Genomic DNA, 69,215 nt, shown 5'->3' on the forward strand with positions numbered 1-69,215 from the left:
CAATATGATCATGCATATATATAACTCCTCCATTATTTAAGCACTAACCCCTCTTATTATTCCTAATAATCTGATCTCCCTTAAATGTTGCATCTTACAATAACTTACAGCAATATAATTAATTAATTAATCATCTAATTAAGTAATTAATTAAAGAGGTATCAAATTAATAAATTAAAGCCATTGGTAGATTAATGTTAAAGATCCTGCGGCTAGAGTAAGAACTTTTGGACTATTCCAAGAGGTACTCACAAAGATCGTACGGTGAGGATCAATGTGTCGGCGGGCCCGGTGGGTGATGCCACTAACTTGGTCTTGATTTAATTTGGATTATCATAAAATTTAAATTAATTTGTACTATTTATTTTAATTATTTAATTAAGTCATCAGCCAACTGTATCAGATTACATACATTACTTGGCTCCATGTGATTCTCCAATTGGCCGTCTTCTTAGCTAATTAAGCTGGAGCTCTCTATTATTCTTCCACTATTATTCTATATTTATTTATTTCTTATATTTTTAGTGTCTTTTAATATTTTGTTATGAGCATTTTCAAACTATGCGTATTCATGTATTCTACTTTGTAATTGGACAAATAATGTAGATGAGATTTGATCACAAGTTTTAAGTATCATTTTACATGATTTTAACCAACTAAGCTAAGATAGTTGACATGATCATCCATACCGTAAAATACTTAATTATTTTTCCCTTAGTTACTTGTTTTTGTATGACACTTCGTTACTTATTAGTGATTTGGCACGTTCTAAAAATTACTTGTAAAAAAATGTTACTCCGTATGATTTAGGTTTTCCCCTCATCCATTAGTTAAGACTTACGAGTAACAAGAATCATCATACATATCATTAATGCATGATAATAATGATTTAGGCTCTAATATACCCTTTAATTAGCTGGTGGTAACACCGCCCTCCAAAGAAAAAGGAAAACTATATCATATACGTAATTAATTAATTAAAAAAAGGGGTAGATAATGTGATAATCCTAGTCCTACAATAAGTGTGTATATCTAGGAGAGCATGGTATTATTAATTAATTAACTAATTAAACTAATAATATAAAGGATCAGACTTAATAGAGGGGGTATAATAAGGCCTGCAGCAATTGCTGGGACTGGGACTGTCAATAACATCTATATTTCATTTTCTCTCTCCTCCTAATTAGCTCCTCACAAATCTAAAATCAGATTGGTTAAAGAGTTTTATTCTGGGATTTGTTTGGCATGCCAAAAGTTGGAACACCCAAAACTACCAAACTCCAACAACAATAACAATAATTCTCATAGGTTTCTGTGTTTGCTACTACATACCAAGTTTATTAAATATAAACCATATACTGCTATATCATCAGTAGTATATCTGAAATTTATATATTCTTCCCTTTTTTATTTTTTGGTCCCTCTCTTTTTTATTTCCTCCTCTTACTATATATATATATACTTGAAGATTTACTTCCAGATCAGGTGATCTAATCCCTCTCACTTTCAACCAAATCTTACATTCAGAGTTTGTAAAAAGGAAAAAAAAAAAAAAAAAAAAAAAATTCTTGGCTTCTTCATCATATCATCTATCATCATCTTCCTATCCTTTCTCTTTTTTTGTTGAGAGGACTGGAAATCGTCGTCAGTGCATTAATCAAGGAATAAAGTGTCCATCAGTACATACGGAGAGATCGTCATCAATCGATCTTCAAGTGAATCATAGTTGGTCTTCTCATCTAAATCCGAGATATTTTACAGGTAATTAAGAATTTTATTTTATTTTATTTATGTTCTAAAATTGAATTTAAAAAGTTTTATAAATTTCATGTATGTTTGATTTGTACTCCTGATGTGAAGGAAAGAATAATCAATAAGATCCACAATAAATAAAACTGTAGAGAAGCATGCAAAGTCACAGGATTTTGAAAGTGATAGAGAAAAAAAGGAGATGGGTATATGTGTGATTAAAACTAGGTGAAAATGATATGTCACTTGCCAGAAATATCTAATTTAGCTAACTGGCTAGAAATCTACATATCACCTAAGGTTTGCTTTCATTAGGATGTGTATTATATGGCCCCTACAATTTGATGGGTAAGAGATATTATTTGGAGGGGCCATTAATATTCTTCTGGGTATAGCCTATCACATTACGACACATAATATAGAATTGCGCACGCAGCTTATAAGGGAGTTATTGATGTTATTGCGTTAAGATTCAAACTTGACAAGTTACATCACATCAGTATTTTAAATTGTTAAGTGATAGTCTATTGATATTTTAAGTAACAAATTATACGAAACAAATCAGTAAGTAAAAAACATAAATGATATGAAATGAATGGAGTAATAGAGATGTACAAAAAAAGCTAAGGTACACCAAATTACCTTTTCATCAGAGGTCCAAAATAATGCCCTACTATCTTTTCTACTAAGTTTTTTTTGTTGTAATTTGTCATATTGCTTGGTCTTAAACCAATCAAATAGGGAAATAGAAAATGTCATAAAATCTTATATCTTTCTTTTTTTTCATTCCTTCCTAATTTTTCTTTCTCCATCTCTCAGGAACAAGATCGGAAGAAGACTTCCACTAAAAATTCTACAATCGTTTTCTTAAAAAACTATCGTTTTTTTTTTCTTCCTTCAACAAATGGAGACTCAAAAGTCCAATAATGATAAAGAATTTATGCGAATTGCGATGCTAAAGCATGAAGAAACATTCAGAGAACAGGTAATAAATATTTACATACTTTGTATCTTTAAATTTTTGTGTAAACTACTAATATATAATCAACAAATGTAATTAACATTAAAAATTATTGATGTTTCAGGTGAGTGAACTTCATCGTCTATACCGAATACAGAAGGTGCTAATGGAAAGTGTTGGAGTAGTAAACCAACAACAACAAAAGCCGCAAAAACTCGAGCGTTACCCTTTGGTTGAGAGCAGCCAAAAAGCCTTTACAATTGATCATTATCAACAACAACTAATTCTACAAGCACAAGCACAAGCACAAGCACAGAGAGATAACATTGCGAAAACAAAGATCAACCACAGCAACATTATGGTGGGATTAAATGTAATGCGACCTGATAATCAAGTATTATTAACAGGCAACGGCGGTCCAAGACCATCCGAAGCTTACGAACACATTGCAGAAACTAACGGCAATAGTAATAAACTAATGGTGTTAGATGAAGGTGATGAGATTGAGCTCACTCTAAGCTTAGGTCCAACTACATATAACCCGACACGACGAAAGAATGGCAAGTCGGAGTCAGGTCAAAGCATATCATCTTCCTCAACGGGGTCAAGCCAGACTAGAAAAACGAGTCCGAAGAATAATACTAATAATAGAAGCTCAGTGACGACGACGACATGGGGTGGTTTTCCTCAGGGTTCCGGAATCGAACCCGGGTTCTCTAATAGTCAACAAAATAATAATCCTCCATGGTTGTACCAAGCTTTGAGCTTGAAGCTCACTTAACCCAACTGAGTTTATTAGGTTCAGTTGTCTGTAGTTTTGTGTGGAGTTGTTCTTTTGTTTATTTTAATTTTCTTTTAACCTTTTTTTCAATTTTCTCTTTTGCTGTTAGTTTTTTTTTGAGACTAATGGAGACAGATTGATCAGGCATTAGTAGAGGCCTTTTGTAAAAAGTTTAAAATTGTTATTAAAATGACAACCTTGTTAATCTTACGAAAGATTAGTCATGAGACTTGTTAAAACTTCCTATATTTGTAGAATATGTACGTACTTCATATAATGTTGATGTTAGGATTTAGTTATCACATTTCTCGTTTAAAACATTTTATTGAGTAAGTACTGTATAGGTTTAAATTTAGATTTTTTTTCAATTTAAAATCTAATGTTGAATTAGTTATGCAGTTTGGAAAATGGATTTTGTCAAGATATTAAATGGGACCTAGATTTTAGCACAAAAAAATGGCAAAGATTCTATGGCTAATTGGCTAGAAATGGTATCAGCAGAAGTGGACAAATAATGTCAGTTGTTGTATCCTTGAATCCTGGCTATGTTTTCATGTGTACAAGTTTAGTTGTATGATGAGATAGGTTCCAAGATCTTCATCAATTTCTACCCATTATGCCTAACCTGTAAATAAAAGCTTGCTGGAATTCATTTCTTTAAGGATTGAATTTCTGAACTAGGAATTTCATTTTTACATCCTTGCAATTTTATAAGCATATCTGCGCTCATATTTATCCATTCTAAATTTGCTATTCAAACTCATTGTGTGTGTGCGTGTGTGTGATTGGAGCTGAAATTGCAGAAGGAAAAATTCCCCAAATAAGATAATAGAACGATATCAATAGATCGAACACCTAAAAGAAAATTACCGGACAAACAAAAAAGAACAAAGAGAGCGAGTAATGTATACGAGTACATGTAATCCCCCAAAGGTGATAAGGTCTCTTAGTTTATTATCTAAACAACAAAGGGAGTATATAAGTAGTTGAAAGATAGAATATACAGTAGTCTTGTTAGAGTGTAGTTGGATCCTGCAAAAATAGTTGATTTTGAATTCTTTGTGTCTGCCACCAAATGGTAACAAGAGATTCCTTGTCTTGAATTAATTAAATTACAACAGCTACTACCATCAATGGAGGGTCGGGGCCTCTCTGCCCTGTCCTCATAATTTAGCTAATTAATGATTTCTGTTTAATTTTGGAAAAATATCATTTGGAAGTATCCTCATCTTCTTCCCCTAAAGAAAGAACTTTCCTGTAAGCAACTGTAGTATTACATTGTATGTATGACCCAGAATCATGCTTTGCTAGCCTGTCCTTTATTTATTTTACTCTATCTTTACTTAAAAGTTCCTTTTTTGATTTCATATGTATAAAGAATACTTTTTAAGACCACACCCCCACCACCAAATCATTGATCTCGAATTTCGTAGATTAAGGGTATATTCTATTCTCCTTACTTAGGGTGACTCGGTCTGAATTTTATAAAATTTAGCTTGAATGCAAATAGTTTGGTTTAGTCACATTTGAATTTTTCTAGTCTAGTTATGATAAGAGAGTCAAGAGAAAAAAGTATAAATGTCCAAATGTCGTTGTCTTTCATGATTATTTTTCAAATTGTCCTTACACATTAAGCTTTTGTTATACTTTGTATATGATATACGAGCTGAGTAATTTCTAATTGTTTTGACTTTTCAACATTTATTATTGATACTATATTATTGTACTCTAATGCGGAGAATAGACTATAGTTGTATTGTCATTTTTTAGTCATTTAAATTAGTTATCCAGGCAATGATATGTTAGAAAATTCTTATATCCTTCTAGTGATCTTGACTGAGTATAAATTATTATTACTGATTAAAATCAATTTTACTTAGTAAAAATGATTTCTACAAATTAATACTTATTGCCTTATTGGATCATTATAGTACTGTTTTTGTTTTTTATATATTACTAAATTGCTATAAGATGGGCTTTTGAATGAGATGGCTTACTTTTAAAGGCCCAATAGAATGATCATTACTTACAAATTTACCTGTCCAGCCCATCCAGCCCAATATTCCTCTGACCGGTAAATTGGGCTGGAGTTAAAAAAATCTCATTAGAGGATGAATGTGAGTGCTTCCTCCGGAGTTCAGACAATTAAACTCCATCAAACCTCCGAAATTGGTGATCTAACTAAGTGCTTATTTAGTTCAACATGAGAAATAACTTTTCATGTGAAATCATATACCATGGGAAATAACTTTCCTTGCTAATTGTATAAAAATTCTAAAAAAGTGTTTGGTTGGCATCATGGGATTTAGTACTTTTTAGGAAATAATTTCCTATGCATTGTAGGAATTCACTCACCTAGGGGGGGGGGGCTTGGTGAGTTATTTCCCATGCTATGTAGGAATTTACATTACCCTTGGAAATTTTAATACCTAGGAAATCTCTAACCAAACACAACATATTTTAGCTATTGCCTAGGAAATTTTATTTCCAAGGAAAATATCTTCCTACTAAACAAGCACTAAGTATGTAGATGGTTACTTAATGACCAGAATCGCAAATCGTTAGCAATACCTATGTAGCAATCAAGTGTCAAATTTGAACGAGCACGGCGAGTGCATATAAAGCACCAATTGATTTTAGTATGAAACCTATTTGGATATACGTAGCTAGAGTGTGGAAGTAGAACAGGAATAGAGCATGTGTAGGTCCGTTTGATTGAAGAAATTTACCCAAAAATGAAGAAAAGAGAACTTGTAAGAGCAATACTAATAATATTGAATTATATCATGTTTATGATATAGGATGAATTTTACACATAATATACAAATACTTATACTACACAACAATATATTTAGCAAACAGAAGAAGAAAAGAAAGTGCAGTTTTTTTTCTCAATCCTCAAAATACCAACTGAATCATGAGCTCAAACTGTACATTACCAAAAAAGTCCTACAAGACAAACCATGTAAATCGAATTTTAAGAGATGGAATGGCGACGACCCTTACTAGCCTTAGCACGGCGAGGAGTTGAGAGTACTCCTCCATCAGCAGGAATAAGAAGCCTCCCTAATTTCTTCACAGAGGTCATAAAAGACTTTCTAGGCAAAGGCGGCTTCTGATCAGAAGCAGACGTAGTACTTTTTGCAGGACTGCTAGTAACAGATGTATTATTATCAATCATACTCTTAGGTTTCTCAACTTCCTTCAACTTCATTTTTAATTTAAGGAGCTCAATTTTCAGGTCCTCATTCTCCCGCCTAAGCTTTATGAGCTCATCTGCAGAGGGTGTAGTCGAGGAGTAAAGGTTCAGAGTTTTACTAGGGATTATGGCTCCTGAGGAGGAGTTAAAATTGCCGTCATTACTTTCATTCATGGACTCGCGAAGGCGTTGCTGCTCGTAGTAGAGTACTTGAACAACCGTTTGGACAGGAAGACGGTCATTTTGAGCTGCATGAGCACATGCCTCCCGTGATAGCTTCTGGCAATCCATTAAGCTGCACACTTTCTTCCTCTCCAGGTCACTTAGTGTAGGATGAGCCTGCAAAGTTTTCTAACAAACTTACACAACAGAGTTTTTTATCTCAACCTTATACATCAAATGCAATATGATATTATGGACGGCCGTTCATTATTTTAGTGCAAATTTTGAGATAATCAAGGTATTTTTTTCTCATTCATACTTGCAAAATCTAGAACTATTTTAAGGTGATGAGTGTATGATTTCTTTATCAACTGTTCAAGTAGACGAGGAATAGAGGCTTGGAATACGTGGACTATATTTTAGGGAGGAACACCTGATCTCAGGGATCTACAAAACAGGTCAATCCCTAAATGCGTCGATACACGGTACATAACGCGATAATGATATAAAAATATTCAGTGTTTATATATTTGACCTTAAATTCAAACATGACATATCGTGTTATTTCAGGATGAAAGAAATATGAAGCAATAAGAAGTAAAAGCAACAATAAATGAAGTAAGATAACACGAACTTTGCAGGTATTTTAATTCGAATTAGCAGCTCTTTGATCAGTGGAATGAATAGCAATAAAGTAGATGATGTTATCATACTGAATTTGCAAAATGAAACAGAACATACCTTGAGGAAAATATCTATAGCTCTATACATCCCATCCTCAGTGACTCGAGCTTGTTCAGGAATGATCTCAGCTAGACCAGTAAATTTGGAAACTGTCAAATTTCGATCAGAGGCAATCTCAGCCAAGTAACTTTCCATCAATCTCCCCACTCTTTCCAAGTCATTAGACGGAGGAAATACCTGTTCCTCCCCTGCACCATAACCCAGATGATTGCCCTCCATTTCGCTCTCAAGGAAGTTCATCATGATCCTCCTCACTGAATCCACATCAAACAAGGTGTCCCCAGTGAAACAATATGAAGGTATCAAAAGGTCATCTAAGGCTGCCTGACCAAGTTGTAAGGCCATCCTCTTTTCCAAATCAAGGCGGCAAGCAACTGTTGTCTCAAGCCATATTGAAGAACGAAGTAATGTGGCCAGGAAACTAACTGATAGCACATTTTTTTCCCTGGGAAGCAGGCTTACTATAGTCTCTAAGACAACCCTCTTTTCATGTTCTTGCTTGGGCTCCAATTTCTTCCTCCCCTTACCGACCACCTCCTGCTCCACAAGATCATAACCTTATGTAAAGTTATGCAAGAAATAAGGAGAAGTTATCATAAACAATGCCTAGCATAATATTCTTGTGTGGTTTACTATAATGACTCAGTTGTGTCAAAAAAAATTAGTATGGGGGTGGAAAATTGATTAGTTCCTTTGGTTGAGTGCAAAGTATTTCTCAAATACAAATTCCTAACATTAAAAGTTTTATAGGACAAGGCTAGACCTGGAAATCCTAACCTAGACCTGATGACCCGACCCATGACCCGAAATTGACCCGACCCATACCCGACCCGAAAATGGAGTTGACCCAATCCTGACCCGACACTTGATCTGACCCGGCCCGAAGTTAACTCGACCCGAAATTGTCCCAAAGTGTTTGACCTGAACAGACCCGATACCCAAAATTGACCCGAACAGACCCGATACCCGAAATAATCTCGAACTAAAATTACCTTATAATTGAATTTAAAATGTCTTGTGCCAAAAGTAACTCAAATTGTTCATCTTCAACCATAGCTAAGCTCATAAACTAAATTGATAGTTTTTATTATAACAATAACTATATATATACTCCGTATAAAATTATTCATTTGAGCTTGATTCACAAATGAAACAACCCGAACATGACCCGTCCAGATTTTGACCTGACCCGAATATGACCCGAATATACTTGACCCGACCCGAAATTGACCCGATGCCTGACCTAAATTGACCCGAAATCCGAATTGACCCGACCCATACATGGCCCGAATGTTAGCTGACCCGACCCTTACCCGACCCGAATGACCCATTTGCCAGGTCTAGACAAGGCTATCATTTTTTTTAAAAACAAAATATACGGATTCAAGGGGGAAATTTAAAAATACTGTTCCAACCGTAAGAAGATAACTTACTACTCAAATCTGAATCAAGAAGAATCAGGGCATGAAGAAAAGCGGAACCAGAAAGGCAGAAAGGAACATATTCTCTACTGATATAAAATGTTTCCCCCATTGACAGGAAATTGTAAATGTTTTTCCCCTACTCTCTGATTTTATACCATCAAATAACAGAAGTGGAAACCGAAGATGCAAAAACATAGGTTAGGAATTTTATCAGCTAAATCAAACATGAATAAAAAGTAATTGAGGAGGGCATCTCACCAAACCTCTAAGAGACTTTTGAGCATAGAGCATGAGTAGTGGACCAAGAGCATATTGCTTAAATCCTCTAGCTGTCATTGCTATCAGAACCCTTTGAAACATATCAATTCTAAGTGTAGTTAAATCTTCTGCCCACCAAAACTCCACGATAGGTTTTTGCTGAGGAACTAATGAAGAATTGCTTTCTTCAATGCCGCCTTCCATCCTGTTGGTCCCTGAGAATTGGCTATCCTTGCAGGCTAGAAAAGCTATAGCGTCAACACAACGACTCACTACCTTTACTTGCTCTGCCATAGGTAGCAGGCTTTCTGATGTAAGCAGAATTGAAACACAGGAAGAAAGGCTCTTTAATGCTACTTCATTCAAGTACGTCTCAGTCCTTCGAACAAGGTTCTCTACTGCAAAATCTTCTGTCATTTCAAGATACTCAGCCGCACATCGAAGCATGGCAATGTTTTCGGTGCTTATCTCAAAATTAATCCCATAGCAGAACTTTGCTGCAAGCTCGAAAGCTTCTGCTCCTCCCGGAATGTCACGAATTTCAACGTTGCAGACATCAGAATCATTAGATTCTGATACCAATTTCTTAAGGTATCCACATTTTGACAGGAGTGGGAACTGCACATAACATAAAAGGTATATAAACCTTCAGCTAAGCTTATGTTAAGTGCCATTTTTTTCACATCAAATAAAATAAATTTATAAAAAAAGGAAGATGGATGTTTTTGTTGTATAAGATTTTCCTTTATTCAACTATAACAGTGAAAATTACCTTGTGCAAAGAAAAGGAATCATCACCTATACGAATGGTGACATCACTAGGAATTTCCTGAGAGATAATCCTGCAACTACAAAAGTTACATCAATAATCTCCTGTGTATTAATGATTATAATTTAATTTTTATGATTAACTTTCAAGATACATACATCTATCTTTAGGAAAAAAAGTCGGTGATATATATTATAATAATTAAAGCATCAACATAAATATATAAATAGGAGATGAGAGGCAAACCATTCATTTGTTCTCTTCATAGCTGAAGACAGCAGCTCTTTCTTCTTAGAGGACATGTCACCAGTAGTAAGTGGAGCTTCTTCTTGATCAAGTCCCATCATGAAAAGGATCGGAAACTGAAACCAAAACCCTTTATTATCATAATTACATCAGAACAGTGCCATAATATAAGGCCATAAAAGCAGCAGTAGATTCAACTTCACCCCCCTAAAAAAAAAGTTGTGGTGAAAAAAGTCACTCAATCAAACTGATATTATTTCCTTTTTTCTGGGTACTACTATGTTTTCTACCCTGATCTTTTTATCACAATGAAAATCCTGCACTGAATTTTTGTTCAATGACAGTAGAAGCTCAAGTTCCAATGAAGAATTATGTAAGGAAAGAAATAATTAAGACAATACACAATCATCGAACCTAAGAAATTACACAAATGGGTCTCGAGTATGAGGATGAAAGCCACCATAGAAAGTGTCACATCTTGGTAGGGATTCATGATAATGAAAACGGACAGATATGTCAAATGAAGGATGTCCTCCAAAATCTCTCCATAAATGTGTGGTAGTAAGCTGAGGAAGATAACAAAATAGGATCAGATAGCGTGTTTGGCTAAATAGACCTTGTACTTCATATGTAATTATGTAAAACACTAGTTAAAGTTTCGCTGGATTGTCCATGTGGGAAACATCTCAAATCCAACTATCCAAGAAGTACCCATGTTTACCTGTCCTAATCATCAGTTTTGAAGAAAATACTAAGTTATCACTTGTAGCTAGTTGTAATTTCATGTTACCATTGGGTGAATGTCAAGCAGCTTAGTTGGTAAGATGTTTAGGAGAACGTTTGCACGCCAAGATTAAAAACTCAGTTTCATCTTACCTGTAAACTCATTTATAATCCAAAAAGGGCATCATAAAGGATATTATTTCAATGTTGTAGTTGGTTTTAACATACATGAGAGAAGGGTTTAAAATGTGTCTCAATCAGCATTTATTTCTTCGCGCCATAAAAGAAAAACGGTCACAACGGATTGGATTTTGCTTGGATGTCAAATTCAAATGTACACAACAACCAACTAACACTGGCCTTGTACAGTAGTGGAGAACTATAGATAGACTACAGAAAAGCATGTAACAATTAGCAATAGACACAACCTTTTACTTCTAGGTGCAGGAATTGATTTTCGGCATTCAAAACACGAATAATATTGTTCTTACAAGCAATTTTTCTAATCAAACTACTGCAATTAACTTCAGACAATCTTGTTGAAAAATCATGTACGTAGTATGTCTATATAATTTCAGTTGTGCCTAAAAAAAATTAGCTGAAGCAGTGATACAAACAACCATCACGCTTTACCAGCATGAATATGGTGCAGCCTGAAGTACCCAGGATGTTGCTCTATTATGACAAACACAGCCCCTCTACGCGCGTGCCACGTGCATGATTTGCACATGCCAAATCAGGAGCGCTATCTTGGGTACTCCCGGGTGCATAAAAAATTTGCCACATTCTTACAGATTAATGATCCAGCTATCCACATCCATCCACCGAATGGCTTGTTTGATCTTAACCAGCCTTGATAATCCCTAGCAAGCCAGAGGAAAAAAGCATTATCCAATCAATTTTGTAACAGATATGGTAACTGTTTACATACCCCACAAAAGACTCAGATCTGTCAAGAGCAGAGTGCTTAATCTTTTCTAGAAGACTTGAACTAATAATTGATAGAATCATGCAAACTTTCCCAGAAAAAATTATTTAGTTTATTTCATTTTCAATTTTAGAAATCAAGGAGACACCAGTAGGTGACCCAATTCAAAAAGTTGCCCCACAAGGAAAACCAACACCAGACGATGAACATGTATACTTTTCTAGAAAAAAATAAAATTAGAGTACTTTTCTTTCATGACAACAAGGAAGACAGCACATGTTATCTGCGAGATTTTCTGCCTGAAATTGAAGAACTATCAACAATTCACCATAGCATAATGCAGGGTCAATACTTTGTTACTATCTGTATCGGAACACCCAAAGCCATCATTTTCAAGCCTAACCACACATAACAAGAAGTTGCATCCTTCTATCCTTTGCCGCTCAACACACACACACACAAGGAGCAGTTCAATGTGAGGCAAGTAACTAGCTGCTGTTTGGAGTAATAAAAAGGAAATAGTCATGTATTATGAAAACATCATACCATAGCCAACTCGTGCCAAAAGATGAGGTTCACAATCTATTTTGAGGCTATCATATTTCTGGACCGACCATTGATACTGTAAAATAGAGGACCAACTACAGTTATAAATCTTATAATAAGTTAATAACCATTGGGGGGGAGGGGGTTGAAGCTTTAAAATATTTCTGTTGAAGTCAAATCACATCAATATATCATGCACATATATGGGGTCCTTCAAAATACAATGATGTTATTGCATTATACAGATACATATCTTTTGTTGAGCTGTAAGTTACCTACTCTATCTTTACACTAACATATTGGATGCTTCACACCTAGTAAAGAATCAGTAAAGATCCACACGAGCCTATTTTCACTTATTTCAGGTTTAATAAGTTCAGACAAGTTCAGTTAAGGAAAAATAAGTTTTGATAAGGGCACCCAAGTTCAAATTACAACTAAAATAAGTTTTAATAAGTTCAATTAAGTGAAAATCAGGTGAATAGAACACACACTAAGTAGCTACAAGAGCAAGTGGCTACACTTTCAGGATTGAGAAATTGTTTTTTATCCAACACTGTCAACAGCTCCAATCAACGCAGCTGAAGTGCTACCAAAGTACCAGTTGAAGATTAAAAAAAGAAAGAGCTAATAGCTTTTCTTACTTCCTACCAGCAAATCTAATATATAAATCCAGTTAAAGACAACAATACAGAAACTACACATCTATAATTATTGAGACAAACAAGGCCACATGCATAAAGGTTTGATTTTGTGTTATCTTATTCCATAAAAGTTATGAAATTGAAGGCTCAACCACTGGTGCATAATATCATATTTTCCCTCCCCTTCACAGACCCAATGTCATTTATCAACTAAGACAAAAGGCATATAAATGAAGAAGACAGCCAAAGATGACAAAATAGAGGTGTTGGAATAACAGCATGTTTAAGATGATTAAAGCTAATAATAATTAATCATATAGATACCAAATAATCATATGTTTAACTGCACTTCAATTGACAAGAGGCATTTCATGTCACAACTGACAGGAGAGAAGGGATCATGACTGGAGTAGCTTAAAGGCATTAAACAGTTCTGACATGATAATCATGCAACTACACTTTCAGTTGTGAAGCAGGAATTTGTAAGGCAAATAACACCTGTCATGAACATTGAGCCTTTTGGAATTGGTAAATATCAGTGTTTGAAAAAGCGCGCCTTACGCTGAGGCGCAAGGCGATAGAGGGTAAGCGCTTAATTTGGCCTGGGTGAGGCGTTTTTATTAGGCACACCTGAAGCAAATTTCTGCCAATTTTTTTTTTAACTGTTTATATAGTGCCTCACTTCAAAGAGCCGCACCTAGGCGCTGCATAACCCTTATCGCTTCAGCTTTTTTATACATTGGTAAATATCACAAACTAGTAGAGGCAACAACTTCTGCAGTTCTGCCTTCTAATCATCTTGTCCTTTGTGGCTCAAAGCATCAGCTAATATTTCAATTTTTGTTTTATAAAAGATTCTGATTCTAAGAATGAGGCAAAAGATGATGCTTAAGGGTCATTTACCAACACAACATTAGATGAAAGGTGGGCAACTTAAAAGTTAAACCACAAGGTGTTACCAGTCCCATCTGAAAGATAAAGGCCCCTAACTAGAGGGAGAGGGGGGGGGGGGGTGAGGGGAACAAACAAACAAAAGTAAAAAAGAAAAAAATTCAGAAGAATCAGTCAGAACTCAGAAGCAGCAATTTTACATGCCTAGACATGCATACCATCAGCATCACATATCGTTCTATGCACAAAGAAGCTTCTGTGTGAACTGTGAAGAAATACATCTTACCCTGCCAAAGCACTACTTTGGCAAGGCCTCACTACATTGTTTGGTGCTGAGGATAACATGTCTTACTTATATAATGTTAAATGTGAAAGAGGTTGGATCTGTGATCCCCATCTGTGAAAATTTAAGAGAGTAACCAAATTGAATAATAACAACATCAACATTACCACAACCCCAATATGCCTCAAGAAGTTTTTTCCCCAGGATAAAGTAAGGGGATGGGTGATACATACGAAGTAAGATTTAAGCTCTAGCCTATAAAACAAGAGTATAGATATGTAAGATACAACATTTTGCATCTATAATCAAATAGCCAGTTTGAATCCCTAGAAATTGGAATTTTGGCACCATGCCAGTATGCCACCGTCCAAAGATAAGTTGTATAAGTTAGAACTGCTAGTGGCTAAAGACAATACATACAAACAGGATGAAACCAGCTTTAGTTATAAAATAATTTTTTTTACCACATCCAGATATCCAGCACGCTCTGACTGGCAACTTGTTTGTTGAGATTGATTGAGAAATCTTACAATGCTAACTAAATAAATTCTATGTCCATCAATCAACTTGGATTTTTTAATTTACCACATAAAGACGAACATACAGCTCAAAAATTAATACTTATGGCCTCTAGACATTGGCAAGACCTCATGTACTCCTAGCTTTTTAACACACATCAGACAAGACATAGCATAAGAAGAGAAGAATCAAAATACTGATATCTGTAAAGCCAACCCTTATAGCCTCCATAAACATAGAACCAAGCTAGCATCCTGAGTAATAACTACACAAGATTACCATTTTATAGTTACATTACCTTTTCATTTTACTATATAGCTGAATAACAGGATTCACTATTAAATTTTACAATGTTGTACTAGTAGCAAGAATGTCTCTATGATTAAGGCAAATTTTGCAATGAATAAATCAAGCACATATCTGTTATGCATCTTCTCTTGTTTTTCTTCTTCTTCTTGAACGCCTTAATCCCATAAGTGGGGTCGGCTACATGAACCAACATGAGGGCTTCTCAGGAGGTCACCCATCCTAGTACTACTCTCAATCATTGTAGCTCATGTCACTGGTCTACCGTAACTCTTCTCCTTTATCCAGGCTTGGGACTAGCAGCGGGAAACCCACTAGCGGACTTTTACATATCTGTTACGCATGATTAACAAATTACAGACCAACAGCAATCATTGCAGATTTTTCAGAACACATTAGGGCCCATGCCCACACAGTCACACACACCCTCCTTTTCTGTATAAGCCCTAGTAATTGTCAAACCATCGCCAAACTGCAGACAAAATTTAGGCCAGCCCCACTTCTATTGGGATTTAGAAATTTTCAAAAAAATAAGAAAAATGACCGTTGTGAATTTGTGATATATATCTATCATGGTTCCTATATAATGGTCTCAAAAAGGATTCATTCTTGATTGTGGACACAAAGAAACAAGTCTCAGGCATGGACAGTAAGAGACACAGGTTATTCTCGCAGTTTGACACAGTTCACAGTCCACTTATGCAATTATGTACATGTTATAGTGTTATAAATCATTCTTGGTTGAGATTCTTGTATATAGTGGTCAAATCACACCATATCCCACAAATTTCACCTCTCCCCAAAAACAATACCTATAGAACTCATCCTAAATCTCATTATAGTCAGCACAATATTATTTTACACTTTTTATAGATTGTCTGCTCCTACTATATCTTTATGGGAGGATTTCTCGCTTAAATTTAGCATCTACAACATTCGAATAGATATTAAACAAACTGTGGTCTACAATGAGTTCATATCCCCATAATCTATAACAATTTCTTTATCGTATAGCTATGCAATTTCCTCACAAGTCACAAAATACCTCAACATCTACCCAAATCTCATAAACCTTTTCTTTTCTGCAAAGAAATTAGTAGAAATGATGCAACCTCCCTAGTCATCTCATAACCAATTTTAGGAAGTACTTTGTATTATTGACGTCCATCAGTTTAAAGTTATAGTATGAAAGGATCTCTCCTTCACTTTAGCCACCAAGAAAAAGTAAGAAAACCCTAGCAAAGCCTATTAATCAAAAAAGTAGAAAAAAAATCAGAAAACCCCCCAACCCCCCCCCACCCCACCAAACGCACATTCACGCTCACAAACATACACACACATATTTCTAGTTCAACCAAGGGTCTACAAAGCTTCTTTATGATCTGAAGTGAAACATAGTATATACTACCTCCGTTTCATATTTTTTGCAACTTTGGAATATTTTATATCTCACAAATAATACCCCAAAGTTGCAAAAAATATGAAACGGAGGTAGTATACAGTCTATTCAAAAATCAAACCCTGGAGTGGGGCAATTTTCATGATCATTGATCATCTCTTAGTTATTCAGGCAGTTATTAGTAAGGATAATTGTCGAAAAGGTAAGAAAACACAACCCTAGTAAGTACCCCACACACACCACACCATTCTAGCTTAACCAAAGGTCTATACAAAACTTCTGTGATCTGAAGTGATGCATATTAGTCTTAGAAAATTCAAACCCAACCTCAAGGGGCGATTTTCATAATCACGCCACTAGATCATCGCCTACTTATTCAGGGAGAACTATTCTAGTGAATTTGTAATTGGAGGGACAAAATGATGTTAAGATTCTGCCTCATAATATTAATTTATACATCTGCAAAGGTTAGGTTAGCTTTCGCCCCAGTTCAATCATAATCAAGAAAGGTTAGGTTTGTTCATTACTAGTCACTCCCCTTCTAAGTACAATTAGGTTTACGCATCAAAATTAATACAGTGAATTTCCTCAATAAAACAACGAAATGCAGGTAACAGGTGATTATATCATAACATAATCAATTTATCTCTAATCTACGACATTTTGACTAGAAAAAAATATATACAAATTCATCCAAAGTAGAATTAGATTAGCATAAAATATGAGTGTGAATCATCAGAGAGATAACAAACAATAAGAAAAGAAATGCGGTTTCATACCATTTAAGATTTCAACTGAGAAGGGCATTTATTGCGGATTGATTAGGAATGCACCAAAATCATTGGAAAGCCACAAATCTCCTCCTCACAAACAGTGTTTGATTTGAAGATTATCCATTAACTCTGTTGAGTATTGACTATGAACTGCCGCCAAGACCGCCTTGGCTCAATTTCGTATATCTAGGCACGAATGCACGATAGTTCGTTACGCTATGTTTGGATAGCAATTATGAAAAGAACGCGAGGGGAGGGGGAGCTAGGGAAGTGTGAAGAAGGAAAATGAAGGGGTTAGGGGAGAATGTCATCAAGATTCGGATTGGATCGGGTCTGTAAAAAGTAGCGGGCTTGTCAGGCTAAAGTATTTTTTTTGGGCCAAATGCACATTGTTTTGGGTCGAGCCATTGATGATCACCTTTAAAAAAAACAAGTTTATCTAAATTTCTCTGTTTTAATAGTCGAAACATTTTCCTTCTATGCTTGTTTCATAATACTTTCTTGATGGGGCGAGAATGAAGGGTACTTTAAGAGAGGAAAGAGATAGAAAGACCATTGTGGAGAATTGACAAAACTTGCTCGGCTCTACCATTAAGAACTATAATATTAAGACCTCAATTTCATTTTTGAGTTACTATTTATGGCTCTCTATACTTAATTTACAAATTAATTTCTATAGTTGCTTTACTATCAATCACTTATCAGGCATGAATCTTTTACGGAGTACACACTATTTAGTAAATCTGGCAAACACGTCGTTTGGGTCATTTTGGGTTGGGTTGCTTTCGAGTCAGCAAATATTCAGGTCGGATCGGATCAATTCGGGTTTCCGAGTCAATTTTGGGTCAACACTTCAAGTTGAGTTCGAGTCAGGTCAATTTGGGTCATGTCAGTTCAGGTTAGGTCGAGTCAATTTTCAAGACTAGTTTTCGGGTCAAGTTTGGGTCGGGTTAGTTTGGGTCGGATCAGTTCGAGTCGGGTTAAATTCGGGTCATGTCGCCAGAATTAAATTCACTTAAAAAAAATTGTGGGAAAATTACCTCTTATTTCAATAATAGTAGTAACTTTAATATAATAATTAGAAACTAAATTAAATTTCATTAAAAAAACACCAAAAAAAAAAAAAAAAAAACGAGTACTTATCAAGTCACTTCGGGTCGGGTCATTTTGAGTTGGGTCACTTCGGGTTTTGGGGTCAATTTTAGACATCGGGTCACGTTCGGGTCAACTCCACTTCGGATCGTGTTCAGGTCCGGTTAGTTCGAATCTGGGTCAATTTTTGGGTTACGGGTCGAGTCATTCGAGTCGGGTCAATCGGATCGGGCCAAGTCAGGTTTGTCAGGCCTACTATTTAGTATATTTACTTAAAATGAGTAGTACAATAGTAATACACACATCACTTTATTTTGGAAAATGTAAATACCAACTAGATTGATTAATTAAAACCTTAAGGGTGACCATCAAAATCAAACATTATACGAAGTATCTTATCTACTAGTACATTATTTGTGTTCATGAGAATCATGACTCATTCAAAAAATCAGAATATTTGCAAATTGTTTCAACTTTCAAGAATTCAAGTTAAACAATTGGGCCTTATGCCAAACTTTGCAACAAACTAAAATTTCAATTAGGCCCAATAAACAAAACAATCTTACACTACTCCCATACTTTTATCCATCTTTCTCAGAATCCCATTTGCCATTGAAGCGATTATTCTGTCAATCAATCCACCTTATCCTCAACTTCCCAAATTTCACATTTCTTCCTAAAACCCTCTAAAAACCCCCCAATTTTCTCTCTCCTCACATCAATGGCGTCAATTCAAATCCGCCATTAAAGACCTCAAAACAATCACCATTAAAACAACTCACAGCTCCTTAACACTCTTCCCCAGTTCTACCAATGGACCTCTCATCCACCATTAAAACACCCCATTTCTCAAAATGCGGGGATCTTTCCTTCTCATCTTCTTTCCCATCTTTCTCTCTCCAAATCCCACTCAAAAAACCCCAACCCATTTTCCGCCATCGCCGAATTCTCGCTGTTTCAGCTATGGATTCTCAAGAACTCCCTAAAACCAGCCCTCAAAGACTCCTGAAAGAGTTAGCTGAGCGTAAAAAGGTAATAACCCCAAAAACAAAAGCACCCCCTAGAAAATACATCCTTAAACCTCCATTAGATGATGCTAAATTAGCTCAGAGATTCTTAGATAGCCCTCAAATGTCCCTTAAACAATTCCCTTTATTAAGCTCTTGTTTACCCTCTTCGAAGCTTAACAATGCCGATAAAACTTGGATTGATGAGTATTTACTTGAGGTTAAGCAAGCTTTAGGGTACCCTTTAGAACCTTCTGATAATTTAGGGGATGATAATCCTGCTAAACAGTTTGATACTTTGTTGTATTTAGCATTTCAGCACCCTTATTATGTTTCTTGTTCTAGGGTGAATGCTAGACATGTGAAACATGGGCATGCTAGGTTGATGTTTTTAGGGCAATATGTGCTAGAATTGGCTTTGTGCGAGTTCTTCTTGCAGAGGTATCCCCGGGAGTCGCCGGGGCCGATGAGGGAGAGGGTGTTTGCTTTGATTGGGAAGAGGTACTTGCCTAAATGGATTAAGGCTGCTAGTTTGCATAATTTGGTCTTCCCCTTTGATGATATTGATAAGTTGAGGCGCCATGAGAGAGAGCCGGCTTCGAAGTAAGTTCCGGTTTCTGCTTGTTTTTGTGGCTTTTTTTTTTTATTTTTTTTATTTTTAGTTGTTTTGATTCATATTATTGTTGCTGGTTGCGTAAATGAAAGAAATGGGTTTTATGATTTGGCAACATTGGCTAAGCATATGAAGAATGCATTGATATTTGGTATGGTATGATATACTTGTACGAAGAACGATTACTTGTTATAGGGTTATTAGGGTTTGAGATATGGCTCTCGTTGCACTCATATAGAAGCATAATTCCATTTGGGGCATGCTTGGATCGAGGGAAATGTATTACTAGAGTAATAAAAGTCAAACTAAGCAAAATGAAAGTAAATAGGGAAGGAGGAGATAGTGATGGTGTGCTTGTAAGACAATTATGTGGTGATGGTGAGATATGAGGTGAAGAAAGAGGCTCATTTTGGGGGTAATAGTTACACTAGGGGAGGGTGTGAGGGTAATAATTCCTCCATCTCTCTTTTCCTCATGGAACAACTACCATATTTCATTTGTAAACACCACACCTCCTACAACAACACCTTTAATTACTTGTGTTTTTTCAAGTTTGACTTTTATTACCCCCTTAATATATTACCCCCAATCCAAGCATGCCCTTGAAGGAATTCTAATGAAAGAAATTATGGTTTACGAATGTGTTGTTTAGTTTCAAGGAAATCATTTTTGTTTGGGATAGGTGAATTTGAAGCTGAAAATAACTTTAGTAGTTAGTGGATAGGTGATACTTATGCTTACTGTAGCTCGTTAATATCTCTAGTTATTAAGATCTTTTCCTTCACTCTCCATCGATTCGGCCCCTCTTATAACCAAAAGACAGAAAGAAATATGTGAGGCAGTGTGCGTTTCTTCCCTTGCCGCATCAGGGTTTGGTCCAAGAGTATAACTTTTATCTGTTGTGTTTAAGGCCTTTAACTATGACTGTAGCTACTATGATGTTCGAAGGACAGGATAATTCTCTGAAAAGGTGAGACCCTATGATGGGTAGAAAATAGGAGCCTTTCACCCTTTCTGTATGTGAGGTGTTTTTTTGTATGTCGCCTATCACCAACCAACTTGTTTAAATCATCGTTGATGACTCCATGCCTCCATGGTGCACTTGGTTTGATGGATTCATAATAAAAAATAACATACTTGCCTGAGTTCATTTTAGTTCCCAGTGGGCTTTAGCTCATTAAATGAATTAAGGAGCTTGTGACATTATCGTTCATTTCGTTTCTCTCTGGAGCTGGCATTTGGGATGTTGATCTGTTTTGTTTGGAAAGGCATAATTTCCTTTGAAGAATAACATTTAATTTGCACAGTTTCAGTCTTTCAGTGGAAGTTGGAAAAGCACCTACACATTTATGGTCCTTGTATAAATTAGATTATAGTGTTCCTGTTTGATATTACGAAGTATTTTGTATGTGACTGTTGATCACTGGATGTTTCATTGATATATTAAGTATTAAACTCATGATCTTTTTACAGGTCTGTGTTTTGGGCTCTGTTTGGAGCTATATACTTGTGTTATGGGATGCCAGAAGTTTATCGTGTACTTTTTGAAGTGTTTGGGATGGACCCAGAAGATGAGGATTGCCAGCCAAAGAAAAGAAGGCAGCTTGAGGATGTTGATTATGTTTCTGCAGAATTTGATGGCAGAAAACTCAGCTGGCAAGATGTAGCCACATATAGGGTAAGCCATTACCCTTTTGCTCCTGTGGAATTTTGACATACTTAGCTAAGAAGTCACTAAAGTTACTTAGATTTAGCTATCAGGGTAAGAAGTTTGGATAATTATCTGTTTGTTTGCTACTAATTTATTTTTAAACTTCTTGCTGCTGACAGCCTCCAGAGGATGCTCTTTTTGCGCATCCAAGGGTTTTTAGAGCTTGTGTGCCCCCAGGCATGCATCGGTTCCGAGGAAACATATGGGATTTTGATAGCAGACCCCAAGTTATGAGAACACTAGGTTATCCTTTGCGGATGAATGATAGACTCCCAGAGATCACTGAAGCTAGGAATATTGAGCTTGGACTTGGGCTGCAGGTATATTTCCAAATTTCATTTTTTTTTGGGACTATGGTGCATTGAGTGCCTTCTTCTTTTCAAGTGTTCGACATAAATTTTGAATATAAGTCCAGTATGCTGGCAAATGCCACAAATTCTTGTTTTTAGGATGAAATAGAACTTTGTCGTCAAGTTAAAAACAAAATTTGGATGACTTGAGCCCAACTAACTTGTAATGTTAGTCCTTCCTGTTATATGTTTTGCTACTGAGCTTAACTGATGCTCATTTAGAAAATTCTATCTATTGATGTCAAATTGTCAAGCTATCTTCTCATCAAATGGGGAACTGCTGCTAAACTTTGATCTCTTCTTCTGATATATTTAAAATTATTGCAGCTATGTTTCCTGCACCCATCAAAATACAAGTTTGAACATCCTAGGTTTTGTTTAGAGCGACTGGAGTATCTTGGCCAAAAGATCCAGGTTAGCGTTATTGGATTCTGCTGTCTAATATTTATATAAGATGCTAGTATATTGTGAATTGCAAGTGTGCTTGAGATAGATGAAACTGTTTGGTTCTACTGCAGGATCTAGTGATGGCTGAAAGGCTCCTAATGAAACATTTGGATGCTCCTGGAAAGTGGCTAGAAGAGAAGCATCGCCGTGTCCTTATGAACAAGTTCTGTGGAAAGTACTTGCGAGAGAAGTTTCTTCATCGATTCATCATATACTCTGACCAGGTTCAAGATGCTTATGAGCACAATCGGAAACTCAGAAATCCTGCCACACAATCTGTTTGTCAAGCCATTCATGGCCTCTCTTATGCAGTTTATGGGAAGCCAGACGTGAGACGCCTGATGTTCGAGGTCTTTGACTTTGAGCAAATACAACCAAAGCCTGTATAAATTCACTTATGTAGATTTAGGTAAAAGTAACATGTATCATTGTATCTTTACGTTTCTTTAAAATCCATTAAGGGGGGTTGTAAAGATATGCATTTCTCCCGCTTTATACGTACTTTTGTTTTACTTTGTGTAAGTTTTTTTTTATGATGCTAGGGATATAAACTATGCAGCCAGCCAGCCAACAAACGGAAAAGTAGAACATAATTTTTAGCAAGAAGGATTCCTCTTGTGCCATTTTTAGGTTACAAAGAAGAAATGATACAGATGCAGAAAAGTCTAAGAACACGGATTATTTTTTGTAAAACAGAAATTAACCATTATTTTACTTTTATACGTTTTTAGAGACAAAAAGAGCAAATTTCAACTCTCATTGAAGTTATGTTTTGTGAAGTTGATGCCATGTTCTTTTTGTTCCCAAATATAATGTCATGGCTTCCTGTACAATTTGTGAACAAGGTAGCACAACCAAGTCATGAAATTTGGGTACAATTGCTCAAAGAAAATCAACATTCCTGCCTCATCATCCATCCTAATCTAATTAGGATGGGTGGAAATGGATCTCCAGTTCTCCACATAATCCGCTCTATCAATATCATTGTGAGATACAACCTTCCTTTTTTTTTTTTTTTTTTTAATAGGAGCAATGCAACCAGATACTTAACTTTGAAGTCAATGATCGTTAACGATCCAAATGTAATGTTGTAATCGTAGCTCCTTATCTACCGGTGATAAAATGCTTTTCTAGTGAAAACTTACTCGTATGTTTTTATCTACTGATCTATTTATCCAAGCTATTTTAACCGAGTAATCTTTAGGGGACCCACTTTAAGATCAACTGATCCACCAACCAAAACAAGAAAGTGAAGAATATTAAAAAAAAAAGAAAAAGAAAGAAAAGGAAAATATACCTAGCCTTTAGGGCTACATGTAAGAAGCTAAAAATGGAAAAAAAACAAATGAAAATATAACATTAATTACACTAATTTGCGTGTGATTTTGTTATACATTCCTAAATTAATATTTCGTATCAAATAAGGAAAGTTATTAAATGCTTATTCATAATCATAAGGAGAATATATACTCCCTCCGCCCGTAGTTATGTGCAACTAAGGACATATTTTCGGAATCCTAGAAAAAACTTTTAGGGGAGTGTTAATTGAGTTTTTGTGGGTTTAATTAATGAGAGATAAAGGTAAAAATACAAAATTACCCATATGATGATATATATAAACTAAACATTTAAGTGTTGAAAAATAAGGGTATATTTGGTATTTGTAGTGTGAACACAAATATTTGTAGTGGGTTTTAGGTAGTGGGTAATAGGTGGTGGAGGGGACTACTAACCAAAAAGTGGGTAATAGTGAGTAATTAATAGTTAAATATTACCCAAAAAGAAAATAAAAAAATTTGTTGCAGATAATAAAAGCATCCATTTTTGACAAATGTTGCAGATAACCTCAGGCGGAGGAAGTATATAACATTACTTAAAAAAAAACAAAAACAAAAACTAGAAGATACTTAAGTTGAAAGCAAGCACATTTGAAATAAATAAAACTAATCACAATCAAATGAAAGTCAGTCACAAAGTCATGACACTGAAATTAATAAAACAGTAATTAATTAATCAAAGTTAAAACAAAATAAAAAAATGAAAAAATAAGTCGTCAATCTGGTATCTAAAATCAGCCGATCGCAGAATCTTCTGCTTTAGTCTGATGACATGGAAAAATGAGATTGTGAAGGTCACTCAGTCTCACACTTCTATCAACCCTTTTTTCTCACTCCTCTTCTTCCGCCTCCCTTTACTCTGCGCCCTTCTCGCTCTCCGTGCGCCGGTGGCGCTTCCTCCTATCCTACGCCCACCTCTAACCCTAAATTCCTCCGAGATCTCCGCCGTCGGTATTTCTCCGATGTCGAAAGCTCGTGTTTACACCGACGTTAATGTTGTTCGACCTCGTGAGTACTGGGATTACGAATCTCTTACCGTTCAATGGGGGTAATTAATAATTTCTTCTTTATTTTTCTATTTTCTGGAATTTTAATTTTATTTTACTTTGATTTCTTAATGTTGATTGATTGATTTGCATGATGATTTATGGTTTTTATTTTTGTTGATTTGTTGTATGATTTGATTTGTTTGGATCTTTGAATTGTGGAAGAAATAGAATTTCAATGGTTGTATGAGGGAGGGAAATTAGCTAGGGTTTTAATTGTTAGTTGAAGTATGAATTGGTATAGGGTTTGATTTGGAGCGTTATTTTGCTGTTGAGTTTGACAAGTATTAGTTGAGCTACGAAGGCGAAGCCTATCGTCTTCTCATGGTTAGGTGATATGATCAGTTTTTAGCTTGTGGCTATTGTGTCCTGCTACTTTATTGAGCTGTGCTTCGGGTTGAGTACGGAGACTGTCGCGTCGTGTGTGGAGAGAAGACTCAAGGAAAATTAGTTTCGTGATTGGTTGATATTTGCAGATTTTATTAATGAGTGTCTGTTGTGTAATATTTTGTTGGAGAGCACTTGGTCTTGATTATTGGATAAGATGTCTCTTAGATTAGGCATGGCCTTCATCCTCAGTTCGTTGGTTAGTTTTTCTTATTTTTCGTTTGGATTGTTACTTTTAAGGATGTATAGGACTGAGAAGATTGTGAAAGATTGGAGTGCTAAGTTGCTAACTGATTTGGTTAAGCTTCTAGGTAAATGTGTCTATCTCAAGAAGGAGTAGGCATTTGGAAATACTAATCAATAAATACTCATCAGGAAATCAATAAATCTCTTTCTTTGAGGATGTTGTTTTGAAGAAAACTTCTATTGGGTAGGTGGATGTAAAATGGCTTTTCCCCCTTCTACAGATAAGTGTATTTCTCTTTCTCAGCCTCTTTCTTCTTTTATTGGATTGCTTGTATGAGGTTCTGATAAGGACTACTGTCCGAGAAGATCATGAAAGCTTCCTTTGGGTCTGATCTTTTCAATAATTGATCGAGCAAAAGAATGGGAACTTTCGCACGCAGTGAGCTCTGAGTTTTTGAATAAGTTTATTGTTAATTAAGGCTTGTATTACAAGGATTAGGCTTTTAGGAAAATGGTGGATTACGACTTCCTTCTTTGCTTGATTTAATATAAGTGATATTGATTTGATTTTGATGGTGATGATAGTGATTTGATAACTTTTTCCTCTTTACTAATCTTTTGCAGGGCTTTGAGATCACCCCCCCCCCCCCAACCCCATATATTTTGTTTTAAAAGTAATAAAGCAAAATGGTAAGGACAATAGTATTAGAGAAAATTAACTTGGCTCAAATATGAAGTGTTTGCTTATGCATTGGGTTATGATTGTGTCACTGAAATGGTGGAGAGATACTAGGTGTGAAAGAACACCTTGCTTAAAGTAAGACTGAATGGTTATATGTTAGATTAAATTAAGAATTTGAGAATGAATGTTATAGAATACTCTGCCAGATTTGTTACAGAAAGCTGTGATTTATGAATTAGTCATTACATACCTAGCAAGTTTAGTCTTCCCATGCAGAATGTTAAACAAAAGAAGAAAAGTAGAAAAGTAGGGGAGCAATTGTATGAGGGTGTGAGTAAATCACTAGTTTTATCCCAAAAGCAAGAGGGGAAATACAGGTTTTTTGGATGTCTTTTCTTTCACATCCTTTCTGTTATTTATACAGCTTCTTGCTTAGTTCACCTTCTCACTTAATAATAACTCTCTTTCTGCACTAAATATCAGTCCCACCAACTTCTTGTTCAAGCCAAGCTATAAGATTCATAGATGACTGCAGACAGAAGAAATTGCCTTCCCCATTATGCCCTTGTCACGTCATGTAGCATACACATTGTGAATAGGAGGCTTAGGGTAGTCAGGTTGGCATTCTACAACAAGTAAAAAGCATGTGAAATGGCTGTCCCTGCTTCTCTTTTTTCTTCTTAAGAGGTTGATTTTTGTTCGTTTGTATTTTCATTGCATTGCAGAGTTGATGAAAGTTAACTTGATATATTTACTCACTCCCTCCAATACTTTAAGTTCTCCCATTTCCCTTTGATATGTTTGCCAATGCATGTTTTAAATCGGTAACATCTCTAATTACATGTTAGTAAATATTATAAAAGTTTGATATTTTATAAGTACTCATCTAGAAGAATAAAACAAGACCCCTTTGACCATGTTTTTTCTTATATACTTCCTTCGTTCTTTTAATATTGCACCACTTGCCTTTTAAGAAAGTTTCACAAGTATTGCACCATTTCCATTTTAGGAAAAAATTATCTCTGTTCACATGCACATACCCTTACTTTTCTCACACTTGTTCTTTAATTTATGTTTACATCACATGGGCAACTTTTTATTTTTATTTTCTCTCTCTCTTCCTTTTTCCTACAACCAAAATTATTGTGCCCAACCTATATGGTGCAATAATAAAAAAAAAACGGAGGAAGTATATTGGATAGAATTTAGAAAATTGTCTTAAGCTGTGAATAGTATCTGAATTCCAAGTGAGAAACATTTAGGATCGGACGGAGTAATTGCTTCCTTTTCTTGGTTCTTTTAGCATTGCTATGCACTAGATCTTAGGATGTGGTCTTCCAACCTTTTATGAGTTTTTCTTTCGAGATTTAAATCTATTCTATCTCCTCATCCTACTAAGGTCAGAAGCCTTTTACCTAGCCAGCTTATTTTGTTTGGAAAGACCAGGTTTTGTCTAAGTGGACATCAAGCTCTTTATAGAAATTGATTGCAATTTGCTGCCAATAAAGAGGGACTACTGGTGTCATCTGAAATATGTGGATGTTGCGTGCAGTGTGCCCAATTACACTGAGGATAAATATTGGTTGTTATCCTGCTAATGCTGATTTTGGTGGTTTGGGTGCGTTGTAGCTCTATTTATGCAATTACACTTGGAAGAATCTGTGGAGACAGAAGTTGGGAGTTGTGGACAGTAGGGGAACTTTTTTAGCATTTGATTTGCCTTTGTTTAGTGCTTTAGGTTTGGGGTTTGTAACAAAATGCCTCTGTTGTAACATTTCATTACCTTGTTTCTGCTCTTGTTTAGCTATTCTCGTATATTAGCAAATATATATTACTTTTTCTGCTCTAGATTTTAAACTCCTCGTCAAGTGGTGTGTGTGTGTGTGTCTTGTCTGTGTGTGTTTCTAATAATCATATTATAATTTCTCTGCTGTAGATATAGATCTGGAATTTGCTGCATTTTCTATCTATCTAAACATTTGCTTCTGTTATAGCTTCTATTTTGGGATAAGTGATTTACACGTGTATTATCAATCTTGCCATGGTTAATTTCGTAGTGATCAAGATGATTATGAAGTTGTACGCAAGATTGGAAGGGGAAAGTACAGTGAAGTTTTTGAAGGAATAAACGTCAATAGTAATGAAAGATGTGTTATCAAGATCCTGAAACCTGTGAAGAAGAAAAAGGTGAGCTTTCTTTGATACCAGCACAAGGGTATGAAGCATTTGTGGAATGCATTCTTGACAATGAGTTTTAGAAGAGTAATTTATTTCCTTAGATTTATTATTGTGCTATTATCTATAATATATGTTTTCCACCAATTAACTTCAGTGCATGTACAAGGGATGATATGGTTATTGATGCTTGTGTATCAGCTTTGATTATTGGAAAATGAGGATTTAGAAATAATGTTGTTACAAGACGAGGATAAATGGATTTAATTTCTTAAGTTTGCTTGCATAGATATATTTTTTTCTTTTTGTTCTTTTCTTTGTCAAATGAGATAAGGATATGAACTAAAGAGAGTATAAGGTACAAATATATATTCCAGTTGGTACCTTCTCGGCATCTCTTAAACCTCGTGAGATTTTGGCTTTATGAACTAGGTATTTTTGGCCCTCTTAGTGAATGAGGGATGATGTATAATCGACCTGGAAATTCTGGAGGACATAACCTTGTATGGAGTTTTAAGGTGGAAGGTGAAACCGTGAAAACACACACATATACTACGGTTGCTGCTGTGGTATTATAAAATAGTTTCTAGGTTTATATAGCTTATTATGTCCTGTTTGTGTGTGTTTTATTGCTGACGTTGTACCTGATTATTCTGGTCTCTCGCTGGGTTATTAGATGCAAGCTCCCATGATAAGCTCATTCAGAGTGATTTTAATTTGTTTTTGACAGATTAAAAGAGAAATAAAGATTCTTCAGAACCTGTGTGGGGGACCAAACGTTATTAAACTGCTTGATATTGTTAGAGACCAGCATTCCAAAACACCAAGCTTAGTTTTCGAGTATGTCAACAGTACAGATTTCAAAGTTCTATATCCAACGCTTTCTGATTATGACATACGTTACTACATCTACGAGCTTCTGAAGGTAATTTTTTTATTTATGTATGTTTTCCTCATACATGATTTTTGTGCTGGGCCTGATGCTTTGTAAATTTTCTATGGTTGAAACCATTGGCAGCCAAATTTTAGTGCCAATTAAAGAGTTATGCATAATATGGGTACTTCATGCTTGATGTTGTATTATTAGATATCTGTAGACTCACTTCATCATCCACATAATTAGGATTGTCATGTTGGTGGCTTGGTGCTGGGCTGCTGGCAAGGGGACAGGGGAATGAGGGAAGGCTAATGAAATAATAGATATGGCTGTGGGAATGTTAGGTGAAGGCTTAGGATTTTATAATTTTTTATATGAACTTGCTTACATGAACTAACGCAGTTGCTACTTTAATTTGATAGGCTTTGGATTTCTCCCATTCACAAGGAATTATGCACCGAGATGTCAAGCCTCACAATGTCATGATAGATCATGAATTGAGGAAACTCCGTTTAATAGATTGGGGTCTGGCCGAATTCTACCATCCTGGCAAGGAGTATAATGTTCGTGTGGCTTCAAGGTTAGTTCTTGGTTTTGAAGTGTAGTATTTGAACAGTATCTTCCCTTGATCTCCTTTGTTTCCTTAAGTCCTGGGTTTGCGCTTATGTATGCTTTAACTGTACATAAATTGTTTTCATATATCCATTGGCCAAAATGGCCATCAATGCTCTCAATTATTTGCCAATGTCAGTATGTAATTGGACAAAATAAATGATTCTTGTGCGTATGTACCCTACAGGAATTTTGACGAACCCCATTGTTTCAGGATTTCTGAAAATCTGATACTCCCTCTGCTCTCGAAAGGCGCTTACTCTCTGTTTTTTGGTGTTTCATAAAGTTTGACTCACTTTTACTTTACTGTGTTTTTGGCAAACCCCTATTACTACCTTATCCCTCTTACCCCACACTTTCTACTCGCTCTCTTACTTCATCCGCCTTTTACTTACGCCCACCCACTTTTTCCTTCAAATCACTTACTTTTTTCTACATATTTCTCACTCGTCCACTTTTTTCAAACTTTCTTATAAACAAGTCTACAGTGAGTCAAACTTTCAGTAACGGAGGGTGGATTTATTTTTAATATTTACTACCTTAGCTTATTGTACTTATAACTTGTGCTTTCCATTTAAGTTACACCTTGAAAAAAGAGTATTAAGGTCCTGGCTGGTGCTCTTTAGATGTTAAAATTGTTTCAAAATATCAGAGACTTACAGTGAACAATACTTAAAATCCATACCCTATAGAAGCTGATAAAATACCAACTGAAATGCTTAAATTTCCCTTGCAAATTTTAATTAGTTTCTATCTTCTTTAAGTGAAATGCCAACTGAAATTCTCAAACTTTTTAAATTTTTTATTTACTTCTGCATGTTGAAATCTATTTTCTCACATCCCTTTGCTCCTAAACCAGAATATAATATGTCTCTCTCCTTTTCGTTGTCTTGCTCTGTCTTTTCTCCACCTTTGTCACCCTATCTTTATAACATCTACAAAGATGGTTAGCAAGGGCTTCCCAAGTGATTTCTCGCTCTCTTTCTGTATCATAAAAATGCTGAGATCTACAGATGTGGTGCTTTAGTTTAGGAAGGTGGATATGCAGTGGCTCTTGTGGAAGTGGGGGGGGGGGGGGAGGGTGTTGGTGCCTTGTTGAGGTACTAAATGGTGTGCTTGGTGACTATGGAAATGGTTTGGCACCTCTTTTTTTTTTTTTTTTTTTTTTTTGGAAATGGTTTGGCACTTAGAGCAGAGAGTTTGAGGGCTTTTTGGTCTGATTTCTGTGAAGATTTATTGGAAAAGTCCCTGAATTTTTTGGAGACTAGTGAAAAATCTGTTAGCTAGCTTGCAAGTTGAAGAGATGAACACTTCTTAAAATTATATATTTGGAATCAATCTCAAACTTGATGGGGGATGAAGTTGGTGAGATCCACTGGTTTTAGTTGGTTCTGTTATCAATTCTATACTTGCCATATTTCTTCAATAAAAAAAATAGTGAAGACTGACAAAGTTTGGGTGATTCTAATTCTAATCCGTTGGCACTCCAACTGAACACCTTATTAGAGAGTAAGCAAGGAATTTTAGGGGAGGAATATTTGGTAGTTATAAATGGGTTGTTTGGTTCAAACTTTTATATTGGAATGGAATGGAAGTGATACTATTAATGAAAATATTGTTTGGTTGAGCATAGTTGGGTATGGAATGTCATACCATTCTAAAGGTTGAAATTCCATACCTCCCTCTCATTAATAGAATCTAAATCCTTATAAAAAATAAATTAATTTTCAATCTATACCCTTGGCCCTTGTGGTTCTTGTTCTCGTACCATTGTATTCCAGCTTCTCTAACCAAGTGCTCCTAAGTGTAATAAGTCATAAGTTGTAGGTTGTAAATTTTATAATGATCAGTGTTTTTTTTTCTTCTTCCTCTCTCTTCCCCCCTTTTTGTATGTAATATCTAATTATTGATGGTTGGTTTTTTCTTTTGTGCATTGTATTTTAAACAATCACTTTCCTTAAAAGGTCGTCTGATTTTCAATTTTGAGATGCCTCCATGTTTGAGGATTTGTATTATTGCCTTGATCGGGCATATGAAAGCCCATGTAGCAACTTGAACACAAAGTTCTGTTAATACCACAATAGATATTGCTGTTAGTATTATACCTTATAGGGATTATTTTAGATCAGTCAAGTTAAAGTAGTACTATATTATATTATGACACTTTTCGGTTGTTTAAATGTCTCATATTTTTTTGCAGATACTTCAAGGGGCCAGAACTTCTTGCCGATTTACAAGACTATGACTATTCTTTGGACATGTGGAGCCTTGGTTGTATGTTTGCTGGGATGGTGAGCAGTTGTTCTCATTTTTCCTTTCAAATCTAAATTGTATCTTAAACATGGAATCACTCAGCACACCTCTAATTTATCTTGTAGATATTCCGGAAAGAGCCATTCTTTTATGGCCATGACAACCACGATCAGCTTGTAAAAATTGCAAAGGTATGCTCCTGATCCCATTCAAAATTAATTTTATGGTTCATAACCTCTGATTTAATGAAAACTATATAGTTCCACTTTATACCGAAAAAGCTGCTTTTGGCATAAGATGCACTTCTTGTACCTATGACATTTCTGGCGGTTGTGATAATTGGGTAAAGCGAGATAAGAGTGGCAAGGAAACTTCATTGAAAACGGATAAGAGATATCATTCCCTGGATAAAAAGCAGTAGCCACTTTCCAGAAATTATTTCCTATTAGGAATCTTGTGCATTCTACAAATCAAAACTTGAAAATAGAGGGTCTAATTGAAGTTTAGTCCACTCAACTGAATATGTTGACATGAGTAAAATTTTTTAACAAATGATTAGATTTAGGTTGAAGCTTTGGCTGAAGTAGGAGAACCTATTGTCTGTTTGTGCGCTTGTAGATGTTTGTGTGCGTACACAATTGTGTGATAGGAAATTTATCTGCGGATAACATCCAGCAGTTTCAATTCATTCTTTTTACATCAGTGATAAGATCATTAGATGCTTCACATTTTGAGTCTCACTTAAAACCAAACTTTTGACTTAAGTCTTAGCAAGATTGGTTGTGGGTTGGAGGGACAATTAGATTGTTTACTCTCTAATAAAAGCCAAGTTAAAGTAGGTCCCAATGAAAAGGGAGAAGAGGACAACCCTCTTATCATATTGGATGAGAAAATCATGGGAGTAGAAAGTTTAGACCAAACCCTTGTTCTCATCAAATCACTCATGATTTGGACTTTCTTCGATAAATATGCAGGTACTTGGAACTGATGAATTAAATGCATATTTGAACAAATATAATCTGGAGCTTGAGCCTCAACTTGATGCTCTTGTTGGGAGGTAATTTTACAGCGAGGCATATTCTGTTTTTGCTTTTGCTAAAATTATAGTAATTAGATTTTCCCCTTTTTTTTCTAGGAAATATCTGCTGTAACGCTGCATAGAACTGGATGAGTCGTGTTATCTGAACATCGCTTAGTTTCAGAAACTATCTTATTCATAAAAATTGATCTTTGTAACTGTAGGCACAGCAGGAAGCCATGGTCAAGGTTTGTCAATCCAGATAATCAGCATTTGGTTTCCCCAGAGGTAATTCAAACCAAAGATTAATTAATACTTCGTACTAAGTAGCTCAAAATTATGAAATTCAATGTCTTTAAGTTGGTCTGAATCGTTTGATGTTTCCATTTAGTGACCTTCCAAGCTTGTATTTCTTCACAGGCTATCGACTTTCTTGATAAGCTTCTTCGCTATGACCACCAAGATAGGCTAACTGCAAAAGAAGCAATGGTAATTCTCTATGATATCTGCTGTAAAACTCCTACTTATAAATGTTCATTTTTTGTGATGTAGATTTTTTATTTTCTAGTTTATTTTATCACATGTTGCTGTGTTTTAATAATTCATATGTCATTGAAATCTTTGTGTTACAGAATCTTCCATTAGCTATCTAATTTACATAAAGTATTGGGAGAAGTTCAAGCATCTTCATATTATTTGACTTAATATTCCCCATATATAGGACCAAGCCTAGCCCCTAGCCATCCAAAAAGTTATAAAATTCTCCATGCGTTTGTCTCATCTCATTTGCATTTCCTCTTCTGTCACCCATTTTTGTTTCCCATTTGGCCATCATGTAGCTCTTTTTGGTTTCAACCCTAACTTTTAACCAGATTTCCTTATTTTGGTGCTCTAGTTTTTGGCTGATAAACATGATAAATCTAATGATTATAATATGAGCTCAAGCAAGTTTCGGGTGAGATTGCACGACCTTAAATATTTTTAAGATGTTTATAATTACCATTAAAAAAGGTAAGTAATCCCTAATATGGAATTAATCAGCTGTCTTTGTGTCACCTCATAATTTGATATTTTATTATTTCTTCTACCGTATTGTCTCATACTTACGGGAAGTGAGTTCATTTGGACAATATCAGCAAATCGTACTGCATAATCTTTAGGTTGGATTTAGCCAATGGGATCAATTAATGAGTGTTCTGTAATTGCAACCTAACCTACCTAACTATGAGTTTGACTTTCATTTGACATCTCAATTGTAGTAACTAGCAAGTCAAACATGATTCTTTTACTCTTTTTAACTTTACTTCTATGCTAAAAACCACGATCCAAATTAGGCTTGGTTAACATCTGTAACAATTTTTTGTTCTTTTTGGCAGGCACATCCATATTTCTCACAAGTCAGAGCTGCAGAAAGTAGCAGAATGCGGACACAATAGCTCATCGCTCTTTTACATATATGAGATGGATAATCTCCGTGGTTAGTTATTGCATGTTGATTATGATCCCATCAAAAACATTGCAACTACTTGCAGCGTTGGGTAGACAGCCGTGGTTGCACAGGGTGTATTTTATGTAAAACACATCATTACTCATCTTTATAAAACTGCAAATCTGTAATGCTCAAACTTACTGTGATTGTCAATTGATATTTCATTGCTGGAGCCCTTTGTGCATCTCTATTACTAATTCATCATTAAAAATAGTTTTATAAGTCTTACTACTTTTGAGTATTGAACCTGTTTTGAATTATATCTGTGTTTTAGCAATTAATTGTACCCAACTTTGAAGATATTTTCAAAAAAAAAAAAAAAAAAAAAACCTTAATTGTGAAGTTCCAACCTATCAATCCTACGTTTAAGTCTAGCTCAATTTGAAGGATGCTTTTGACCATACGCCTATATTTTAAAAGAGCCTCCTTGATACCTCGGCTGGTGAACAGAAAAAACTCTTAAACGTAATATATAATGTATTTCTTAGAATGCAATATATATTAATGGCCAAAAACTCAACATTAGGGGTTTTGGTTTTAAAACCTCCACTTCGTTTTGTAAGCTGATTAGAATGAGTCAAGTAAAAAATTTCTGCAAGTACCTCTCTATATTAAGACGTTTCTCCTGCAGCAACCTAACTAGTCAAATAACATTAGTCATTCAACCTTCCAAGGATGCCCATTCTCCTGCTTTCAATGACACTAATAGCTTTGGTTCTGCTCGGGTGTAACATCAAAATTAAGATGTACAAAGTAGTGCATAAATAGGACAGTAATACATCCATATGGCTCAAAAACCTAGATGATGGCCAGTACTGACCAAGCTAAACCACCACAGATCATACAACTCAAGTGAGCACTATGTCTGCTGAACTTATAACAAAGCAAATCGAAGCTAAAGCCTGAACACATGATATTTCAAAGATATGAACTCGGAAGACAATGGAATTTTGCAAAAACTTAGATTGGTCTTGACTTTTAGCATGTCTTTGCCGTTGAACATGAAAAAGAGTTAAAAAGCGGTAAAGGGCTCTGCCCCTTGGATAATTACAACCCTCATAGACTTGAGGGAACCAAGTCTGTGTGATACTAAGATTTCCAAAACATCCCTCGTGTACAAATTTGCAAAGAGATAGATACATTCTAATATCCAGTTACCTATAGTTCTGAAAAGGTGACATTAAATACAATATTTACCATGGATTTTGTAAATCAGCAGGTTATAGGAGCACTTGTCACACGGCTTTATCAAGAGTCAGTCGTAACGAATTTGGGTCTAATGCCTTGTTGATTCTGCAAAGTGCATGACAAGTTGATAAAAATGTGCAAGTTAGGATGATGATAAGAACAGGAGACAAAAAAAAACTCGAGGAAAGTTCAAATAGGAATATATTATGTCTCACCTGTAAAGTACATTTCCTGAAGGTGAAAACTTACAGACTATCCATTCAGGGATAATTTCTTGCAGTAGTTTTAGCTGTTCCTCAATTTCACCTGTAAATAAAGTTCTGAGTCAGTATATTTCCATTCAAAGTAAGTGGAGTTTATGTGATTTAAAAGTCCGTACTCACTTTCATCAGTAATGTCCAAATGACACTCAGTCAGGTTACGAATTAGTGCCTCTTTTTTTATAGCTGAAAACTTGGGATTCTGAAATAATATATAAATTCTGTCGAAGAGCTTAGGAAGGCACTTAATCATCTGTTTCCTCTTTGCCAGCTCTATGGTTCTTTTCTCTTTCTCCATTATCTGCATAAAACAAAATCAGTAGGTCAAATGTAAGATCATGTAGTAGATTTGAGAATTATTTGGGCTGCAAAATATCACAGTTACAACTTCATAGGCTATGGAAATTTAATATTATATTATATTGACATTATGAAGTAAAAAGAAAATACAAATCAGTACCGATTGTAAAAGGTTCTCAGGAAGAATGTCACTAATATTATTGGAGCATTCAACATCATCAACTTGAAGATCAATATTTACAGATCCCGCAGTGCCCTCAAATTTAAGTGACCTAGCGCAAGAAGGCAGATCAGATGCTTTATCTGCACTCAGCCTAAACCTCTTAGGTGTTTGCAAACTTGGTGTGTCTGGCTTGATTGGAGTATCAGCATATTTCATAGGTGTTCCCTGCTTCATCTTAGTACTACGTGCAGAATAAGTTTCACTGTCAACAAAAGGTTTCCACTTGATTTGACCAGCAGGTAGCCTACATGACACATTCTCAGGTTGAAGAGTTCCAGATTCCTCTTCATCTCTATCCAAAGATGGACTAGAACCATACATCGATTTACTGTATGAGCCTCCCATTGAAAAATGCTTCCTGAAAGATGGAGAAAAATGGGATGCCTGAGCAGCGTCTGACTCTGCTACACTGGCGTATTTCTGAATGCGAGAGCTTGCACTTGATTGTTCAAAGGAATGTAACAGCAGATCACGCTTCTTCTGGTTGAATGGCTCAGGAAGACTCTCCTCAGGTATATCAGTACCCTACATTCAGAAATCAGATATGATTTTGACTTTTGAGATCAGTATATCATAATTAACATGCACATAGAAAACATTATTTATCCAAAGGTTCCCATTAGTTTTACAAAAAACCAAGGGAGGAGAACTCGAGCTTAGAGCCTTGTATTCCACATGCATATCAACCCAGGGAAGTTCTAACATCTTCCTTTCCACAGGAATTGAGAATGACAGATTAACAGGTGTGTACAGAGCCTGAACAATGTATTGAGTGAACTGGACGTCACCCTCTCCATTCAAAATGATGCATTTCAATTTCTAAGATTTTACAGGACTTGTTCAAAGAGCTATAAGGAAGCATTATGCAGACATATATACTCAAACACAGATGGACGAAGTGGAGGATTGAATACTAGGTGTGAATCATTACAAATTTTAGGATTTAATATCTGTTTATTTAGATTAAGCATATTGAAGTAGCTTTTTCTGATTAATAATTTGCTAGACATACTCCATCAGGAAGATATTGTAAAACACAAGTATGCAGTGTTTACCTCAGGATGATCTCTTACAAAATCCAAAAGCTTTAAAATGAAGAGATCCCTCAAACAGGGGTGCTTGCTACCACGCTTCCTTTTGTCTTCACGGTTCATCCTATTGATAGTCAATGAGAGATGAAGATCATGTTCCATGCAGCGAGTCTCCTCGTCAGCCATCAAGACTTTTCTGATTCCAATCTCTTCTGGCAAAAGAAACTTCAATTGCGCCAAATGTTGATGAGTAAACCTCCTAAATATCATCCAAGTTATAAAATTACGACCACTCAAAATCAATCTGCTAGGTCTTTGGGAAACAAACTTCCTGGAGGTTTTTGCCAATAAGCATTAAGGCTGGACATCCATAGGGGTTAACTGTTGTTGTGATAACTTTGTATTGAGACACAGAAATATTACATCTAATACCCAAGAATTTGAGGATTTTTAACAATATTGGTCTTCCCAAAATAGGGGAAATAGTTGAATAGAAGAAGCCATGAGGTTAAAATTTCATTATGTAAGAGTGATTGGTAAACGAAAGGCACATCGTAAGAGCAAAACAGTATTAAAATCGAAAGACTTTCTTTTGTAAAGATTCATCTTTAGGTTAACATAATAAGCTTATGTACCCCATCCCTTGTTAACATACTCCCCCAAGTCCCCCCTAAACCTCACTCGATTTTTTAGCTCATTTTTTCATTTAGCAATCCCCAAATTAGTAATTAAGTCCATGAGTCATATGGACAAGAAGCTATGCCCAACATTGGCTCCCAAGTTGAGCACGTTTTGCAAGTCCGACGATTACAATTTATCAAACAACAATTCGGGTTATATAGATGTCAGTCCTGTCACAGTTGTTGAGCTCAAGCTACTACTAACTGGTTTAACGTTATAAAAACATATGCGGTGTCAAAGCAGGAGTAGTAAAATAGAGGTTTCAAAAATACAAACGGAAAAGTATCAAAACTACAAAATAGACCAACAAAAATGACAATATCATCAAAACTTGCGCAGATTTAAACAAATTAATTCAATATACAAGAAAGTAAGCTAAAATGTATGCAGTATATTTTAAAAAAACAAAAATTATACCTCTCGGACATATTTTCAATCATAACCCTAATCTTCCCAAACAAAGGAATTGAATTCCGCAAGTGAAGCAATTTCAATGAAGCATCCAATGCATCAAAAAACCTCAATAAGATCTCATACCTTCATTCCAAAAAATAATCAAAACAAAATTATTAAAAAAAATTAAATAACAACATTAAAAGAAAAATAAAATAACAAAATGACATTGTATTACAGAAATTGCAAAGTACGAAAAGAAAATTACTTTTCCGGCAATCGAACAGAACGACGATGGTATTTGAATCTTTGAGGAGGATGTGGAAGCTTCTTCGGAGTTCTAGAGCTAATTTGATCGGACGGTTGAGATTTCGTCGCCGGCGAAGTATTTTCCGGCGTTTTGAGTGAAACCGACGGCTGTGATTCCATTTTCGATTAGGGTAAGTTTAAGTTTATTGGCACTAAAAAAACAGATCTGAATTTGATCCGATGAATTAGAGAGTGAAAACAGATCTGTACTGTTGAGCACCCGCTCATATATCAAGGAAAACTAGGGTGTGAAACAGTGATACTGTGAATAACTGATGTGGACAGTTATTGGCGCCAAATCTGATGTGGATTATGAAGTGTCAGTGTGCCACGTACGATTTGCCGCTAAAATAGCAAGGACTTCTTACTCCGTCCTATAATAGAGAAAGTTTCTTCTATATCTATAACTTGTAACCAATTTCCGAGCCCGAAAAGGTTAAAAATTTTCCTTTCCAACCAATTTTAAAGATTTCTGGACACAATTATAAAAACTCAATTAAAAATGAAAAATGCACCCTATGGTCATTTAAAAGGTTATTTGGAATCATATATGCTTGCAAATCAGTTACATATAGACTCATGGTGGTAAGTAATGAATTTTGTGAATAATGCAAACACAAATGGAGATGAAAAACTCCGTGCACCTTAACGAGATCATCAAGATGCCAAGTTGGTTATTATTGGAAGTTTGGAACCATCTTTTGCAATTTTTTACTATCAATACAGCATAAATCCAAAATAACCACATAACTTAACCAAATTCATTATTGGGACTTTATAGGCCTATTGATAGGGCTCTTATGGTTTTAAACCAACTTATATGACCCTGAGGAACAACCCAAACTTTTACTTCAATTGTGGAAAAAAAAAATCCCATAATTGGCCCAAATGTGTAGATTATAACCTTCAATTTTGAACAAAATTTGACTTTTTTTTACCCTAAAAGGAAACAGGTCTAGGTGCTTCCCATAGACCTAAAACACCCCCAAGAGTTCATTTGGGTGGTTGGACCATCTACTTTTGCCTTTAAACGCAAATTTACCCTTTTACAAATTACTGCCTTTTATTAAAATCAGGGCTACCATGTGACTTTATATGACCGACTAGTGATCATATATGGTTCCAAACATAATTATATGTCTTCGATATGTATCTCCTACAATCCCGAGATTTTTCGACATTGGATCTCGAAACCTCTAAATTGATCCAAAAGAGTGGATTATAATCTTAAATTTAGGACTTTTTAGGACCTGGAAAAAAAATTGATCGTGGTTTATCCATGGACCCCACAACACCTTGGGAGGCCTTTTAGGTGGTCATAACCATCTATTTTGCCTTTTAATAGTAGTCAAGAGTGCTAGTTATAATCCACGATTTCTGACCAATTTTGAAGATTTCGTGACCTAGTGTTGATGACTCAAGTATTGGTGACTGGTTAGGGATGCACCCCATGGTTATAAAAGATTGTTTGGAATCATGTATGCCTACTGGTTAGTCACATAAATGCCTATGATGATCTTGTGTCAATGGGCTGGTGTATGTCCATAACCGGCTAAACTGATAATTAATAGTTAGAGTAAACAGTAAATACGAAGTATATATTGATACAGGCACCAATGAACACCAAGTATAGCCTTCATATAGAGCATGTGGCCTGTGGGTATGCTCGTATGCATCCAGAAAGCTATAAAGGACACAATTTCAAAAAGGGCACATATTATTTGAAATCTAGTCCAAATAATGCACTGTATTACAAGTTAACAATATCGATCTTTCCATGAGCAAATTCAAAGGAGTGAGCTGTTTTTTTTTTTTTTCCCCTATTAATTACTACTCAATGAGTTCGTTCACTTATTATTTGATTGGAAAAAAAAAATACAAGTACTTACTAGTGGAATAGTTCCAACTCATATAATAAAATTTAATTTGTTTCAACATTGGATGAGTCCTAAATTTGATTATCACACATGGTAAATGAAGTACACATATTTACAAATCCATCTTACTATAACTGATAGTTTTACAAGCCCTCCTCTGCTACAGTGCCTAATTATACAAGACCACCACTGTCATATCAGGCAACCAAGCGAGCTTCCTCACTGTCAGGAAGCACAACATCAAGCCTCATCATGGGTTCATACCTCTTAGGGACCACGGCACCAGCTTGCTGACACACTTCAACAACAGCAGGAGCCTTCCCATAAAATCGCTTGAGCGCAGTCCTCATTGGGGGTCCTCCAGGATCTCGAGCATGCCAGACATAATTTGGCGGGAATAATTCATCAATAGTTGCATCTTGCCAACCATGCTTCCCATCCCTCCACTGGTGCTTAAATTCCCCACAGAGCTTCGCATTATGACCCCATGGACCCACGTGAACTTCAGGGCAATATCCACATGCTTTGACAGAATACTTTGTCATCAACCTTCTCACACCCTTTGCAACAGTTTCATATTCATTCATTGTTTCCTGAGCAACCCTAGACAGATCTGAGGGTGGTGGAGGTGGAAACCTCAACAAAGCACCGTGTGTATCATAGCTCAGGAGCGCTGAGGAATCTCTAGGTTTAGGTGTAGGATCCTCAAGGTACCCACCTCGGTCAATTATTTTCTTCCCAATCATTCGAATAGGTTTGGTTCTCCGGCGTGACGGGTAACCTGGTACATCAGCACCAGCTTGAATACAGAGTTCAACAATGGCAGGGATCCGATCATAATCGAACCTGGTTTCATGCTTAATTCGTCGACCAAAAGGGTCATAGAGATGGTACGACTCGGTAGGAATAATCACATCATTGATTGATCCCTTGACCCATAAGTGAAGCCCTTGACGCTTATTGCTGCTTGAGCCCCGGCAGTTTTGTATTTGATGCCCAGTCTCAGCAACATGAACCTCAGAGCACTCACTGCAAAAGAATCATCTACTTTGTGACTCATGACACTAACCGCATGTAAACAAAAGAGTGATTTCTTCGGCTGCACTCTCAAGTCAAATTGTATGAGCTACTAGTTTTCAAGTGTTTGTATAGGAGTTTTCACATAACTGACTTAAGAATTATTGATATATACAGTAAGCTAATCATAAATCTGAAAATCACAAACCAAAACTAAAACCTGAAGTTTTTTGAGCCAAATATAATAATTTGAAGAGATTTTTTTAAACCAGATTATATTTGCTAAAAGTTCATAATGATAACAAAACTAAAATAAACTACAGTAATAAGAAAACCAAATCGAGCTTACCTACAAGCATAGACTGGAATTACATGCAAGAGTTGTGCAAGACCTCTAATCAGACCCTCCCATGCATTCAGAACTTCATGTGCAACAGGAATCAGTTCAGGGACTAGTATACCATTCTTAGGAGGTTCAAGTGCCTTTTCTATACCCATTTGAGCAAGTTTCTTGTCGGCTCGTGCCATCCGCTGGATTTCTGTTATTGGGATTGGATAGGGTTTTTTCTTTTTTTTGGGTAATACGGGTGGAAGATCCACATTCTGTGGAAGTACCTCCTTTTTCACTGATCGATAAGACTTTTTTGATGAAAATCTCTCCTCATTCCCTGACCGATCACTTTTCTGCCTCTGCTTCCAACAGATGACGCTCAGAGATTGTTTTGGTAACTTTTCTGTATGAGGCCATTGATGTACACCCTATAGTCAAATGGAACCCCAAATAAGTCCTTAGAACAGGTATATATTCAGATAGCTGTATAGAAAATCCACTTCAATATAAAAACTCTTGAGTATATATAAGAAGGTGAGAAGTGAAAAAAATATAGCCTTTAACCAGTGCGATCAACAATACCACCGACTTACTCCAAATATATTTTGATAACGTAGAAGTTTAGAACAATGAAACCTGAGAAGGGTACTCCCTCCATTAAGGAAGTGTCGCTTAAGGCAGGTATGGAAATTGGGACTTATATCATTATATTTTGCACTGCATTGGGCTGCTAATTTCCAGTCACCCTCTCACTCACTCACTCACTCACTCACTCACACACACACACAAAATACTTACTTATGAATGAAGAATGAGCATTAGGTAAGCTTTGTTTCGAACATGGAATTCTATGCTTTGTTCCAATGATGAATGAAGAATGAGTACTACAGTGTTCACTCACTCACTCACTCACTCACTCACACACACACACACACACACACACACACAAAATACTTACTTATGAATGAAGAATGAGCATTAGGTAAGCTTTGTTTCGAACATGGAATTCTATGCTTTGTTCCAATGATGAATGAAGAATGAGTATTACAGTGTTCACTCACTCACTCACTCACTCACACACACACACACACACACACACACACACACACACAAAATACTTACTTATGAATGAAGAATGAGCATTAGGTAAGCTTTGTTTCGAACATGGAATTCTATGCTTTGTTCCAATGATGAATGAAGAATGAGTATTACAGTGTTCACTCACTCACTTACTCACTCACTCACTCACTCACTCACTCACACACACACACACAAATACTTACTTATGAATGAAGAATGAGCATTAGGTAAGCTTTGTTTCGAACATGGAATTCTATGCTTTGTTCCAATGATGAATGAAGAATGAGTATTACAGTGTTCACTCACTCACTCACACACACACACACACACAAAATCCTATCACTAAATTCCATGTTCGAAACAAAACATATCATAAAATTGCAAACACAAACATTGAACATCTGAACACTGTAATAGTCTAAGATTTTTCCTTGACTCTTGGGTCTACTTTCAACATCATTGGAACTCTGAGCATTAGCAACTTTGGAAGTATGAACCATGACAAAGGACTAAATCAAAAGTCTTGCTAATCAATCTCTACTTAATTGTTTGCAAAGCAGTCTATGATGGAAATGTTATCATTCTTTGGATTGCAATGTACTAAATTAAAATTATGTTCAGCAAAATGTTAGGCGCATCCACTGCCATTAAGATCAAGGGTGTAGCATAGCTACGCAAGTAGTCTCTCAGCAAAATTAGGAATAAGGCTATAAGAGTTTCTTTATGATATTAGAATGAAGACGTACAAAATACAAATAAATATGGCAGCGGTCCTTGTGATATTTTGAAGGTAAAAGATATAGTCTCATCAAGTTATCTTTCCCGTACATATAGCAGCATATAGTACTCCTCCTGTTTCGATTAAATAGGCTCTTCAGTTTTCTAATTTCTCCAGCTAATCGCAGATCACTGAAGCGGAGATCCCTTTTTTTGTTATAGAAATTTCCCGTACTTGTTTAATGTTTTTGCAAGAGCATCACAATTCACAAATAGTTTCATACTCTCATATAAGGATACCTCCGTGTCTATTAAAGCATAACGACACCTAAATACCTCAAGCTACTTCAATGAAATTTATTCTTTTCCCCAACATAATGAAAAACGAGAAGACACAAGCGCCTTACCGGACACTGATAGACCATTAACAGTCTACTGGAAGAAGACTTAGCCTCAACAGTAAGAGAATGAGGGACCTTATAACATAGGGCAGCAACATTCATCACACTCCTGCATTTCATAACCAAAACAGGCTAACTTCATCAACTTCCTAATTGGAGAAGCAATGCATATAATTATATCAAACGGTAATACTGACACATATCAATCAGTATAAAAAAAAATTGTTCATAATACTGCTGAATCAAAACCTAAATTGCCAGAAACCAATTAAAACAAACTATAGTATATTAACATTCCATTAATTCAAGAGTTTAGTATCAAATTATAATTTTATCCAACATTTTTCCATTTCTCAATTAAGCAGTAGGAACGGAGAAATATATTAAACTCCAAGGGTTTGAAAGTTAGCTAATCAATGAAGAAATTCAATTATAGAACCGAATTTAAAGGAAAAAATCTTAATTCGTCTAACCTTTGGAAGAAGGAGAGACCGATGGTACTGTCGTCTAAATGGCGGAGTGGCGAGGTGGTGAAATGACGAGTGCACAAGAAGGGTCTATGGAAGTGACCAAATAGCGAGGAGAGAGAAAAGCAGAGAGCGACGGCTTTATGTAAGCGGTGACTCTGACAACTGAAGGCGGCTGCTAGTGTTGCCGGAGAGATGAGCAGGCTAGAGAGGGAACGAGAAGGGGGTGCGTGAGTGATTTTAGCGATAGGGGTCAGAGATCTTCATACTCTTGACGACAGTTATGGACACAAAATTTTTAATTAACCAAATAAGAGCCTAATAAGAGGGGTTCGGTTAGCCAATTCAATTGTTGGAGGGGGTTGGGGCTTGAGAGCGTTTGATTTACTCAAATTTTGCACACATGCCGTCATGTCAATGTACTAATTTGACCTTGAAAATCATAAAATAAAATAAAAAATATATTATATTATATAACATTATACCAATACCTATCTAACAACATATTTTATGATAAAAATATGTTGTAATTATGTTAATAACAAAACTATAGTCTCATAAAACATAAAATAAAATAAAACATAAAAAATAATTAAAAAAATAAATATATTATATTATATAACTTTATACCAATACCTATCTAACAACCTATATTATGATAAAATATGTTGTAATTATGTTAATAAAAAAACTATAGTCAATGTATATTTTACTCTCTCTTTCACATATTTCTTATTTTTCGTCTTATCTATCATCACATTTCATTTCATTTTCCCTATTACGACCTTTGGCCGATCTTCCAAAAATAAAACAACATTTGGCCAAATTTATTTTTTGAAGATCGGCCAAAGATCGTATTACTCCTCAATTGTTTTTTCCTCTTTGGGTTTGTCATGCAATGTACTCTGTATATTCTCCAAAAATTGTTAACCTATTGTTATTCAATACAAATACTCAAAATTGTTTGATAATTGATACACAACTAGTTTTTCATACAAGATATTTGGGGTTACAGTAGCGCAGCAAATAACATCTGACTAAATAACTGTGTAAATGTTTAACCCAGCTCATTATAATTACCGGAAAATAGGTTTAATCAGTCATCTTTGAAGAGGTGTTTCAGCAAATTGGGATAAAGCCTGTAACAAATTCAAGATATTTTATCACACAGCATCCAATTGCATTGTCATATTAAGCACAAAGGTTCACAATAAACAAACCCATCACTTGAAGAGAAATGTACTTGGAAGAATTTTAAATGCTACAATTTGATTGATAAAATATTACATGAATTTGGCATGACAAAGATCAACCAACGACTTAATTATCGCACACATTACATAAACTTGGCATGATATAGAACAGCACGGGTCATTTCTTGAGGTGCGGGAAACAAGCATCAACGGCATGCTTAGGATGCTTTGCTTCAGCGTGCTCACGGCATTTTACCTCTGAAGTGGTGCATATGAATGTCTGCATACAAACCTTGCACTGCATCCATCATTCAAAAGTTAAAATTCCAGTACAAATAGTGGTAAAGTACTTTAAAGTTTAAAGAAGAATTCAGCACTAGAGTCCTCCCAAGTTTGATGATGCAACAGAGACAATAATTTATATTACTACGTATTTTGTTATAGAGGTACAAAACTAAACAATCAAGAGTGTTTCATGGTAATGAAAGGCCACATAAAGTTGCATTCTTTCAAGTGCCACAAGGCCCACAATAAACAAATCAGCATTAGCCACCTTCTAGCATCATCAATCACAACGATAAGATAAAGGTGTGAGCTCAATAGTAGTTGGGAATAGAAATCCAGCGCAGATTACAATTGACTTGAGATCATGAAACATCTTCACCACAAGGATTTTGGCACTATGGTTTTGGGACAAAGAGCAGCATACAGAAAAGCCAAAGAAAGATGGATAACTAATAGAGTTTTCAAATTTAACTTCAAGCAAAATATTCTGTAGCTACATCAGTATTTATCAGTATTGTTAGATTTGTAACACTACAAAGAGAAATCACAAAATGAAGAGCTGTAGGTAAGGCAATAAATCAAATGAAGATAACAAACACCCCAGCATATTTGTTTATAACAAGCTAAACAAAATTCATTATCAACCTTTAATATAGACTATAATGCAAACCAAATATGTTCATTGAAACCAGGGATCACAAGCATTTAAGATCCCATATGTAATAAATTTACAGTATGTTTGAATAGATTATAAGATTTACAACAACTTACATCAAAGTGCAGATTATAACAAGATCAGCAGGATCATTTCTTGCCTAGGACTCCAGGAGCTCCTCTAACAATAGACAATATAACACTTGCTTCTAAAGGAGACCATAACTTTAGAATTGCAAAGTAATGGAAACTTGCATGGTAATTGGTTGTTTATCAATGTGGAACCAGCTACAAGAAATTTGGTACATGACAAGCACAACAAATACAGCATCTCTCTGTTTCTCATGTTCAAAAATTATTCCTAACATTCGTGAAAGTCCATGAAAAAAAGTCCTAATTTAGTTTCAATTAGTAAGTACGTGTACTCAAGTAAATTGTCACAGTCTGACAAGGTATAAGGCACTAGGCAGTAATCTTCACAGGAAAAAAATAACAAAAAGTAGTAGGTTTCTAAGTCTTAACTACTGAAACAATGTTGCGGGGGATCGCTTGACAACAAGTATGATAACTAGGGATTATCAAGCACACAATTAGGGGTCAAAGTACACCAGATCATATAGGATCTTCAGATAGCAAACACAAAGCAGCTTATTAATTTTGTTCAACGTCGATATCCAAGCTATTGCAAAAGCTATATTAGTCCAATCACACAAAATTCGATGTATATAAAACTATGATTCGACAAATTCAACATTAATAGCAATTAGATTCCACAATTGCAGCATTTGCAGAAACATATAGTTTCAAACCACACAATTTCAGTATATATAACTATATATCCTAGTTCCCATATAAATAATTGAACCGCTTGAAAACTAAGCAACATCCTTAAAGTATCACAAAAATAAAATCAAACACAAAAGGCAGTTAAAAACAAACAATTTAAAAGTAAGAGATATTGGTAATGCAAAGAGCATAATTACCTGAATAGTCATGGCTTTTTTATTCGCATCCAGTTGGCTTCCTGCAGATCAAACCAAACCAAACCAAACCAAACCAAACCAAACCATCAACAAAAATTCCATGAAACCTCAGCTTGATTACACAATTAAATGCAAATTTGAGACAAAATTCTCGCGTAGCAGATTCAGAAAGAAATAATTAGGCCGATTTTTTCATTAATTATTCAAGAAGAATTTTGTCGATTTCCCGAGAAATTGACCCGAAAAAAAGAAAAAAGAAGAAGAAAGGACCTTTGGCAGCTTTGTTCTTCTCCAAGTTTCTCTCGCGAGCAGTCTTGGATTTCTGGGCGTTGCCTCCTCCCATGATTTCACAGTTCAAAGATGCAAACCCTAATTTTGGAGAATTTGGTACAAGGAGAAAGGGGGGTTGGGGGATCAGGAAATATAGAACAAAATCTAAAAACAAAAGGAAGTGGGAGAAATAAGGTGGGCAAAAAAAGAGAATTTAGTGCAAGTGTGCAACCCTACCAAGTTGAATTTTACAATTGTACAATAATTCTACTACGGAGTATATAGTAGATACTAGGGGTGAGCATGGGACGGGTACCCATACTGTTAACACTATCGGTTCGGGTACCCGATAACCAATAACACTAAAAATGATATCCATTACCCGAACCAATAAGTTTGGGTACCCGAATTTTCGGTTCGGTTATCGGGTACCCAATATGATATCCAATAATAAAAATTTAGAGTTTATAATATAGTTATTATGATATCGTTCAACACTAATTAACAATAATACTACATGATCATGACCAAATTACTAATAATTACTAATTATTTAAATCATGAAGTGATTATGAAGTAAAGTAATAGTTTAGATTTTGGATAAATAGATTTAAGTAGGAAAAAAAAAATTGCTTATCGGAACGGATCGGGTAACCGTTAATTTTAAAATGATACCCGATAACCGTACCCGATAACAAATTATCGGATTGGGTACCCGAACCGTTATGGTTATCGGAACGGGTACCCTAATTTTCGGTTCGGTTACGGTTCGGATTTTCGGGTTTTCGGTTTTTCGGATAATTTTGCTCAACCCTAGTAGATACGCGTCTTCCACTTGCCGACGGCCCACCGTCCTATCTAACACCTACTAGTCTACTATCACTCTGCAACCTAATTAATTATACAAACGATTAATCAAATTGGTATAAAACTTAACATTACTTCCGTTCTTTGTGACAATTTGACAAAGTTGTCAATTGTGACGAATGTGTATAAAACTTGATTCACAAATAAGTGTAGTAGTGTGTTATATTTACTTGTAGGAGGGAGAGTGTAATGTCGCGTGTTAACAGTTAGATAGATAATAAAATTGGTTTTTATTAACTCTGTATTAGAAAATATATAGATAAGCAGTACGTCGTTTTATTTACTTGTCCATTGATTGTCTAATACTCATTTGACATTATTTTATGCAAGTGTGACCCAATACAAGAAAATAAATATATACACACGGAATAAAAAAGTGTAATTGTCCAAGTAATAATAGTTGAACCGTGAATGTGTCAAAAAATCATTACAAATGTATTGAAATTGAAGGAGTATGATACAATATCATATTTAATTTCTTAACTAATCTGTGCCCAGGCGATGCCCTAGGTTGCTAGTTTGTACTTCTATAATTTGATAATTATGTTCGACTATTTATAGTTAGTGTGTGGTTGAGGTATTGTTTTGGGTGTAATTTTTTTTTTTTCTACCTTATATGTATTTAGTTTCTAATCTTGTGAAAATTAAATTAGTTATATAACCTCTAATTTACTTAACATATGAAAAGAAATATATAATGTTAATTATGTGAAATTTATAACATTAATCAAAGTTAGTTGAGATGGTAAATGTATGACTTCAGCTTACGTTGCGCATATACTTTGGATAGTGACTTGGCATTGTGCATATCTTCATATATATTGAAGAGTGCCACGTGGCATCTTTCATTTGAAAAAAACGCCTTTTAATAAATAGTATATATTATTGGAGCTTTTTATCATAGGTGTAAATATTTTTTTTTCTTTTTACCAAATGGGCTAGAAATGAGTGTACACAATTCTCTCATATCTTGGGAAAAAAGTGGTTAGGAACTTAGGAATCTTAATATTTAAGAGGTAGAAAAAGAGAGTAATGTAAAATGTATTAATGGTCATCGCAAGTTCTAGAATTTATAATGGTGGCCTAATGGGCACTGTCTGTTGCAGTAGTTAGTTAACTCCACTTCGGGAAAGTCTCTGGTCTATTTTACCTTTTGCCTCTACTCTTTTTTGTTTTCTTTTAATTTCCCTTTTGTTTAATAGTAGAAAATAAAAAAAAAATCTTTTATATAATTTAAGTGTTGTTTTTTCAACTTTCATTCACAACACTCCAAATTCCCATCCTTGCAATTATAGTATTTTTATTTTTATTTTTTTTATTTTCTTGAAAAAATAACCAATACCACCCTTTTTTTCATAACTACCGATATCACTCAATTAAAATCTAGCCCTCCTTTCCTCAAAAAAAAAAAAATTAAATAAATAAAAATTCTAGCCCTTCTTTTTTTTTTTTTTTTTACTAAAATAACCAATAACCACCCTTTTTATTCATAACTACCCAAATCACTTAATTAAATAAAATAATCAATAACCATCCTTTAATAACTTACACTTCTATTTTTTTTTCCCCTTAAACATACATACTATATATATCCCGTGCATGAGCATGGGTACACTCTAATAAAATAAAAAATAAAAAATAAAAAAAGTGACAAATTGACAATTGACATGCGTCTAATCGAAGCCTCTTTTTGGGTTGGAAAATAGACTAATTTCACCGACATCTTGCCTCTTGGATCCTTATTCCTCAGCCCATAGAGAAGGTAGTGGCTACTGAGCTGTAGAGTGAAATGGGCTGAACTTAATCACGGTTTTGTGATCATCAATAATTCATGGATAAGTTTAATGATATTTTACAATTGTTTTTTTCTATGTATTTGGGAAAGAAATATTAGCTTTTAGCCTTTTATTGAGTTAAACCAAATTTCTTGAAAAAAAAAAAACAGAGTTAAACCAAATTTGCATAAGTTTGTAGGCTTTGGGAGAAAGAATTTACACATCTATCATCTAAATTAATAACTGTATTACCCAATTAAAATTAACGCATTATAAGTTATATGCATCATTAATTTTCTCACCTTTAAACGATAGATAGATTTCGTACTAGTACTATCAAACAAGATAAACATCTGTTACTTTAAGTGAAATATTGAAAACAACGCTAGGTGGAAGAGTTCACATTAATTCAAGACCAAAGATTTAAAGAGGTTTGTCTAAATTGAGGATTAAAGGGTCATGTTGGATTTTTGAACATTTATACTCATACCTAACTTATAAACTCATTCATATATTAGAACAACTCGATCACATATTTTAGTAAAATATAGCTGGATTCAACTTAAACTCAACTCAATTTCAAGTTGATCAAACAATTGGGCATGAACTTCATTATTTAGCTCCTAATAGGCAACTAAAAGTTTGACATAGTCTCATGGTGTATTAATGTATTGATATATTGTTGATTGTCACAACAAAAAATGATGCAAATGATTTTCGATTCCATATTCTTAAATATTGTCATCTCAAGAATTTATCAACCAGACTAATTGACACTGACTATTGTTTTCCTTTTTCATTATGCTAAACAAAGAACATTAGTGACCCAATTAAGGAGGTTTACTCCACCAATGCCGTCAACTAATGTTATTATCAAATGAAACATACTGACACCCGTCAGTTAGGTACCTGATACCCGATACCTTAACTGCTGCTTACTCCGCTGCATCCTTTTTATTTTCTATTGTTCCTCTCGGCCAGCCTCTCTCTTTCATAAATCTCAACTTGTCCCTACAATTTCATTCGGCCACAATTTCTTTTGGGAAAACTTGATTAAATAAATCCATAACAAATTGCATCCGTCACCAATAAATAGTCACATATACTATTTTACGAATACAATATTAATACGGAGTACCTGGTTATTATTACCGACAATGGGATTATTTTTTCCAAAGAGTATAATTATTGTTGTAAACTAACAGTAATATAGTAATCCTTAATATGTTTCTCCTCCATCACATCAAATTAAAGTAAGATTATAAGGAGATAAAGGTATATGCTCTTCTCTTCCCTCCCCTTTTTATCTTATTCCTCAATTTCAGAAAAACTGCAGAAACTTTTGATTCAAACTCTCTTCTTAACTCCATTATATGATCCATGGAAATTTTTTCTGAACTTATTCTTACAATTTCTCTTTCTCTGATCTTCGCCTCTTTCTTCATCAAGCTTGTGTCAATGCAAACAAACAACACCGACGACAACGACAACGATAACAATAACGATAAATTAACAGAGGAAGCACAAATGATCGACAAATTCCAATACACACCCTTCAAAGAAGAGGTGATCAAGTTTGAAGAATGCCCAAATGAAGGTAAATCTTCAGTAGAATTGTATAATGTAGTAGGGGTAAATAAGGAAGATTGTAATTTTCAAGATGTTGAGGTTGTTGATAGTAATAAAGAGGGTAAAACAGAGGGTAATGATGATGATGACGACGACAACGACGAAGAAAACACGAGATTTGGATCAGAAGAAGAAAATGGAGGAGAGAGAAAATTGTGTGAAATTGAGATTGAAAGTGAGGAGGAAGAAAGAGAGGAAAGAGAAATTGGGATAATGGATGATTGGGAGGAAATTGGAAGAAAGGATTTTGAAGAGCTTCTTGGGAATAAAGCAGGGTTTTACAATGTTGAGGTCGATTATGAAAATTGAGATCAAAATTTGAAATTAATTGTAGAGAATGTTACAATATTGTGGATTTGATTGTATTTGTATAAAATTTAATTGAATGAATAAATATTTAGATTTTAGGGATTGCCATTAATTGTACTTTTGATATGGAATAATAAAATTCTTTTGATTCAATTTGTTGCAGGTTTACTATTTTGTGTTTGTATTTCTCATCAATGCACAAGTAATTTTCTTTATTTTATTTCTTTTTTGGGTGTGTAAATTTGTCTTTTGCTTTTAATGGAGGATGACCAAATTAGTTGCTTTGGCAATTCTGCAAGTTGTTACAACTTACAAGCTATTGATGAAACGATTTGAATTCAATTGTGCATATGCATGAATGACATATGATCAAGTTCCCAAAAAAAAAAAATATATGACGTGACAAGTCGCTTAAAAGAGTCACAACTTGTCACTAAATTGAAATGGTATACGACTACACGAGTATACAAAAAAGCATTTAAGAGGCTAAAAAAGCACAATATAATGGTTTAGGTGGCTAAAAAACATCACATACAATGGTTAAGTGATTATATTTTTTTTTCTCAAATTGTAAAGACTTTATCGGGAGTGAAGGAAAAAGGATAAGGGAATCTTCAGCTCTTCACCCCCAAAGAGTCACTAGTGAGATTTAATCCCTTAGTCTTTAAGTCAAATTCTTACTTCTATGTCAAATCTTGCTTGGATGGATCAGAGGAAAATAGGGTGTAGACGTGTAGGAGTAGCTTAAATCGATTGGTTTATAAAAAATAATGTTAAGATTTTGCTTTGTTTTAGTTTATTTTTTCGTATTTGTAACACTACATACAACACATCTTATTTTATGATGTAAGGAAAAAATATAAATCACACTAATTGTTGAATGAATTATCCATAACATCTAAACGTGTGTTTAGTTTAAAGGCATAATAACAATTACCATTAATTCAGAGTAATAGTTACCCTTATTTGTTACCTATCAAAAACTTGAGGTAACAAATACCCTTATCCATTGATGGTATATGCACGTCTAACTTAAAAATCAAATCCCGTCTACATCATTGTCTTAGATGACCACGTGACTTAACAACGATTCACGAAAACAGGACTTTGTATTTCCAAAGGAATAACATATGAATCAAATTTCGTTTACATTATTGTCAATTGCCATGATATAGCATAACCTCAAAACAAGACTAGGCAATTCCAAATTTAGGACCAAGTAAAAACAAATAATGATAAAAACAAAGATAGCTAAAAACAATGAAAACAAAAAAATTTGGACCAATAAAGCAGAGAAAAATCACCTGAAGAGAAGAAAAGAGAAAGAATGATGAAGAATGAAGCAGAGAAGTGAAACAAAAATACCCTTTTACCCATTTCAAAATTCAAGTATTTCAGAGAAATTAAAGCCTCAATAACAATTATAAGTGATTGATTATCCAAATGTAAGAGAACAAAAAAGCTGCCATAGTTTTCTGACCTTATCTTTTAGTAATATATTCAAAAGGAAAAATGAAATAGGGGTAGCTTAGAGAAATAGGATAAAATATAGGACAGCTGAATATTTGTAGAAGCTAAGGTTTGAAATTCAAAAGACAAAGAAGAAAAAGGAGAGAGAAGAGTAAAAGGGAAGGTTGAGAGTGGTGGAGACATTGTGGGATTTGTGGGTGGTAGAAAATAAGATGAAAGGAAGGAGCAAACAATGCGGGAAAATAGAGAGAGAGAAGAAGAAAAGCAAGAATTATTTGTAATATTAAGTGATGATAGTAATGATGAACTTCATCAGGCCTTGTTTAGTTCACCTTATTTTTACTTATTTCAAAAAAAATAAGTTCAGATCAGATCAAATCAGAAAAAATAAGTTCAAATCAAATCAGATCAGAAAAAATAAGTTCAAATCAGAACATCGTTTTGTGTGCGGTTTTTTATCGCTAAATATTCTTAATTTCGTAATGAAAAAAATTGTGAAAATTACATATTAATAAACTACACATTATTACGAATCTAACAAGATCCCACTTGATATATTTTTTCCTTATAGATTATCGTACACTTAAGGTCGAAGTTTGGTCAAATCAGACAATCAGATCAGATCAGATCAGCAAAAATAAGGTGAACCAAACAAGGCCTTAGTGCCCATTTTCTTCTCCTTTTTCTGGTTTCTCCTTTTTCTTTTCTTCCTCTTCAAAGTCTTCATCTTTGGTATTAAGTAACTATAGAGGTGTAGATTATGATATTTGGTGATGCTTAAGGGATGACACGTGGGTACATAATTTTGCATCATATACGTCTTAGTTGAAACGAGTATAATTGATTTAATGGGCGGGTATAGTTATTAAAAGTCATATTCTACTAGTCATGAGTAAATGAGTAATGCAGAGTACGTGGGTAGTGAATTTAAAATCATATTTACTCTCGTATTCTTTCGTTTGCTCTATATCCATTTGTTTGGGGGTGAGATTACCCCAGCCACGTGGCCCAATGGCTGAGCGACACGTGGCACCTTGCCATTGGTCAACAGGGCTCCAATCCCCTGCTGACACGTGTCCTAGGAACCCTAAATGAGGAACCAATGCTCCCCACTATAAATAGTGGGAGTACCCTCATTAATGGGCAGAGGCAATGGGCATTCAATACAATCATAAACACATTTACACCAAACCCGAGAAATCTTAATTGCGAAATTCTCCCATTACGCGAGAAGTAATTACTCTTTTACGCACTTTCTTCCTCCCATACATCACTGACTTGATCGTTGGAGGCAGAGCTCCACCAAACCGGAGTCTTCGTGGTTTTGCAGGTACAGGCGGTCGAAGGGCATTCTTGGAATTGTAACTCTCCCGCAGGACACATCAAAAAACCCCGAAACATTTGGCGCCGTCTGTGGGGAGAGTACTTCTGAGATGGCTTCTAACCCTGTACCACCGGATCAGGACAGGCGGCCATCGGCTGAGCCTGAGGTCCAGATGGACCATGAAAGCGGTGATGATTACGAAATTGACACTTATGTGGCCCCAGACGGGTCCTTCAGAACAAAGCACACTCGTTCCAGGGATAAGAAGGAGTGGGATAACATCCAAGTTGCTCCAAGCAACCTAGCCGGCAACACGGTTGGGGCTGCCCAGGCGGCGGAGGATTCTGCTCCCGTTACTAGGAACGAACTCATGACCTTCATGTATAGTTTCAAGGGCGAGATCCAGTACCTCATTCGGTCAGCTACTCCCAAGAAGAGTCAGCCGGCCAAGAAGCCTTCTTCTAGCAAGAAGGCTATTAAAGACCGGGTCCCTACCCCTCATCCAAAGCCGAAGGAGGGGGAGGGCTTTAAGTTCGATCAAAACCGGCTCCGCTTTCCACAAGCGGAGCTTAGAAAACCCATCCGGCACTTGCAGCCGGATGGTTCAAAAAAGATATTTTTAGACACCCGGACGTTTCTCCAAGAAAAGAGAAGTCTGGCGTCTGCGTCGGCTTCAACGTCGACCTTTCCAGACAGTTTCCGTGACACCTCTAACAGGCGTACGGGAACAAGTCTAGGGAGTCAGACAGGCAAACCATCAGCCCGGTCTGGACCCAAAGTGATCCAACCTGGTCTGTTCGGTTCGCCGAATGGGCTGGGTGGATCCCCTTTTACCCAAACGGATCCGTTTGGCAGAAATATGCAGCAGCTGTTCCAGCTCATGGACTGGCAGCAGCGCTTGCTGAATTTGGGAGAACAGCCCTCGGCGTTCTCCCCTGAGATAACCCAGGCGGCACAGCCGGCCAAGATCAAAAACGTGTTGGTAGGGGCCTATGATGGTACCTCCAACCCAGAAGATCATTTAATGGCTTATTCCAACCTCATGTACCTACAGAGGTTGGATGATGTCGTCTGGTGCCGATGCTTCCCGGCTACCCTGAAGGGCATTGCCCAACGGTGGTTTGGTAACTTACCAGCCGGCTGCATCAACAACTTCAAGACCTTGGCGTACTTGTTTACGTCAAACTTCTCAATGAACATCCCGGCTAAAAAGACAAGTCTCGATCTGGGGGCAATACAGCAGGGTGACAGAGAAGGGCTCCGGTCGTATGTCAGGCGGTTCAATCTAATGAGAATTCAGATTCAAGGGCTGTCTGACGAAGTTGCTTACACAAACTTCTTTAAGGGTCTGAAGGATGGGTCAACCTTCAAGTTTGACCTCGTCCGGAAAAGGGTAGCCACCCTCCAAGAGGCGTTGATGGAAGCTGAAGCCTACATATAGGCGACGGAGCTTTGTGCTGTAAAGCAGCCGTCGAATTTCAAAAAATCTGACAGAAGAGACACCCGGCAACAACAACAACAGCCGGCTAAGAAGGAAGAAAAGAAGAGAAAAGAGGTCTGGGCGGCTGACCGATCTGGTCAGCCGGCTCAGAAGCTCAGACGGAAATCTGAACCGTACGTTCCCAAGTACGAGTTCACAAAGGACTGCTCCTCCATCCTCATGGAGATCAAGGACCGGATGTCTCTCAACAAGCCGGCTGTGATGAAAAGCCCCATAGGCAGCCGGGACAAAAGCAAATACTGCCAGTATCATGAGGATATTGGCCATGACACTAATGGCTGCTATAGCCTCAGGCGGCTATTAGACCGTCTGGCTGATGAAGGGGCTCTAAAGTCTTATCTGCCCAAAGCCAAGGGCAACACCCAGGCCAAGAAAGGGCAGGCGGCAAAAGCTGTTCTTGCCAATTCAGAAACGGATGAAGAGACAATCTTCACAATCGCAGGCGGCTTTGCCTGAGGGGGTCCCACCATCCGGGGCACCAAAGATAACATCAGGAAGTTGGTTAACTCAGTTGAGGAGACCCAGGCGTCGAAAGACATCTTTCCTGAGGTCCTTATTTCTGAAAAGGACCGGGGCAAGGTCAGACGGCCTCACGATGACCCCATAGTCATCGAATGCAAGGTTGCCAATCAGAGAGTCGGCCGGATCTTAATAGATACCGGGAGCTCGTCTGATCTAATCAGTTATCAGTGCTTGACCAAGCTCAAGTACAAATCCAGTAGCATGCACCAGGCGCCCCACCCGCTTGTTGGTTTTGGGGGAGGTGTAGTGCATCCGGTAGGGAGCATAGATCTTCCCATCCGGCTGGGTGAAAAGGGGGAAGGACGCCACATAGTGATTAAATTCGTAGTTATAGAAGAGTTTGCCGCCTACAACATGATTTTTGGCCGGCCGACCCTCAATGAGTCCAAAGCTGTCATTGTTCCTTCTCCCATGGTTGTTAAATTTGAAAAGGATGATGGTACAGTCGGTTCCCTTAAAGGGGACCAGAGGACGGCTAGGGAGTGTTATCTCTCTGACGTTAGACCTACTATGGGGGCAGCCGGAGACGGCAACCCCATAGACCTTGATAACTACGATACAGCAGTCCCGGCTCCAAGGGCAGCCGGTAAGAAAAGGAAGGCGGGCCCGACGGATCCCGTCAAACAAGAAAAATAGCAATCACTAGCCGGGGAAAGGTCAGATGATCAACGACCTCAGCCGGCTGATGACTGCATTGATGTCGTCCTCGACGACAGCCGTCCTGACAGAACTATCAAGGTTGGGACGGTTGCTTATAAACGGTTGGGGGCAGACCTGCTCCAACTTCTAAGAGAATTCAAAGACATCTTTGCCTTTGAAGTGGAAGAGATGTCAGGCGTCAGCCCGGATCTAGCTGTCCACAAGCTTGCCGTTGATAGGCCGTCTTCGAGCCTACCAAAGATAATAATTCCTATCTTGGTCTCACTAACAATAGTAAGGGTAAGAAAGGGTCGAACCCAAGAGAGGCGTTGAATCAACCACCGAGTACTACCGTTTAAATAAGCTAAACGAATTCTAAATTGGGTTGGTTATGAGTAACTTCTTCTAACACAATTCGACTAAAGCTAAGAGAAGGTTAACAATATTTAGAGGAATCTAGGGCTCGGGTTATACCACTCAACTTCATCACAAATCACAATTAGCATGCTACAATCAAGGTAAATTAATGGGACAAATTAGCACATGCAACAAGTAATTAGTGACTACATTGAGGGTTTTACCCAAACCCTAGAATTTAGACTACTCACAATCCATGGAGGTTAAAGCAATTAGAGGTTTCAAGCAATTCATGAACAAGTTCAAACTAAGGATTAAGCTAATTAACAATCTAAGCATGCAAGAATTAAGCAAGTAATCAACAACAAAGTAAAGAGAAGTAGAAAAGATGAGTAAGAAATGGTTACTATGAAGCTTCAAAGTGAGCAACAATGGTGGATTTTGTCTTCTACAATGATTGAATTTGAATGCTTCCAAGCTAAAAATTAAGAACTAACTAATGATTTGAGAATTTAATGTTCTAAGACTACAAACTAAGAGGAAAGCTCTAAAAAAAACTGCATCCCCCGGTTCCCTCGTACAAATGAGCTCTAAAGGGGTATTTATATGACCCCCAAATAAAAAGGACGGAGAAAACGAGGAAGGAGTTCGACTGCAGGTCTGCACGGACGTGCCAGATTTGGCACGGACGTGCAAGGCTAAGCACGGCCGTGCCAAGTTTGGCACGGACGTGCAGGAGGGCCAAAATGGAGGCAGAAGCTTCTGCCAAGGTCTGCACGGACGTGCAGCTTTTGGCACGGACGTGCAGACTTGCACGGACGTGCTATCATCTTGCACGTCCGTGCAGGATGCCCTGCCTAGACTGCTTAACTTTGGGAAGCTTTAACTTCTACGTTTCTTGTCGGAAATGGACTTGTGACCAGTCGTTGGAAAGCTATTGAGACTAACTTCAATCTCCAATTTGAATCGCTTCAAAAGGTTGATAAGATCAAAAGTTATGGTTGGTTGAAGTTGACGCTTACGCAAACGACCTTTCAAGGTTCTCCAAAAGCTTTTCATTTCCCTTTATGGCATTCCTCCTTCTTCCTCCATGGCTCTATCAACCAAGCTTTCCCTTATACTTACTCACTCATGCTTGATCATATCCATAGTGCTAAAAATAGCTACATTACATCAAAAACACAAACAACCGGTGAAGCATGGATGGTACAAAATTTGCATAAAAATAGGATAAAAAATGAACTTTGATGTCGATTAATAACGAAAACAAGGTTCAAAAGTACCCTAAAATCATGCCAAATATCAAGTTATCAGCCGTGGATCCTAAAAAGAAGCCGGTTAGGCAGAAAAAGAGGGATCACGGTGAAGAGAGATCTCAAGCGGCAGCGGCTGAGGTCAAAAAATTGTTAGATGCTGGGTTCATCCGGCAATGCTACTACCCGGATTGGGTAGAAAACGTTGTCCTCGTGAAAAAGCCAAATGGTACCTGGCGGATGTGTGTAGACTATATAGATCTGAACAGAGCATGCCCAAAGGACAGTTACCCGCTTCCAAAGATCGACAATCTGGTCGACTCTACAGCCGGTCATGCTCTGATGAGTTTCATGGATGCCTATTCAGGTTTCCACCAAATACCCCTATAGAAAAAAGATCAAGAGAAGACGGCCTTTGTCACTGATCAGGGGTTATTTTGTTACAAGGTGATGCCGTTTGGGTTGAAAAATGCAATTCACATTCCAGCGCATGATAAACACCGTTTTCATCAATCAGATTGGCAGGAATGTAGAGGCGTACATTGATGACATGATAGTCAAATCCAAGCTTCAGACGGATCACCTACTGGACCTCCGAGAAACATTCACCACACTCAGGCGGCACCGGGTCATGCTTAACCCAAAGAAGTGTGTATTTGGTGTTGAGTCTGGGAAGTTTCTCGGATTTTTGATCGATCAAAGGGGCATAGAGGCTAATCCGGAAAAAGTGCAGGCGGTCATTGACATGCGGTCTCCCCGCACTATGAAAGAAGCCCAGAAATTGACCGGTTGCCTGGCGGCGTTGGGAAGATTCCTTAGCCGGTCAGGTGACAAGTGCCTCTATTTCTTCCAGGCCATACGGAAGAGATCCAGATTCGAGTGGGGTGAAGAGGCGGAAATGGCATTCCAAAAGCTAAAGCAGCATTTGCATTCGTTGCCAAGGCTAGTGAGCCCCTTGCCCCGGGAGGTCCTCTATATGTATCTAGCCGTCTCTGATCATTCCCTTAGTGCCGTTCTCCTCGCTGAGAGAGACGATAATCAGCTCCCGGTGTATTTCATCATTCATGTTCTTAAGAATGCTGAACTCCGATACCCCATGATCAAAAAATTTGGGTTGGCCCTGTTCGTCGCAGTCAAACGGTTGAAGCCCTACTTCTTGGCTCACCCGGTGATTGTGTATACAGACCAGCCGCTCAAGCGCCCAATGACCACCATCGAGTCATCCGGTAGAATGATCAAGTGGGTTGTTGAAATACAGAGCCTCGAGATAACTTTTGAACCCAGGCGGGCAGTGAAAGGTCAGGCGTTTGCCGACTTCATTGTCGAGATGACTAGGCCGGTGCAACCGGAAAATCCTGACCAGGTTTGGAAGTTATTCGTAGACGGTAGCTCTACGGTGAACGGCGGTGGTGCAAGCGTCATATGTCATTCTCCGGAAGGGGATAAGTTTGAATATGCACTACGGTTCCGGTTCCAAGCCTCTAATAATGAGGCGGAGTATGAAGCCCTGCTAGCCGGTATACGCATGTGTAAGGCAGCAGGGGCAACAAAAATCACCGCCTGCTCAGACTCTCAATTGATTGTTAGCCAGTACAATGGTGACTACGAGGCCACCCATCCGGCTATGATCAAATATCTGCAGGCGGTCAGAGAAGAAGCCGTGTCACTTGATGAATTTCCTCTAAGTCAGGTGCCTCGGTCAGAGAATAATCAGGCGGATGCTCTTTCCAAATTGGCGTCATCAGCCTCCTGTGATGCACCTAGGACGATTTTTTGGGAAGTCATTGAGAAACGAAGCATTGATCATGACCCTTTAGGTATCCTGGACCGAAGTGCCACCTGGATGGACCCTATCCGGGATTACTTGGCAGACGGTTCTTTACCGGATGACCTTTCTGAAGCAATGGCGCTCAAGAAGCGTGCTCTGAGCTTCGTCATGCACCATGGAGAACTTCTCCGGAAGGGTTATCTACAGCCATATCTAAAGTGTGTAACCCCTGAAAGGGGAAGAGAGGTTCTAGAGGATCTGCACGCGGGTTTTTGTGCTTCACACATAGGCGGCAGGTCCTTGGCAAGAAGAACCAGACGGCAGGGTTACTTTTGGCCCACTCTTGAGGCAGACGCCATGGATTTGGTGAAACGGTGTGATAAATGCCAAAAGTTCGCCCGGCTGATACATCGACCGACAACTGACTTGACAGCCATCCATAATCTGGTTCCGTTCGCAAAATGGGGCATGGACATCTTGGGTCTGTATACGCCTGCCTCAGGCGGTCGCCGATATATTTTGGTGGCAGTAGAATACTTCACCAAATGGGTTGAAGCAGAGGCGGTCAAAGGCATTAAAACAAAAGACGTGATCTCCTTCATTTGGAGAAATGTCATCACCCGGTTTGGGATTCCAATATCTATGGTCTTTGATAATGGACCTCAATTCGAAACGCCTGTCCTCAAGAGTTGGTTGGGAGACCAAGGAATCTCCCATTATTTTGCCTCCGTTGGCCGTCCTCAGGCAAACGGGCAAGTTGAGGCCTTCAATAAGTTTATCTCAGACGGTATAAAAAAGAAGGTGGAAAGAGCCGGTGGGCTATGGGCAAAGGAACTACCTCATGTCCTTTAGGCCATCAGGACCACTGAAAAAAGGGCAACCGGTGAAACCCCATTTCTCATGACATACGGCACTGAGGCGGTGCTCCCCATTGAACATTACGAGCCAACGCTTCGCATCATGCTATATGATGAGGTGGCCAACTGGGAAGCCATGCGGCTTGCACTAGATGCTCTCCCAGAGCGAAGGGGCAACACAGCCTTGCGTCATGAGATTTACCGCCTGAGAATGACAAGAGCATACAACAAGCGGGTTCACAAACGACCCCTGAAAGTAGGAGATTTTGTGCTTCGCAAAATGGAAGCAACCGGTAGGGCCAATGAACAAGGCAAACTGACTCCAAATTGGGAGGGACCGTACCGGATATTTGAAGAAGTACGAGACGGCACATACCGCCTGGAAGCCCCAGACGGTAGAAAACTGCCTAGAACTTGGAATGTAGATAATCTCAAAAAGTACTACTTCTAGAAATTGTATAGTTTTTGTATATTTCTATATAATTAATGAGAAAGATTTACTACATATAGTGCTTACATGCGCCATGTTTTGTGCTTAACACAAGCGGCTCCCTTTACTTATTTCCCATGCGCTCTGTCTTGTGCCCAACACAAGCGGGCCCGAAAATTTAATGAACCAGCCGGTGACGCCCATTCGGGTGAATTCATCGAAGAGAAGATCTCCCATTTGGGTGGAAAATTGTTCTAGCGATAAAAAATCAGGCGGCCCTAACCGCCTGATTGATCCATAGCACCAAAGAATTGCGGGTTAGCATTCCCAAACATGTATCCGGCCCCCTCTTTGGATCGAGTACCATTTCAGGCTGATCTCAAAACAGACAGCCGGTACCTAATGTCCCGCTTAATCAACTAAGAGAAGGCAGGCAGGCAAACATTTGGGTTAGGCCAATAATTTATGAAGGGTGTTCTTGCAAAAACCTAACCGGCAATTGTTAAAAACGGTTGGCACTTAGCACTTAGCTAAAACCTTAGCATTTGTGCTATAGCATATGGATAGCCGCCTGACACCATTTCGTCTATACCAGTCTCCTATCCAGGGGCAATTACCTACCCTAACCCCAACAAGTCATGCGGAAAAACATTCATGGTTTGAATTTTTGAAAAAGACCAATACTCATGGTTGCTACCACCATAGTTTACACAAGGCAAAAAATAGAATTGCTTGCGAAGACCCAGACGGCAGAGATACCGGCTGGGTTCTCTTGCCTACCCTCGCAAATTTCTTTGCCTACCCTTACAAATTTCTTTTCCTAGCTTGCGAAGACACAGACGGCGGTGACGCCGGCTGGGTTTTCTTGGCTATCCTCGCAAAATTATCAAAGCAAGAAAGATGCGACATTCAAGACATTCAAAACAGCAAAAATGAAAAGAAGCAAATTCATTCAAAACCGGACCAACCGGTTGAAATATAGCACAAATAACCGGCATAGCCGGTGAAAATGTTAAAATTGTTTACAAGATAAACCAGCGCAGCCGGTGAAAATATCAGTGCTCAAAATAAAAAACAATAGCAGAGTAATCCGACCCTTCCGGCGCTATTACAAGATAATGCACGGCACGCAGGCCGGGAGGTCGTTGCTACTCTACATTTAGTGTTACCCGGTCGCCCTGAGCCTGGCTCCTTTCCGGATGAGCTGGGTCGGTGTTGGGGACGGAGCCGGGAGCAACCTCATCCTCGACCGTCGCCTCCAAAGCTGCCGCTTCCGCCTGCATTCGCTGGAACTCGGCTTCCACCCATTGCTCATATGGTCCGGGCCCCGGCTGGCCCTCCTCTTCAGCCAGAATGGCCAGGTCTGCATACTTATAGGCGAGCTCCCAGACGTTGTAGTCTGCACCCGGGTGGATGATGGAGAACGCCCACTTCATTCTGTTTTGGCAGTCCTGCTCATTCTCCTCGATGAGCCGGCTCTGATCAGCCTCTAGGGTGGACTGGAAATTGCGCTGAGCTTCGGCAGCCTCCTTGACCAGGCGGTCATTCTCTAATTGTAGCCGTTTGCTGCTCTTCTCCGCCTGGTCGAGCCGCTTGAGGGGCTCTTCATGTTTTTTCAGCTCGTCTTTAGCGCTATCCAGGGCCGCCTGGAGGTTGTCCATTTTGAGATTTTGCTCCGAGAGGGCCCGTTGGAGGGACTTGACCTGATCCGCCTGTTGCATTATTATAGCTTTAGTTTCTAAGTCATGCACAATCATGGAATACGATTTTACCCGCATGGGTATGTCGAGCAATGTGAGATCGAAAGGGTTTGTACCTTATTGGGAAGCCTTTTGGCTTTCAAGAGCAGATGGACCGGTTGCGGTCCTTATTGGAGTGGCCTCTAAGGCCTTCTCAGTGTTAGACCCGCCTGGGGTCTTTATTGTTTTACCGCCGGTTGTAGCCCGGTCGGTAGAAGCAGTTCTCGGCACCTTGAGTGTCGGTTCTTCAACAAACGGCCTTTGCCGGATCTGTTTTTGCAAGGAACGGGGAATAACACCCCCATCCTGAAACAAGACCACAAACGGTTAGATGTATAAAACAGCTAAAACAACATCTAAGCCAAACATATAAAGAAGGTCAGGCGGGCTAACCTTTTTAGCCGCCTGAGCGGCAAGTTTCTTCTCCAGATTCTCCTTTCGGATATCTGAAGCCTTTTTTGCGGGTGTCTTGGCGGTGGGCAGCATCTTCTTAGCTTCTTCTGCAAAACAAAAGTACATCCGGTCAGAAATGTGAATTTGATATTGCAATCAAGAGAAAAAGGTCAGCCGACATTAAATTAACCGGCTAAGGTTCGTAACCTTTGGTTTTAAACATTCTGCTAAGTCCATAGGCGGACAAGAAGCACTCGTCTTTGAAAAATTCGTGTTTGGGCACCCAGTTCTTGGGTACCCTTATTATCTCTCCGGTTGAGAGAGAGGTAGAGGTTAACTCTAAAAATCCGGAGTCCAGAATGGCCCTCCTATCATTATCGGGAACTGAGGGCAGCCGGCACTTCTGCCCCATAAGCTCTGGTTTCCGGTTGTAGGTCCGGTACTCCCTGTTTTCCTCCTCAGACGGGGCCTTGACCAGGTAGAACCGGTTCTTCCAGTCCGACCATTTAGACGGCTTGTCCAAAGTCATCATGTATTGGGGGTGAGTGGTCAAGGTGTACCAGGCCCTCCAGCCGCCTAGGCTCCGGCTCAGATAGTGCATATGGGAAAACGCCTCCCAGTCGGGGTTGAGATCCTGCATCTCGCAGGCGGCGATGTACCCTAATATATTCACCCAAGAATTCGGGGTGAGTTGCCAAACGCCTAAGCCATACCCCCTAAGTATGGCCTTGATCGTGTTGTGAAGGGGGAAGTGGACGCCGGCTAGGAAAGCCGCCTCATAGCATCCAAACCAGCCGTTGGCGTTGGGCTGGTCATCTTCCCATACAACCGTCCCGAACTCCCCCGGTACGGTCATCTTGTATCCTTCACCAAGCGGCCGCCTGGTGATAAAGTCTTGTAGAGAAGACCGCATGAGGGCGCGGTCCTTCAAGGAGACGGCGATCATGAGAGGGTCGTTTCTGCTTTGCCACGAAGGCCTCTCCGCCTCCTCGCTATCTTCTGACACGGTTAAATAGCTGGAGCTACTACTTTCAACCCGGCCATCGTCAAAGTCGGATGGGGAGTTGGGAGCATCAATGGCAGCTTCTGGCTGCTCAGCCTCCTCAGCAGAAGAGGTCTCCTCGTTGTAGGAGCCTAGAATGCTATCGCTTGGGGTGGCGGGGGTACCGCCGGATGGTTCTCTAACCTCCCCGTCTGGGCCTTGATTTTCAGGCGATAACTCGTTTGAGTCCCCGCCTCTGTAATTGGGGTCCATAGCTGTTCCCCTAATTCTGGCCATGGTGTCCTGCACAGACACGGAGTCGGTCGATACAGGCATTGTAAAGGGGAAATTCCAAAGATCAGAGGCGGCAGATCTAGTTCTAGACTCAGCCGTATCAATTGACCGGCTGAGTTCACAACTATGGTCCGGGTATGGGTATAAAGGGTCCATCTACCTATGGGACTTATAAACAAAAATGCAAGCAAAAGACACAAACGGAAATGCATGGAAAAGCGAGAAAGAATAGAGACAGTACCTAGAGTAAAGTGTTGAAAACCTCAAGAAATTTCTTGGGGATGCTTGCGAAGACACAGGCGGTTTGAATACCGGCTGGGTTCTCTGAGGTACCCTCTCGAAAATCTTTGGTGTGCTTGCTACTGCACAGGCGGTCTGAAAACCGGCTGCTCTTAAATCTCAAGTCTCCGTGTGCTCTGAATTTCAAGGACCGGATGCTCAGAAATGCCGGATGCTCTCAAAATTCAAGAAATGTCACGAAGTTTGTAGATGAGCTCTCGTGTGCTTCCTCCCCTATTTATAGGGGTTGTCCCGGAAGGTGAAGAGGCGCGACCCTTCCCCTTCTGCTTTTCCCTCTTCCTTCAGTTGGAATTTGAAGGGGTTTCGCAAAAAAAAAAAAAAAAATTAAAATTAAAGTTTACTTTCGTCAGCTCTCTTCTCAGGTGCCACGTGGCACCTTGCCACGTCAGCGCCGCGTCAGCACCTGAGAGGGGCAAATGTTTGGGGGTGAAATTACCCCAGCCACGTGGCCCAATGGCTGAGCAACACGTGGCACCTTGCCATTGGTCAGCAGGGCTCCAATCCCCTGCTGACACGTGTCCTAGGAACCCTAAATGAGGAACCAATGCTCCCCACTATAAATAGTGGGAGTACCCTCATTAATGGGCAGAGGCAATGGGCATTCAATACAATCATAAACACATTTACACCAAACCCGAGCAATCTTAATTGCGGAATTCTCCCATTACGCGAGAAGTAATTACTCTTTTACGCACTTTCTTCCTCCCGTACATCACTGACTTGATCGTTGGAGGCGGAGCTCCACCCAACCGGAGTATTCGTGGTTTTGCAGGTACAGGCGGTCGAAGGGAATTCTTGGAATTGTAACTCTCCCGCAGGACACATCAAAAAACCCCGAAACACCATTCATTTGTCCAATTTCAATCATGTTAGCTTTGTAACATTATGTATCATCAAAGAATATTTAAATTAATATTAATATTATTAATACAAATTGAAAGTGTATTAATGATAAAAAAAACATAAAAAAATGTGTTAAAGAGATTTTAGAAGTCTAAATGTAGCCTTAAATTTGGGACATGATGAGTATTAAAAAATGCAAGGGAAAAAATTTGGAAAAGAGTGAATAGAAACTGTGCTTTGTGCTTGGATTATTAATTTGTTACTACTGGTAAGATCTTAGCCAAGTTAAAGTCTGAAAATTAATGGTTAAAAAAAACACCAAAAAAGTTGAACAGCCGGTGCCGCAGTCTTAGGGTGCTAGAAGCCCAAAGTCCAAGAAATAGGGGGAAATTAGTCAAAAGTTCTATTCCTTTTTTGTTTTTTATTTCATTTACTTTGAAATTTTGCATTACAGAATTTTAGAGTATCTAAAGACATGATGATAAACATATTTTTGGATTATAAAAGGCATTTGATTTGATCAAAAGTATCTATTTTTATTTGTAAAGCAATAAAATTATCTTGATACTTTTTTCATCTTATACCCAACAACTAGGACATAATAACTGAGTAATAGCACCTTCAGAGTTATGAAGTGTTCACCTGTCTTAACAATAACTGATCTAGCTACGGTTAATACCGATACTGAACCTAATGAAATCGAAGCTGAAAAGGAGGTTGCAAAGCAACTCTGCCTCATAAATCTGTTTTTCAACTGAGTAATAGCTACGGTTATATCTCCTTGATGTAACCATGACATAATACAAACTCACATAACCTTACATAATCACTTATTCCGGTCAAATAGCTCTGTATCTTTTTCATATTTGAAGAGCATCAGCAATCGACCCAGCAAGGCTCAGAACTTCGAAAGGAGCTCTATTTGCAATTGCCTTTACAGTACGAGGGCAAGAATCCGTGATCCAAAAGTAACTAAATGCTTTCTCTGAACCTGGGAGAAGGTATAAACAAAGATATTTTGAGTCATCATTAGTTACGGACTTTGCAATCAAGAATCATCAGATATTATGTTGCAATTATGTGATAAATTATTAACGATGGTCAAAGAGTATTTACCATCATTTTTATGCGTGAAACGCTCATATGAAGCCTTTGGAAATACAGCATGGGTCACATAAGCACTAACCTTCACTGCACCATGCGCAGCCAATACTTTCTGCAGTTTCAAGAACCAAGTCATATAGACATATACTTGTACAAGTACCCGTGAAAAACATACAGATTTGATTGGTAAACATGAATAATAATATAAAAGTAAGATTCAACTTAAAAATATGAGTGGAACTTAGAAAACACAAAGACCAAAATTTATGAATTTCTTGAGTTCCTAGCCAAAGTTATTATGTAAGGAAAGCAGCAAGTCTGCTCTTGTTAAAAAAGGAATGAGGTATTGCATATGTACACGACTAAATGAAAGTTTATGTAATACAGACATGATTGCTTTCTCTTAACAAAGAAAAAAAAAATACCTGACATTCAATAAGAGTGCCACCAGATTGTACCAAGTCATCAACAATGACAACGTGACAGCCAGCAGGGTTGCCTTCCTTAAGCCTCACTATCCGTTTATCACCTTCACGAACCTTTGCACAAACCACCTGGTTTTGGATGACATGAAAATTTTAATTGCGATGGAATATGCAGGATTGAATTGGT

The 69,215-nt window shown here is 37.4% G+C and overlaps 9 protein-coding genes across 14 annotated transcripts in view; 4 read left to right on the top strand and 5 right to left on the bottom strand.

Moving 5' to 3' along the window:
- The first annotated feature begins 1,125 nt into the window (after positions 1-1,125).
- On the top strand, positions 1,126-3,790 carry LOC110717070. Of its 3 annotated transcripts, none has more exons than XM_021895709.1 (3): positions 1,126-1,761; positions 2,569-2,734; positions 2,835-3,790. In XM_021895709.1, the coding sequence occupies exons 2-3, from the start codon at positions 2,654-2,656 to the stop codon at positions 3,489-3,491; spliced, it is 738 nt and encodes a 245-aa protein (XP_021751401.1). In that variant the 5' UTR covers positions 1,126-1,761; positions 2,569-2,653; the 3' UTR covers positions 3,492-3,790. The 3 variants fall into 3 exon arrangements, with proteins under 3 accessions (XP_021751401.1, XP_021751403.1, XP_021751402.1); XM_021895711.1 differs by lacking the exon at positions 1,126-1,761 and adding an exon at positions 1,806-2,404; XM_021895710.1 differs by lacking the exon at positions 1,126-1,761 and adding an exon at positions 1,806-2,377.
- Positions 3,791-6,265: 2,475 nt separating this feature from the next.
- Positions 6,266-17,658, bottom strand: LOC110717079 (BTB/POZ domain-containing protein At5g67385-like). 4 transcript variants are annotated; one of them, XM_021895724.1, is made up of 8 exons: positions 17,312-17,658; positions 12,491-12,566; positions 11,809-11,879; positions 10,294-10,409; positions 10,051-10,126; positions 9,279-9,896; positions 7,594-8,133; positions 6,266-7,029 (listed from the first exon to the last, which is right to left on the bottom strand). In XM_021895724.1, the coding sequence occupies exons 4-8, from the start codon at positions 10,392-10,394 to the stop codon at positions 6,469-6,471; spliced, it is 1,896 nt and encodes a 631-aa protein (XP_021751416.1). In that variant the 5' UTR covers positions 10,395-10,409; positions 11,809-11,879; positions 12,491-12,566; positions 17,312-17,658; the 3' UTR covers positions 6,266-6,468. The 4 variants fall into 4 exon arrangements, with proteins under 4 accessions (XP_021751416.1, XP_021751415.1, XP_021751417.1 ...); XM_021895723.1 differs by lacking the exons at positions 11,809-11,879; positions 12,491-12,566; positions 17,312-17,658 and adding an exon at positions 10,708-10,872; XM_021895725.1 differs by lacking the exons at positions 11,809-11,879; positions 12,491-12,566; positions 17,312-17,658 and having other exon boundaries at positions 10,051-10,120; positions 10,294-10,699.
- Positions 17,659-18,912: 1,254 nt separating this feature from the next.
- Positions 18,913-23,128, top strand: LOC110717080 (ribonuclease III domain-containing protein RNC1, chloroplastic-like). Its single transcript, XM_021895726.1, has 5 exons — positions 18,913-20,007; positions 21,491-21,695; positions 21,848-22,048; positions 22,406-22,492; positions 22,597-23,128. The coding sequence occupies exons 1-5, from the start codon at positions 19,211-19,213 to the stop codon at positions 22,912-22,914; spliced, it is 1,608 nt and encodes a 535-aa protein (XP_021751418.1). The 5' UTR covers positions 18,913-19,210; the 3' UTR covers positions 22,915-23,128.
- A 1,414-nt stretch (positions 23,129-24,542) lies between these two features.
- On the top strand, positions 24,543-34,815 carry LOC110717082 (casein kinase II subunit alpha-2-like). The gene is made up of 10 exons (XM_021895728.1): positions 24,543-24,910; positions 28,221-28,350; positions 29,069-29,263; positions 29,638-29,795; positions 32,028-32,118; positions 32,206-32,271; positions 33,055-33,137; positions 33,323-33,386; positions 33,519-33,587; positions 34,475-34,815. The coding sequence occupies exons 1-10, from the start codon at positions 24,630-24,632 to the stop codon at positions 34,532-34,534; spliced, it is 1,197 nt and encodes a 398-aa protein (XP_021751420.1). The 5' UTR covers positions 24,543-24,629; the 3' UTR covers positions 34,535-34,815.
- Positions 34,816-35,306: 491 nt separating this feature from the next.
- LOC110717081 (CDT1-like protein a, chloroplastic) lies at positions 35,307-39,258 on the bottom strand. The gene is made up of 7 exons (XM_021895727.1): positions 38,932-39,258; positions 38,688-38,807; positions 37,614-37,848; positions 36,496-37,083; positions 36,159-36,336; positions 35,991-36,081; positions 35,307-35,880 (listed from the first exon to the last, which is right to left on the bottom strand). The coding sequence occupies exons 1-7, from the start codon at positions 39,090-39,092 to the stop codon at positions 35,823-35,825; spliced, it is 1,431 nt and encodes a 476-aa protein (XP_021751419.1). The 5' UTR covers positions 39,093-39,258; the 3' UTR covers positions 35,307-35,822.
- Positions 39,259-40,857: 1,599 nt separating this feature from the next.
- On the bottom strand, positions 40,858-45,169 carry LOC110717068 (APO protein 1, chloroplastic-like). Its single transcript, XM_021895707.1, has 4 exons — positions 44,869-45,169; positions 44,402-44,504; positions 42,216-42,625; positions 40,858-41,878 (listed from the first exon to the last, which is right to left on the bottom strand). The coding sequence occupies exons 2-4, from the start codon at positions 44,495-44,497 to the stop codon at positions 41,047-41,049; spliced, it is 1,338 nt and encodes a 445-aa protein (XP_021751399.1). The 5' UTR covers positions 44,498-44,504; positions 44,869-45,169; the 3' UTR covers positions 40,858-41,046.
- Positions 45,170-45,995: 826 nt separating this feature from the next.
- On the bottom strand, positions 45,996-48,477 carry LOC110717069 (uncharacterized protein At2g23090-like). The gene is made up of 3 exons (XM_021895708.1): positions 48,248-48,477; positions 47,978-48,018; positions 45,996-46,353 (listed from the first exon to the last, which is right to left on the bottom strand). The coding sequence occupies exons 1-3, from the start codon at positions 48,318-48,320 to the stop codon at positions 46,234-46,236; spliced, it is 234 nt and encodes a 77-aa protein (XP_021751400.1). The 5' UTR covers positions 48,321-48,477; the 3' UTR covers positions 45,996-46,233.
- Positions 48,478-51,922: 3,445 nt separating this feature from the next.
- LOC110717094 (gem-associated protein 2-like) lies at positions 51,923-52,980 on the top strand. Its single transcript, XM_021895740.1, has 2 exons — positions 51,923-52,164; positions 52,339-52,980. The coding sequence occupies exon 2, from the start codon at positions 52,348-52,350 to the stop codon at positions 52,825-52,827; it is 480 nt and encodes a 159-aa protein (XP_021751432.1). The 5' UTR covers positions 51,923-52,164; positions 52,339-52,347; the 3' UTR covers positions 52,828-52,980.
- Positions 52,981-68,032: 15,052 nt separating this feature from the next.
- LOC110717091 (ribose-phosphate pyrophosphokinase 4-like) overlaps positions 68,033-69,215 on the bottom strand; it is a 13,140-nt gene continuing 11,957 nt past the window's right edge. Inside the window, exons 7-9 of the mRNA XM_021895736.1 lie at positions 69,029-69,157; positions 68,616-68,715; positions 68,033-68,490 (exon numbers count right to left, since the gene is read on the bottom strand). Of these exons, the coding sequence (XP_021751428.1) occupies positions 68,360-68,490; positions 68,616-68,715; positions 69,029-69,157 (360 nt within the window). The 3' untranslated portion in view covers positions 68,033-68,359. The remainder of the gene's footprint in view (positions 68,491-68,615; positions 68,716-69,028; positions 69,158-69,215) is intronic.

Source organism: Chenopodium quinoa, unplaced genomic scaffold, assembly GCF_001683475.1.
Source record: "Chenopodium quinoa cultivar QQ74 unplaced genomic scaffold, ASM168347v1, whole genome shotgun sequence".
NCBI lineage: Eukaryota > Viridiplantae > Streptophyta > Magnoliopsida > Caryophyllales > Amaranthaceae > Chenopodium > Chenopodium quinoa.

Excerpts from the sequence above, each read along its gene's own strand:
- LOC110717070 (XM_021895709.1), top strand. The coding sequence starts at position 2,654 with ATGGAGACTCAAAAGTCCAATAATGATAAAGAATTTATGCGAATTGCG. Across the intron at positions 2,735-2,834 it reads AAGAAACATTCAGAGAACAG|GTGAGTGAACTTCATCGTCT; the intron begins GTAATAAATATT and ends TTGATGTTTCAG.
- LOC110717079 (XM_021895724.1), bottom strand. The coding sequence starts at position 10,394 with ATGATGGGACTTGATCAAGAAGAAGCTCCACTTACTACTGGTGACATG. Across the intron at positions 8,134-9,278 it reads AAAAGTCTCTTAGAGGTTTG|GAGGTGGTCGGTAAGGGGAG; the intron begins GTGAGATGCCCT and ends CTTGTGGAGCAG. Across the intron at positions 7,030-7,593 it reads CTATAGATATTTTCCTCAAG|GCTCATCCTACACTAAGTGA; the intron begins GTATGTTCTGTT and ends AAAACTTTGCAG.
- LOC110717080 (XM_021895726.1), top strand. The coding sequence starts at position 19,211 with ATGGACCTCTCATCCACCATTAAAACACCCCATTTCTCAAAATGCGGG. Across the intron at positions 20,008-21,490 it reads GAGAGAGAGCCGGCTTCGAA|GTCTGTGTTTTGGGCTCTGT; the intron begins GTAAGTTCCGGT and ends ATCTTTTTACAG. Across the intron at positions 21,696-21,847 it reads AAGATGTAGCCACATATAGG|CCTCCAGAGGATGCTCTTTT; the intron begins GTAAGCCATTAC and ends TGCTGCTGACAG.
- LOC110717082 (XM_021895728.1), top strand. The coding sequence starts at position 24,630 with ATGACATGGAAAAATGAGATTGTGAAGGTCACTCAGTCTCACACTTCT. Across the intron at positions 29,264-29,637 it reads ACATCTACGAGCTTCTGAAG|GCTTTGGATTTCTCCCATTC; the intron begins GTAATTTTTTTA and ends TTAATTTGATAG. Across the intron at positions 32,272-33,054 it reads AGCTTGTAAAAATTGCAAAG|GTACTTGGAACTGATGAATT; the intron begins GTATGCTCCTGA and ends ATAAATATGCAG.
- LOC110717081 (XM_021895727.1), bottom strand. The coding sequence starts at position 39,092 with ATGGAATCACAGCCGTCGGTTTCACTCAAAACGCCGGAAAATACTTCG. Across the intron at positions 37,849-38,687 it reads ATTGAAAATATGTCCGAGAG|GAGGTTTACTCATCAACATT; the intron begins GTATAATTTTTG and ends GATGATATTTAG. Across the intron at positions 35,881-35,990 it reads TCAGGAAATGTACTTTACAG|AATCAACAAGGCATTAGACC; the intron begins GTGAGACATAAT and ends TGCACTTTGCAG.
- LOC110717068 (XM_021895707.1), bottom strand. The coding sequence starts at position 44,497 with ATGAATGTTGCTGCCCTATGTTATAAGGTCCCTCATTCTCTTACTGTT. Across the intron at positions 42,626-44,401 it reads TAATGGTCTATCAGTGTCCG|GGTGTACATCAATGGCCTCA; the intron begins GTAAGGCGCTTG and ends ATTTGACTATAG. Across the intron at positions 41,879-42,215 it reads ATTCCAGTCTATGCTTGTAG|TGAGTGCTCTGAGGTTCATG; the intron begins GTAAGCTCGATT and ends ATTCTTTTGCAG.
- LOC110717069 (XM_021895708.1), bottom strand. The coding sequence starts at position 48,320 with ATGGGAGGAGGCAACGCCCAGAAATCCAAGACTGCTCGCGAGAGAAAC. Across the intron at positions 48,019-48,247 it reads GAAGAACAAAGCTGCCAAAG|GAAGCCAACTGGATGCGAAT; the intron begins GTCCTTTCTTCT and ends TTTGATCTGCAG. Across the intron at positions 46,354-47,977 it reads AAAAAGCCATGACTATTCAG|TGCAAGGTTTGTATGCAGAC; the intron begins GTAATTATGCTC and ends TGATGGATGCAG.
- LOC110717094 (XM_021895740.1), top strand. The coding sequence starts at position 52,348 with ATGCAAACAAACAACACCGACGACAACGACAACGATAACAATAACGAT.